The sequence below is a fragment of the Gymnoscopelus braueri genome (genome assembly GCF_963280865.1).
Source record: "Gymnoscopelus braueri genome assembly, chromosome: 23".
Classification (NCBI taxonomy): Eukaryota; Metazoa; Chordata; class Actinopteri; order Myctophiformes; family Myctophidae; genus Gymnoscopelus; species Gymnoscopelus braueri.
Window position 1 is genome coordinate 23,531,612 of NC_137625.1, and position 72,089 is coordinate 23,603,700.

Below are 72,089 nucleotides of genomic sequence, written 5' to 3' on the forward strand. Positions count from 1 at the left end.
GTGTGTGTGTCGCAGTAAACCTCCTCACCTCCTCTTTAGCGTGTTTGTTCAAGCAGGACCGGGGCTATTATCTGTGGAGTCTATCTGTTAACCCCCTGAACACATACTCAGACACGGGTTGCACAATGCACACACATTCCTCCTCCGCAGAGCAAACACCTTGTGCGCGTGAGAGGGTGCACTTGTACTGCTATCTGTATTCCTGGTCCTCACTTTGCAGAGAGGCTGTTTTAGGGTTAGGGTTAGAATTGGAGTTAGGTTAAGGTTGTAGCGTGTAACTGGAGGTGGTCAGGGTTAGAGGTTATTGGATGGGGTTAGGGGTCAGTCCTGGCAAGCATAGCAATACAAGGGTGTGTGTGCGCGTGTGTGCGTGTCTCCTGTCTAACTTTTGTGAGGCTGAGAGGGACGTGTGTGTGTGTGTGTGTGTGTGTGTGTGTGTGTGTGTGTGTGTGTGTGTGTGTGTGTGTGTGTGTGTGTGTGTGTGTGTGTGTGTGTGTGTGTGTGTGTGTGTGTGTGTGTGTGTGTGTGTGTGTGTGTGTGTGTGTGTGTGTGTGTGTGTGTGTGTGTGTGTGTGTGTAAGAAGTAAAGAAGTGTGTGTGTTTTTTAGGTAGTGGCAGAAGTCACAGAAGTTGATTAAAGAGCCATGTTGTCAGCACCGTCACATTTCAGGCAACCCTTCTGTCCCTCATAGCTTGATGAGAGACGAAAGCACGCAATTCAGAGATAAGAGGCAGGGATTAAAGGTGCACTAATTGCTTAATAAGAGCTGGATTATGTCAAGTGTCCAGAAGAGTGACATTCTGTCCATTAAGTGAAAGAAAACGATAAAGACACAGTGATGCTTTCCAAGTACAAGGGTCACACTGACCCTTTGAGCATGGAGCTGGCGTCCGCGTCTTCGCGAATGCGCCTCATCATCCCGCAGTTTTCCAAGGACATGCGCTCCAGCAGCCGGTAGTCCACGTCGTTCCCGATCCCGATGGTGAAGATGCAGAACTTCTCCTGCACGGCCGACCGCGTGTTTCCCAGGATGGCCGGAGAATGCCTCTCGCCCACCGTGGGCCGCCCGTCGGTCAGGAAGATGATGAGAGACACGGTGTTCGGGTTGCTGTCGGGGCCCGCGAGGTAGTCGGTCAGCAGCTGGGAGCCCGTCTGGATGCCACCATCGATGTTTGTACCTACATGATTTGACGTGATCAGTTTTTTAAGACCGCAAATGTCCCCTCTATTGTGGAGCAGTGTTGATTTTGACGACATTTTTTTAATCTAGTTTTAGTCATATTTTAGTCATCTGAAATGTTTTAGTTTTTGTCTAGTTTAAGTCGACTAAATCTACAGTTGATTTAGTCGACTAAAATGTATTTTGTCAGTGCCTTGATGGCGTCGTAATGGCTGATTTTACACTTGGTTGCATGCTGAAAATAGCCGATCTACAAGCTCACAACGCGTCGCAGCGCGACGCGTTGTGAGCTTGTAGATCTGCTATTTTCAGAGCACAGTGCAACCAAACATAAAATTACTTCTAGTTCTACTGGATCTCTTCTCCACTAGTCCCTCCCTAACATTTTAGTCTAGTTTTTATTTGTTGACAAAATGTTCTATATATTTAGTCTTAGTTTTAATCATCATATCTTCGTTTTTATTTCGTTTTTATTTCGTTTTCTTCAGTGAAAAAAGGTAGTCGACTAACATTTTTCACCATAGTTTTAGTCGACGAAATCAACACTGTTGTGGAGCCATATCAAAGCACACTATTCTGGTCCCGGGAGGCAGGGGGACCTAGCTCTGATCCATAGCCTAGAAGGAGTTCTCCTTAAGGCTATGGGACTTTTGAGTCTACTGTCAATAGAAAAAATCCATTGAACGCATCTGTAGAGGGCGCAGCGGAGTTTTTCCCGGTGAAATATTTAACATTTTGGCCAAAAAGTGTATTTTAGACGTGAGGTGGCGGGCTCAGAGTGTTCCCACTTAGAGTTGGCTTTCAACTCCATAAAACCGTCTTTGTTTTGGTGAGTAGCGAAAGTGTATATATTTTATTTTTTACTGCAGACGAGAGGCTATGCAGCCTGTGGTGCGAGCGCAAAGACTCGAAAGTCCCATAGCCTTAAGGAGAACAAACTCCTTCTAGGCTATGGACCAGAGCTAAGGGGGACCGATCACAGGGGTCGAGAGCGTTCTCGTCTAGAAAGTTCTCCATAGCAAGATTATTATAGTTAATACTAAAATAACAAAATAATATAAATAAATATAACGTGTAATACTAGATTACGATGCATCACAAATTCCTCCTGTTATGTGCAGAGGGGTCACTCACCTCCGGTGGGAACGAGCATATAGATGAACTTCTTGGCATCTCGGATGTTCAGCGGTGTCACAGGAACGAGGCGGTTCGGCTGCCACACTTTGATCCTACTGGAAAAGCTGATGAAGTTGAAGCGGTCACCAGGACGCAGGTCCTTCAGGATGGTGAACAGAGCATCCTTAGTCTGAGAGACAGAGGGAGAGAGAAAGCGAGAGAGCATGATTGAGAATCCTCGAGCGCTACAGGGTGAAAAAAAGAGAGAAATGGAGAGAAGACTTCATACATACTGAGTTTAAAGGTAGGGTAAAGTGATATGTTTTGGTTAAAACAAAACGTTGTTTGTTAAAAGGTTAAAGCATTAAGCAAGTAATCATTGCTATAGAGTGTTTGTTCAGTAACAGGAGTCTCCCCATCTCTCCAGCTCTTTGATGCACAGAAAATAAATGTTCAGGTAGGTGACAAACTTTTAGCCAATCAGGAGAGAGTACCCATTTATCAGCTTCATCTTTATACTGTTCCAGTTCCAATTTTGTCTGCTCATTGTCATCATTTCCAATTTCATTTGTTTAATCCGCATCCTGTCTGAGTTCTCTACCCTGATTGGAAATAATTGGTATCCTTACCTGAAAATGCATTTTCTGCACAGTGCAACCAAACATAAAATTGATCATGGTTGCTATGCTGTAACCATGGTTCATGTATTGTAATGGACAGAAAACAAATAATGTCAATAAGAGTCCAACCCTTAATGATATCATCACACATATTCACACGCACTCCGCCCTAGAGGGTTGTATGTATGTTCAGATGTGCATGCATCAAGACGGTTTGGCTCGTCTATGCTCATTTGTATTTATATTTACTGTGTATCATCGCTGTCGGGTGGAAACTTCATATGTCCAAAACGTTTCAATATTCAAATTCATATATAGCAAAAGTAGCAGATCTACAAGCTCAAAACGCGGCGTTTCGAGCTTGCAGATCTGCTACTTTTGACGTTCTTGTGTGACGCTGTAGTATGATCAAGTAGGGCGTTCATTTACGAAAAAAACACTAAATGTTAGAATATGGAGATGATAGGTTTCTACCCGACAGCAACCATATGCTCTCAAACAACACACATAACTATACTGCACCCCTCCTACTATTCTGTCCTGTGTCACAAGGAAGGACCTCCAGCTCTCCAGCCATGTGTGGGAGTCATAAAGTTGGGGGGGGGGGGGGGGGGGGGGTATTAGACGCCTATAGAGGCTGTATAAAGCCAGGGGACAGAAGCACAGAACCACAGAATGTCCTACAGTGAAGCCCTCTATTGTGGAGACACATCAAAGCACACTTGTTGCTCTGTTACTCTGGTCCACTGGGGGCTGGCGTTGGGCGGGGGAGCGGATCACAGGGGTCGAGAGCGCTCTCGTCTAGAAAGTTCCATTACTCCATAGACGGGTGACCTTCCTCCCTCACAGCACGGCCTTGTATGTTTCCACTTTTCCCTTTTCGTTTGCAATCTGGTATTCCTTGGTTTTTCCTCACTCTCCTCACTTCACTTATACTCTTGTGGGATGTGTCGTATGGCAGCTGCAGAGATCGGATGCGTGATTTCTGGCCAGAGGGATTATCGTGCTCTTACTCAGAGGAAAAGGCCAGATATTGCTATTCCGGTGTAGGAGTGAGGAGGAGGGGTGTCAGGTTTACTAGCTGGTAGACTAATTTAACATCCCACAGAAAAAAGGTTACGTTAGACTGCATGACAAATTTAAAAACACTTTTCCTGCAAACTCCTCATGCATTGAAGGAGGCATGAGCTCAGTTCTGGGCCCTCCCTAGGCTGGCAGAGGGAGAGTAGCGCCCAGGATTACATTGTCAATTGGCACATAGGTGAAAAAATGGGTTAGAAAATCGTTGGATAAAAAAATTAGATAAAAAAATAAAATAAAACGTTTCGCAAAATTTACATTGGAGAAAAGTGTCACATTTTTAGGTTATTGTTCTAATGTATAATATAATATAATGTATAATATAATATAATGTATAATATTAATCTGGACAACAACTTGGTGAAAACCATCCACTTGTCCATTAGGCATCCATTACTCTTACCTGTCTGATCTTTGTTCCCAACATGGAGGCACTGGTGTCGATCACAAACACCACATTCTTTGGAACTACCGGCAGGTCTTTTGGAGCAAAGTAGTGGACAAAATGGCCATTTAAAACCTGGAGAAAAAAGAAAACTATTAATGTACAAAGTCGGGGAAAGAAGTTTCAGTAGCTTTGTTTGATTATTGAAATTCATGTCCTGAAGGCAGAGTTTGACTGTGGAATGAGGGGGTGTCAGTAATCCTGAAAAATGAATCACTAACAGGTGGGAGGTTGTACTGTATGTGTGTGTAAAAGTGAAAGAGAGAGAATGGGTGTTCCATGCGTGCTGCATACATGATACAATGAGAAATGAATGTGAATGTATTCTATACCCATGCTTTCACCGTCTGTTTTTCTTTGGGCTGTGAAATGAGCTAGAATAGCGTGACACCCTATATTTACCATACTTTGACGGTCCTGGGATTAGAGTATTATTCACAGAATATCACGCCTATACATCAGAATTGAATGGCTAGCCATGACATGACTTTTAGATGCCGGCACGGCACAGTTTTGTCATCCAGGTGATTACTCTGACTCTGTTGAGAGTACTTTTGTTAGTTTTATGCAAAGCATGTTGCTATATTTGTTACGTGTGGGTGGGTTAGCGGGGCTTGTCCTAATAACTGAAAGGCCACAGGTTAAATTCCTGCATCAGACAATGTTTGTCAACAACCAGTCGTGACTCATGCTGTTGAAGTGAACTTGAACAAGACAGTGCGCCTCTGCCTGCTCCCACGTCTAACGCCTAATTTATTCTCTGTCATAAGACGGTGTCCTGTGCTGAAAATAGATTATCTGCAAGCTCAGTAGCTCACAATGTTGTAAACAAAGAGAAGTGTTTCTCAACCTTTTCAGGCCGTGACCCCCAAAATAATCATATTTGAACTGGGGATCCCCCACCCTGATAAGCACAGGAATGGGGGAGTTGTTCCATAGATAAATATTGTGAAAATAGCAGATCGACAAGCTCACAACTTGTAGATCGGCTATTTAGTTTGTTGATTACTTTGGATGCACTAATGGTCTTTTTTTTAGGTATTAAAAAGGTCTTAAAAGTCCTTAAATTGTCACTTCACTGTCATCTGGGGACCCACAGGTTGAGAACCCTTGAGTTAAAGGACCATAACGCCGTCAACACGTCTACATGGTCTATTAACAGCTTTGGCCATATGTCATACATTTATATATAAACACAATTTTTCCATTAACAGCTTATTTTGGGGATTTTGCATATGTTTAAGTGTGTTGGATTACTTATCTATCTCAAGCAAGTTTCAAGTGTCTGCAAGTTTATTTTCATGCCGTACTGAATTGAATGGAATCCAATGGCTTCCTCAAAAAAATAAAGAAATGTATTATTATTTTGTGTGGATTGACTCATAATCATTGCCATAGAGTGTTTGTTCAGTATCAGGGGTCACCCTGTCTCTCCAGCTCTTTAATGAAAAGAAAATACATTTTCAGGTCAAGATACCAATTTCATCCAAACAGGAGCGAGAACTCTAACACAGGATACAGGATAAACAGGTGAAATTGGACATAAAAAAGAAAAGAAAAACAGCAGCCAAAATTGAAGCTGATAAATAATTTCATGCTGTTTGAATGAAAGTGTGAAGGCACTGACCTGTATGTCTCCTATACCCAGCTCCCTCTCCACATCGTAGTGGATCACATAATCTCCCAGGATCCCACTGGTGGTGATCTTGGCCTGCTGGACGATGTTGGGGCTGAAGGTGACCTTGCTGAACATCGCGGTCCGTTTGATCACCGTGGTAGGAGGAGGCTCTGGCTTGGCTTGAGATCAGGAGGTAAAGTAACGCATAAGGTAAAGAAAAGAAGAATGCTTGTGTTTTTAATTGGCTCAAGAAAAGTGTTTAGGGGGATCAGTACATCACACTAAAAGGCACCTTAAAGGCAACGAGCCATGTATCCTGAACTGAGATCTAAGCTGTGGATGTTTGTGGGGGAAAAAAACACTCAGATTAAGCTTCAAACAGAAGAGCAACCCGTAGCTGTAATTTTATAAGCCAGTCTACCCACCGACATGTGCAAAGTTTTGTACATCAAACGCATGCAGCCACTGCATGATTATTTCTTTTAACAAGGTAGATAGTGGGGCGCCTGGTAGCTCAACCAGTTTTTTCTATTTTCTATTTTGTCATATGACAAGTGTCGTAAATAGAACTGCTGTTTCTGTATTTTAATAAATTGTTGAATTATTTAGAATTTGTTTTGAAAGATTGTCCCTTTTATGACTTGCTTAAAATAGGGACACCCATGTTGAAAATGGTGAAGTCTCTCTGTGGGTTTTATAAATATTTAACCAATCAAAAGTATTAACAAGAGCTTGTGACTAAATAATAACTACATTGGAGTCATAGGTTATTTTTATTTCCTCTAGCTCAAAGGGCGAACATCCATCCAACACTTTGGTCCCAAACAAGATTATTTTCTTCACTTCAGCATATTCAGCATATTCATGGTCCACATAGAAGTGGGTATTGTTGTAGAAAACCTCGTTTTTTTCTGCCAAGCCTTATACATCATCTTTTGCTCTGTAGCTGGCTAACTTGGCAATGAAATGATAGACCAGGACTTTGCCTGTGAGTAGGTGGTTTATGGCCCCAGCACCCTGTGTGCTCTCTCCATTTTGAGAGATGTTACCCGCCACCTTTTAAGACACTAAACCCCTACTTGCACCCGATGAGAATGCATGGTTGCCTACACCGTCGATGTGTGAATGTGTGCATGGATGGGTGAATGTAAAGGATGTCGTAAAGCTCTTTTGAAAAGGGCCGCGATAGAAATGCAGACCCTTTGCCTCTTCAGGTATATATATGCCCTACATTTTTATATTTCTCTGCTGGCCCGTCCTCCCCGGTCAGTCAGTTTTGCCTCTTTGTAGGCCTGGCGCTGTGAGAGCCGTTTCAGCAGCGTTGCTGCTACTGTACCTGTAGTGCTGTTTCAGCTTCTTTGATTTGCCCCTCAACCGCAATTTTTGTTTAATCTCTGTGAGCTGTTTATTGTCCCTGAGTCCTTGAGTTCATTCAGTGTACTTCATAGACTAGCATCATCTGCTCAGTCTTCCACGCGCACCTTGTTCATTCGATTAATGTTACCTCATTTACAAAAACAACTATTGGAAATATTTGTAGGGTTATTTTACTGAACCGTTGTGGAGCACAACATTCTATCTGCCACTGTAAACATGACAACAAGATATCCCATTAACTACATAGGCACTTTACATTTACCAATAAACACACACATTCATACACTGACGGCAGAGGAAACCAAACCATGCAAGGTACCAAACTTGCTCAAGTTCAAGCCCGGGATCGAACCTGCATGGGAACCTTCCGGTTCCCAAGCGGCCGCTCTACCTCCTGAGCCACTGCCGCCGCATCTGCTAATGGACAGATTGTCTTGAAACGTGTCCTTCCAACACTTTTGTCCCAAACAAGGTATCTCGAAAAATGTTGTGCATCGTGCTTCCTTTTATACACTTACATTTTGTCTTTTAGCCATACCTGGTGTCTTGGACCCCGCTTTAGCAGTCGCTCCTTTTCCGTTGCGAAGCGGCAGCACTTGCAGCAGCGTGAGTGGCGAGTGGTCGATGATGGTGATGTCCAGGCTGAGTCGGCTGACCAGCTGCATCGGCCTCAGGCTTGTCACATGCTCATAGCGGCCCAGACGCCGCTGGAGCAGCTCCTCATAGGTCAGCAGAAACAAGGCCCGGTTCCGGCCCGGAATGCTCGCCGCCATCCTGAACACCTCCACCTCCGACTCAGTGCTTTGCAGGGCATAGATAAGATGAAGATGAAGATGAGGAGGAGGGGGAGGAGAGAGAAGTGTAGATAAGGAGGGAGGATGGAAGAGAGAGGAGAAACCAGAAACCAGATGTTAACAGAGGGTAAAATGTGAGACGAGTAGGAATTAGGATGAAATTAATTAATTCAATAAAATGAGAGATACCGGAATTTAGAATGGAGAATAATGAATATAATAGACTAGAATAAAGAGAGAATAAAGACATTTAGCAACGTCAGCCCTATACACTAGCAAAAATAGCTCATCTACAAGGTCACAACGCGTTGCATCGCGATGCATTGCGACGCATTGCGAGCTTGTAGATTGTAGCTTGTAGCTATTTTCACTGTTTTTATGCTATTTGTATCTATTTATTATTTACTATATTTATGTTTGAAAATGTGGAAATGGTTTTATATGTTTCACCTATAATGACATACCCAAAATAGGGATGCTAGGATTAATGTGTTTAACCCAATAAAACCGGGAAAGCATCTGTATCATTTTAGATTTTAGCTATATAGCAATATACGTTTTTCAGAAAACGCTTAGGATTCAGAACAGTGGTTCTCAAAAATAGCAGATATACAAGCTCACACGTGTCACTTTTTGCTGCGAGCTTGTACGTCTGCTATTTCTTTTACCTTTAAAGTGTTTGAAGAATTTTGAATAACTTTTAACTTTAACTTTTGAATTTTTTAACACAAATCTTCTCTTCTTGTCCCTGGCACAAAACCTTTTCAGATGGGGCGTCCGCAGCCAAATATATATCATTTTGGGGGTCCTTGGAACGAAAACATTTGAGAACTATACTGGTTTAGAAGGCATTTTGTAGAATCGGCCTCAGGTCTTAATGGGTTTAAAAAGTAGTATACATGAGCAGTGCAAGTATAGTGATATCATCTGTGTGTATACAGTACGGCATGCAGCATCAATGGATGGCCTCAGGGATCAATGGTTTAAGTGTGGTAGAGGTGGATAAAGTGATGTTGATGCTGTTGTTATCTCTCTGTGACTCCATTCTGTCTAGACCTACCATCTTCCACTTCACCATCTCTCCACTCCTGCTGTCCTCTGACTTTTACAGTGGAGACGATGATTCATGCAGCATTTTAAAATGTCACATTTTTTGGGGGGGGGATTCATATGCAGAAGGCATGATGTCATTTCTTCCTGTGCAACCGATTTATATGACAGTCCCCAGTCTCTCTGGAGCAATGATCTTATTCCTGACTCGCTCCACACTCTGGATGGACACACAGTGCCTTTGTGTTTACTAACGTTGTGCTAAAGAGGTTTCAGTTCAGCATATGATCAGTCTGTTGTTTGCCAAACAGTAACATGAGAGAGAACGGGTTTGGGTCTTTAATTATAAGGAAACGCCTAAGAGAGATCAGAGATATAGAAGCTGGCCACACACACATTCAAAGATGTGTGTTGTGTGTGCGTACACACCTGCTCACACACACAAGCACGCAAACGCACGCACACAAGCACGCAAGCGCACGCACACACACAAGCACGCAAGCGCACGCACGCACACAAGCACGCAAGCGCACGCACACACACAAGCACGCAAGTGCACGCACGCACACACACACACACACACACACACACACACACACACACACACACACACACACACACACACACACACACACACACACACACACACACACACACACTGCACACACACACTGGGGTCTCTCTTACCTTGTGTCACTTGACTCTTTGTTCTTGGGTTTGCCATCGCCCCCCTTATCCTGTTTGACCTTCTTTTCCTTGGGCTTGACCTCGCTCTGGTAGACACGCCCACCAATGATCCTGGGCTCATGGGGTCAAGGGTCAAGGATTAGAGCAGTGCTTTTATATTAGGGACCACCCTATTGTTACTGTTCGGACTGCTTTTCCAATTGGACAAAATCCTATTGTACCCTACTTACAGTTAACAGAGCTGCACATGAATGAGCCGTGGTGACTGTGGCGGTGTTAACGAGAGCGGCGTGTATACCTTGTGTGCACTCTTTCTATCAGACCCCTCGCTAACCTCTCCCATGGCAACGGAAACATCATAAATCCACACAATCATTGACCAATGATGCATTACATGCAAAGCGTGCCTTTCCAAGAGCCAAAAAGTGGACAATCAAGTAACAAAAAGGAATGGGCCCAGAATGGTCTATATAAAACATACAATGTGATTTAGATACAGCCATGTCTGAGTGGGGCTAATTAAAATATACTTAGAGAGTTATACATGCCCTTTGTCTTTGATTGAGATTTTTTGTAACTAGAATACACAATCTGCAAATGTACATTCAATAGAATAATTTGTGCAATAAGTAAATCATCCAGTTAAGTATGAGAACTCAACTGACCTCAATGAACTTGCAATGAGTTGTTGTTATTGTTGTTACTGTCCATGTCCAAGTATGAAACAATTAACAGTTCCCAGTGGTGTAAAGTAACTAAGTACTCAAGTACTGAACTTAAGAATAATTTTGAGGTACTTTTTATTTTAAGTATTTCCAATTTTCAATACTTTTACTTCTACTCCACTACATAGACAAATATTGTACTTTTTACTCCACTGCAATTATTTGAAAACTTTAGTTACAAGTTACTTTGTAGATTTGAATTATTATTACAAAACATACATTAACCACTTCAGCTCTATATTTGAACTTCAAGCTCACAAGCGACAAGTTGTGAGCTTGTAGATCTGCTGTTTTCAAAAGATTTTAATACATTTTATAGATATGATACCTTGTGAAACAGTACATTCTGCATAATGAGTGTACTTTTACTTTGGTACTTTAAGTGCATTTTGATGCCAATACTTTTGCACTGTTACCCAAGTACATTTTTATTACGTGGACTTTTTACTTGTAATAACAAAGTGTTTCTACTTTCCACCTTGCAGTATTGATACTTTTAATGTAGTAGTTTTCCCACCACTGGACAGTTCCTTACATGGTGAAGTTGGAGATGTAGGCAGCAGCAGGTATCTGGAAGTGGAAGACGCCCTCGGCGGCAGCAGAGTGTCTGTTGAGCATGGTGCAGGACACCGCTGTGAAGGCATACCGAGACACGATGGTGGTTTGGATGGAGAGCTCCTGGATGTGCGGTTTGGTCTCCTGTTTTATGTGAACAATATGCAACATTATTATAGGCAGTGGTGTAAAGTAATAAGTAGCCTATATTGTACTTTTACTCCACTACAATTATTTGAAAAACTTTAGTTGCTATAGTTACTTTGTAGATTTTGATTATTATTACAAAACGTAGGCTACATTAACCACTTCAGCCCTATACATTTCGGCCATTTGAAAATAGCCGATCGATCTACAAGCTCACAATGCATCAAGATGCAAGGCATTGGGAGCTTGTAGATCTGCTATTTTCAAAAGATTTGTATACATTTTTGAAAACTTGTGAAATGGGACATTCTGCATAATGAGTACTTTTACTTTTGTACTTCAAGTAGCCTATATTTTGAAACTTAAAGGGATACTTCACTTTCACATAAAATAAACATTAAAAAAATATATTTAAAAAAAATGAAAGAAGTTATGGCAAAATAAAGGCCCCCTCACACATTAGTAGGACACTCTAATGCGTGAGGGGGCCATGAATTTTCCATTACTTTTTTCATTTATTTTTAATATATTTTTTAAATGTTTCCCTGGCCCTAAAGTGAAGTATCCCTTTAAGTATTTTTAATTCCGGACTTTTACTAAGTATTGAGTAGTGAGTATTTCTACATTGCAGTAGGCTATTGATACTTGTACTTAAGTAGCCTAAAACATGTGAGTAGGCTACTTCTTCCACCACTGCAATTAATGCAACCATATAGTCTAGGCTATTTGACAAATTTGGTTACAGCAGAGGTGTCGGAATTGGGGAAAATATCTTGCAATTTTAAGTCCAATTTGGTTAATACGGTCATATCATTTAGTGATTGGTAATAGTTCCTTTTGAATCATTAATTGCAACGGCTTTCTAGTCCCAAACACCCAATGAGCCTGACAGACTTTTCCCCTAAATGTTGGACAGCATTTAGTAAGAAAGCGCCAGTACATTACAGATACTCTGGGCAACAGCTGATGCTTGGCAGTTCTTCTCGCTCACACCCGACAACAGAGGTTTTGATGACAAACAAACCCATAGCTTAGAAAGTATTTGACACATATAAAAAGTAGGAATTGAAAAAATCCCAAAAATTTCAAATCGATGGAGGACAAAGTTTAGGCATACTCACATTTCAAAAAAAAATTATTGGCACACACCAATAAACGAACGTGTGTGCCAATAAAAAAAAAGTGGAAATGTGAGTAGCCTACTTTGTCCTCCATTGATTTGTAATTTTGGACGTGCTACCCTTTTGGGATTTTTTCCATTTCTACTTTTTATATAGGCTCTGGAGGTAACACTCCACTGAGAAAACCCATTGTTGATGCGCAACCTCTTTTCCTTATTTATTTGACCTGCATATTGGAGGGTAATTTATTGTAACATGCTTTAAACAACTATTTCAAACCTTTATAACATCTAACAACTGAAGAAACAAGTGCCAAACACTAGGCCTATTCCCAAGACGCACGGAGCGCATGCGTTTAACCTCATATAACATTATTATTATTATTATTTTATTTACCTTGGTCAGCATGTTTTTCACTTGCCGAGGGACCCTCCGTGGAGCCTACATGAAAACAACCAAAAGGATCAGCCGAAGATCATTAAAGTATATCGTACCAAATAATGCCTGTAAATAATGTGCCATAGAATTAGAAATGACTCACAATATCCAAATCAAAGTCTGTCAAGTCGGGGAAAACATCATCATCTTCAGATTGAGATTGATCCAGTTGCCCCAGGACTATGATGCATGGACTCAAACACATCATCAGCACGAAAGTCAGCATCATGAAGTCCGTTAATCCGTTAAGAATCACACGAATGAACGCGCATTATCTCCAGTGCGCAGCGCTCCGTGTCCACAGGTCACCAAGATCAGAGTGACCGGAGTCAGACGAGCTGAGACTGTGGTCCGTGGGTGAGAAACAAGCCCTCCACAAACCATAAACACACCCGCCCACTGAGACATGCTGTGTCTCCCTCAAATTCTGAACAGCAATTTGAGAGTATAGAAAAAGTGCTCCTCGGTGCACAGGTCTCCGCCAGGGCAGGTAGGTTATTGTGGTCCAGCAATGTTGATGGCATATGAAGAATCAGACAGATCTGTCTTGATCACATGACTATAGAGATAAGATAATGTGTACCGATTTGCACGATGTTTGGACAACATCTGTAAGAGTAGCTAATATTTTAAAAAATGTTTTGCAATAAGCAGCCTCCTGGTGGCGCTATAATAGGGCAATGTGAAAAAGGGTCGCATTTGTTCCTCAATGTAATGCAAATGTGCCTGCAAAGTTTCACTGCAATTGGACACTGCATTCATGATTTGAGGCATTTTGTTCAAAACGGACCAAGCAAACTTTAGATGTCAATCGCTGCTATATATGTCTATGAACTGAATACCAAGGACCTCAATGGAAACAAGACCGCAAGGACTTTTTTGGACGGACCTTTAATAGACAAAGTATTAAAATGTAGGCTAATTGTGATGTTTACATTTTTTGCCTAATAAAATATTCAATCAATCAAAAGATCTTAGCCAATCAGGATGGAATATGACAAATCAAAAGATTCGTCTTGATCACATGGCTATGGAGATCAAGATTGTTTTACATAAGTCGGCCTCCTTGTGAAAAATGCAGGGCAAAGGGTTTTCCTTGGCCTCTAGGGAGTGCGCAGTTATAGGTAAAAACACGAATCGGCCCTTTTATAGCGCCACCATGAGGCTGATTTGAAAATTTTCAAGTGGCATTTGATCTGCCTAGTGGGAATGTGCATGCGAAATTTCACGGAAATCAATTCATTGTAAAGGAGCACTCCTGCAAACTTTGGAAGCCAGCCAATCTTAGCCAATCAGGATGGAATATGAAAAAAAACGACCTCTGGGTGGCGGCGGCGCTATAACAGGCTGATCTGAAAAATTCGGGCCAGAGGTTCTGCAGTTTCGTTGCCATTGGCCCAATGGTGCGGAGATTAGCTGGTCACACACACACACACACACACACACACACACACACACACACACACACACACACACACACACACTCTCTCATGGAAGGACGGACAGACAGACAGACAGTCAGTTCAAGACGGTAGTTGAGTAGCCTACATAGGCTAATAGCTCATCAGTTTCACACTCCAAGTGATTAGGATTGACTTTACACCTGCAATAGACTAGTCTACAGTAGTCTACAGTAGGCTACAGAGGCTCATCAGCCTAATAAACAAGCTATTTCGAAACGGACTTCAATGCTGACCCCATTTCCTCATGGGGTCATTAAACCAGAATTCACCTTTCATCAGTGTAGTCTACTTTTTACTTCGTTTACACTGTAAACGAAGTAAAAAATACAAATAAATACAGTTTAGCTAGCCTATATATCACAGTGATTCACACGCGATTTCAGAAAATAAACAAATAGGCTGCTATACAAATACATAAATATAGCCTATACTACAAATTAAAAAGATCTACACAAATTATATCATATTACTGTATCAGATAGTGCACAGCCTCATTAAACTTTAATGTTCGATTGTATCGAATATTAAAGTTTAATGAGGCTGTGCGTTGCTGTGTGTACGTGCGTGCATGAGTGTGTGTAGGCCAGCACTATCAATCCAACCACTGTATGCTAGAGAGAGAGAGAGTTGAGGGTGTGTAATGTATGGGAGCGTAGGCTATAGCCTGCTAGGCCTACATGACCAACATATTTGCAAAAGCATAACATTTTCTTTTAAACCATTCTAGTGTCTATTTGGCAATAGGAAACCTTCATAAGAGATAGGAAAGCATTAGTGCCATCTTGTGGACATAGTGCAAAATGTCATCTTCCTAATTTTGACTATCTTGTATCTGCGACCCATTATTATTGTGTGTGTGTGTGTGTGTGTGTGTGTGTGTGTGTGTGTGTGTGTGTGTGTGTGTGTGTGTGTGTGTGTGTGTGTGTGTGTGTGTGTGCGCGCGCGCGTTGTGTGTGTGTGTGTGTGTGTGTGTGTGTGTGTGTGTGTGTGTGTGTGTGTGTGTGTGTGTGTGCACACATAAAGGCTACAGTTTGTATGTGTACATATATAATATATGTATGTATGTACCGTATGCATGTAGAATGTAAGTTCTACAACAACCAGTTGTAGATGTATATCACCATCATGATCATGAGAACACGCCGTTATAGAATCAAAAACCCTTCCTCAGTGAGTCTATACCAGCATCTGAAAGCTTCTAGAGCTTAACCTGAATACCCCCACATCTGTCCTATTTTCCCCTCCCACACTGCCTGCCGGTCAAGGTCTCAAACAGTTTCAAAGTTTCCCATCCCTCTGTGCAGAGCTACAGTCATGAAACATAACAAATATTGACAGCGGGGCCAGGCATCTATCAGTTCAGTGGAGTTTAACCCTCACTTTTGGGTTCCTCTGTGCTTCCAGCAGAAGGATTCTCTCTGCACGGCTGTGGTTGTATCTCTGAAGGACTGCCTGGCCAAGCCAACAGGCCCGGAAACATGAGACATTTGCTACTGTTGACGGGGCTTCTGTTCCTCCACCAGAGCCACTGCTTTGAGTTTTTCATAGATGGAGAATGGGAGGGGGAGACGGTGAGTAGTGTTGAGAGAAAGCCAACAACATGGGGATGATTCTGCAGTGGTGGAAAGAGTTCTCAAATGTTTTAATGAAGTAAAAGTATCAATACTGCAATGTAGAAGTACTCTGTTACAAGCAAAAGTCCGGAATTCAAAATTTACTTTACTAAAAGTACTATTTTACTAATTTACTTTACTAAATTTACTAAAAGTACAAAAGTATTGGCATCAAAATATACTTAAAGTACAAAAGTAAAAGTACTAAAATGTTTGAAAATAGTAGATCTCTACAAGCTGACAACGCGTCGCGATGCGACGCGTTGTGAGCTTGTAGATCTGCTATTTTCAAATAGCTTAGGTATAAAATAGGGCTAAAGTGGTTAATGTATGTTTTATTATATAATAATTTATACCTGCAAAGTTTTCAAATAATTGTAATGGAGTAAAAGTACAATATTTGCCTCTGAGATGTAGTGGAGTAGAAGTATAAAGTATAGACAATTGGAAATACTAAAGTAAAAGTACCTCAAAATTGTACTTTAAAAGTACAGTACTTGAGTAAATGTACTTAGTTACTTTACACGACTGATTCTCAGTGTCCCTGCTGCTGTTGTTGTTTGTTCAATTTAATCAAAGAGTACATTAGTCATGGGACATTTGCTATATAATGTATGGCTGCTAGCTATATAATATATGCACTTTTATATCTTTATTGATCATGAAATAAACATATGTCACCATAACATACATCTGACCCACCATAATCAAAAGGATAACGCAAAAAAAGCTTACAGCTTGATTCCATTGCGGTCCTTGTTGCTGTAAATAAGAATGTGTTCTTTGGGAATTTTGCCTGCTTTGATAAGGGTTTGAAATGTGTCTCTTGAATGACTGAAGCACCATGCTACAAACTTTTTCTGTTCTCTTACCAGGCAGGTTTTCAAGATCACAGGGAAAGACAAAGGGTGAGATTATATATACATAGTTGTTTTTTTTTACAATTAAAAATCAAATCTGTTCATTACATGTCACACTACATGACAGACAGTATGATGATGTCATATGATGTGACTGATGAACAGATTTAAAGACAGTCATAATGACTGACAGCCTATCTTGTAGACTGAGGCAGTGTGGAGCTGATGACTTGTTTGTGTGTTTGTGTGTGTCAGAGAGCGATATTGACCAGCGAGGAGGAAGAAGACTTTGAGGTGAGTCTCTGCGCTTGTTGTTCAGACCGTCTCCACTGTGACAGAGTTTAATGTTATCTCACGATCAATAGCCTGCTGTTTGAAGAGATCCCCCTGACTGACAGGTTATTGACTTCTCTGCCGGTTCACTTTAGTGCCTCAAACAAGTCCTGTCTTTCTCTCTCCCCTGGAAGAGATCACATCGTTGACAGAGTCAGAAGAGACCTGTTAATTCATGGTTCACTCAGGTTATTAGATTTTGTTGGCCACTAGTAAACTTAAACTATATAATTTGTTGTAAATCACATAGCAAAAGTATAGATGATCTACAAGCACAAACACATTTCATAGGTAAATACAACATGTTGTGATGTTAGCCTGTATTTGCTGGTCATTGGTCATTCACTACCCAATTCATTGGCCATTCACTAATCACTACCTAAGGTCCATTGGTCATTCATTCAGTTTTAGACTAATATATATATATATATATATATATATATATATATATATATATATATATATATATATGGGGAGAGTTGAAGTCATGGTGGAACTCCACCATGAATGGTAAACAATCCCAGGGTGATTATCTTGGGAGTCACCTGCTGCACATTCTATGTTTTATTTTTCCACAATAATGCTGTCCCAGGCAAATGTCGACCTCATTTATTTGGTGCACTTGCGATTAAAGGCAGCCTCTGACAGGGTTTGGTCCAAGATCCTGCAATGAGACCACAAAAATGCACAGATCTTTACATATCTTTACACACTAATCGTAATCTGCCATATAACAACAAATAATATCCTATCATACAGTTTGCCACAGCATTTGGCCAAGATCAATGAATAGACCAATAAGATGGCAGACATTGCACATTGAACAGCAGGCTTTACATGGCGTGGGACACAATGAATTCATTTGATTCCTTCATTTCATTTTTTCCCTTTTGTCCACCTCAATGATATGCTGTATTGTGAACAAATAGGACTGTTGTGATCTATTGGTGGCCTTGTCTCACCCGTCTCTTCTGTGTATGACTTGTACTGGCGGTGACAAAGTAATCACGTGTTCTGCTCTGTGCCCCCATAGGCCATCCGTGGCGATGACATCACAGTCAAGAGCTACAAGGTGGAGAGCCGCATCACGTCACGCTTCGCCCACACCACCGTGCGGAGCTCCGTGGTCAACTCTGGTTCCAAAGCCCAGAGCATTGGCTTCAACGTCCAGATCCCCAAACGAGCCTTCATCACCAACTTCACCATGTGAGCAGCCGCTCAGCATCATACAGAAACACAAAACACACACTAAGCCAAGGAAAACATTCCATAGCATTAGTGGCATGCCCATCTAACCTCTTAAAGGAGGAGTTCACCCAAAAAATGACTTATTTTCTATCAATTACACACCCCATGAAGCCTTGATTTCATGGATTTATTTTTGTTTTTGTGGCATTCCTAAGACAATAATTTGATGACTGTGTGTATTTCCGGTAGGAGACACAAGTAATCTACTTTGTGTCTCCTACCGGATACATTAGCCGGTAGGAGACGGGAATCAAATTATTAGCTTAGGAATGCGACAAAAACAAAAAAGAATCCATGGATTCAAGGCTTCATAGGGTGTGCAATTGATAGAAAATAAGTCATTTTTTTGGGTGAACTCCTCCTTTAAGCCCTATTTAAAAAATTGGAAAAAATAGCTGATCTACAAGCTCACAACGCGTGGCACCGCAACGTGTTGCAAGATTGTAGATCTGTTTCTTTGTTCAAATATTAGATTTTTTTTCACCCACAATGGCATGCCCAAAACAGTGACACCAGGGTGAAAGTGGCTGAACTGAGGGATCTGTGCATTTAGATATTCACTATCCAGCCTCTGTGAAACATAATATAAACACTTGCTGCTTTTCATTTGAAATGTAGTCATCATGATTTCGAATAGGCAAGATATAATCATTTTCACAGATCATCTCACCTTCTCAATCTTTGTGATTTTGATTCCTTTCACCAATAAGTTGTCACTATATGATTCTATTGTATTGGAAAATTCAACCACAGCCAAAGTGACAATTACTTGTGTCGTCATAGCTGATGTCCATTGATTTGCATTGTATGGAGAGAGCAATTACAAACAATGTGTCTTTTGAGTTGATGTCTGTTGTTTTGCACTCGTCCGTCATCGCCATGTGTGCAGGAACGTGAACGGGATCATCTTCGTGGGTTCAGTGAAGGAGAAGACAGTGGCCAGGAACCTGTATGCTCAGGCCAGAGCCCGAGGCAAGGCAGCTGGCATTGTCAGGTAGTAAGAACATGTCTTTAAGTGATCATTTATACTTAAATATAATAAATGATTTAGAAGCAAAAAATGTGATGCATCACTTCACATTTATTTGTATTTATTTTTTAAGATTCATTTATTGACAATGCACAATGTACACATATCATTATCATATTCTTTTTTTTTATACAAGACATACTGAAAAACACATCACGTCACATTTCTCACACATTTTTGGCCAGCGACACCATTGTGCAACAAAGCAAAAATGTGTCTTAACTCCTCGGCACAGCACACACGAATCCCTCATCCTCTGTGATCTAACAGATGTTTTTAATGAAATGTCAGTTGTTCATAAATCCCATGAGCTTTCTGCATGTGTATAGTATATTATTCAATAAAAACAGTGACAGCACAACACAGTAAAACCTGTCAAAACAACACAAAGAAAGAAAACATGATCATGCTGTGACACTTCAGCGATGCTGACTCTTCACAGGGCTAATGCACAGGACATGGAGACCTTTAAGACAGAGGTCCACGTACCCCCTGGCAGTAACATCGAGTTCGAGCTCCACTATCAGGAAATGATGCACAGGAAGCTGGGCTACTACGAGCACGTACTGCACCTGCAGCCTGGAAGGCTTGTGCCCCAGTTCCAGGTGTGTGTGTGTGTGTGTGTGTGTGTGTGTGTGTGTGTGTGTGTGTGTGTGTGTGTGTGTGTGTGTGTGTGTGTGTGTGTGTGTGTGTGTGTGTGTGTGTGTGTGTGTGTGTGTGTGTGTGTGTGTGTGTGTGTGTGTGTGTGTGTGTGTGTGTGTGTGTATTTGTCACTCAACAAACCCCCTTGACCCCTGTCTCTTCCTAGGTGGATGTGTACATCTTTGAGCCTAAGGGTATTTCCATGGTAGAAGCACCTAACGTGCTTGGGGAACAGTTTGCAGGCCAGATCAAAGTGACCTCCTCTAAAGACAAGGTAACATTAACATGTGCATCCTACTTTATTTGCAGCCGCTTGCTTATTTTATAGCATGTAGGTTGTCTTATCTAAATGGATTGTGTGTGTATGCGTGCGTGTGTCTGTGTGTGCTTGCTTGCTTGCGTGCATGCATGCATGCGTGTATGTGTGTGTGTGCGTGTGTGTCCCCGTCTAGGCTCACATTGTCTTCAAGCCCACGCTGCAGAAGCAGAGGAAGTGTGAGAACTGTACGACCAGCGCCATCGATGGAGTCTTTGTCGTCAAATACGACGTGCAGAGAGACAGCAATGCCGGGGAGCTGCAAGTATGTCGTACACAACCATCCATGCATACTATATGTGCCGTACGCTTGCTAAAACTATCTATCAAACTAGTACGATATTCCAGTGGTTCTCAAACCTTTTCATGTCAAGGACCCCCAAATTGACACTTATTAGTCCGCGGACCCCATTTTCTCAACCATTCTAAACCATTCTCAACCATTTTAATTTCAAGGACCCCCAGTTTCACACGCATTAGGCTACAGACCCCCATGTAATGGTATTTCTATCTCTGGGACCCCAATTTATGTTGTAAAATCAATGTTAATGTAGCTCTGAGAGTGTACAAATGGAACCAAATGGACCCGTTAGGGTCCATTTGGTTCCATTTGTACACTCTCTGAGTTACAGACCCGTAAGGGTCCATTTGGTTCCTATCCATCATTTGATTGATTGATTGATTGATGTACTTTTATTTAGTAAGACATGAGAATCACAGTACATGGAAGTACAAAATTCACAATACAAGGTCTACTAAACTGGAAGACTCAGTTAAGCACGCAGCTTGTTTAAGATGAGAACCCCATGCACACAAATCATGATGAGACAGACAGATATACACACTACTATACAGAATGTCATACAATCAGCTTTCAGATTACTGGTATGAAGAGAGAAAAAATATATATACAAAAGAGGAAAATGAAAGAGGGGGGGGTAGGTTAAGACTTAGACAGGGGCCATTTTCGAATTGCAGCCTCCTGAAGGTGTATCTTTAGGGCAGTTTTGAAAGTGAGTAGGGTTTTACACTCCTTTACTCCTTTTGGTAGGGCATTCCACATTTTTGATGAATAGCATGAGAACGAGTTCATTCCCTTAGTTGAGCCAAATCTGGGTTGAACATGATTTGTGGAGCTGCCTCTGGTGTTATGATCATGGACTTCATTAACATTTTGGAAGTATTTTGACAAATACAGGGGGATCCCAATGTTGTGGTGTATCTTGAAGACCAGGCCCATAGCAAGTTGCTGTACTCTGTCCTCAACCCTAAGCCATCCAATCCTAGCAAAATGAGCAGGGGTTAGATGGGTTTTGTGATTGAGGCCAAGAAGTAGCCTTACAAGTTTGTTTTGGGATGTTTGGAGCCTTGTTTTTAAGGCCTTGGAGGTGTGTGATACCATGAAGTGCATGCATAAGAATGAGGGCCCCTGCAAGAATTTTCAGAGTATTCTTACTGACTAGACGATCAATCCTCCACAAATAGCGTGTTTGGTTGACATTTTTTATAACTTTTTCGGCGTTTTTGTTACCATAGAGGTTTGCCTCCAAGATGGAGCCCAGGTAGGTAATTTCATCCTTTCTTTTGATGACATCATCACCCACTTTGATCGTGAAACTCTCTGCCTTACTAAGGTTAGGACTGGACCCAAAGAGGATGGATTCAGTTTTACCCAGGTGTAGTGGAAGTTTGTTGTCAGAGAGCCAGATGCAGATCTTGTTGAGTTCAGAGCTGAGAGTTTTCTCAACCTGTAGCCTGTCCCTGTCCGAGACTAGCAGGGCCGAGTCATCTGCGAACAGGAACAGTTTGCAGTCGCAGGCTGATGACATATCATTTACATATATCAGGAACAGTAAAGGTCCTAGTATACTTCCTTGAGGAACACCACAAGTCACAGGGAGGGGGGGGACTGGGTGCCGTTTACTTCCACCACTTGCTCCCTCCCTTCCAGGTAGGATCTCATCCAGTTCACTGACGTATCATCAAAACCTATTGCTTTGAGCTTATTGATCATAATTGGGTGATTAACGGTGTCAAAGGCCTTCTGGAGGTCCAACATGACCATGCCGCAATATTTGCCCTTGTCGACATCTTGTTTGATAGAGTCGTTCAAATAGAGGTTCAAGGTTCAAGGTTCAAGGTTCAAGTTTATTAATGTCCCAGAAGGGCAATTGGGTTTATAGCCAGAGTAGTGGTTTAAAACATACAGACAGTACAGGTCCAGGACAACAGCAGACATGAAACACCATAGCATAAAAACATAGGTCTGGGCGCATCTAGTGCAAGAGATAAAAGGGAAGTGCCGGCATAAAGTGCTTGTTTCATCATCATCATCATCACAATAAAGTGCAAGAGATAAGATAAAATAAAGGGCTACATTCAGAAATATAAGGTGCCTGCATAAAGTGCTTGTTTCATCATCACCATCACCATCAGTAACATTATCCTCTATCGGTCCCTGGCATCATTGATTGCCCGAATTGAGGCAGGAACAAATGAGTGCTTGTATCTATTGAAGGCATGTGTCAGTGGAGTGGTTTGTTCTGAAACCAGATTGTAATTTGTAGATTAGATTTTTCTCGGCAAGATACTTATCGACCTGTTCATAGACTATTTTTTCCATGACTTTCGAGATGGAGCTAAGAATAGAAATAGGGCGGTAGTTGCCAGGGTCTAATTTGTTTCCTTTGTTGTACAGAGGGGTCACCCTTGCTTTTTTGAAATCGTTAGGGAGTAGGGACCCGTCCCTGTATGATGGAGAGGTTTATTATGTGGGTAATGATTGGAGCAATGGAGGCGGCTGAGTCTTTTAGAAATTTGGCGGGGATAATGTCGAGGCCTGTGGCTCTGTGTTGATGAAGAGCACTCAATTTTTTAAACACCTCTTCTGTTTTCACAGGGGAGAGTTTAAAATCATCTTTGCGTACACCCTGTTTTTCGTAAAATGAGTCAACATACTCTTCACCATAGCACCCAGAGTGAGGGGGTAGTTTTTCAACCAAATCTGAGGTTATGGTCGTGAAGAATATGTTGAGGATTTTACTCACTTCATGTTTGGATGTGGTGAGAGTGTCATTCACCTTGAGGCTTATGTTTGTAAACCTGGTTTTCAATTTCTTGCTGCAGCCTAGTAGGTTGTTGAATAGCTTCCAAAGCTCTCGTGGTTTGCTTTGATTTTCCTCAATTTTGTCATCGAGGAAGCTTTTTTCTGCTAATAGGAGCATGCCATTAGCTGGGGACCCCCTGGAACTCCCTCAAGGACCCCTGGGGGTCCCCAGACCCCACTTTGAGAACCAATGCGATATGCTGTTGTTTTCAATCTATTTGACTGGGAATGGAAATGCAACGGTGATGCACGTCATTCAGGCTAAGTTTGTCTCCTCAAGGTCTCTGACGGCCACTTTGTCCATTTCTTCGCCCCGGCCAACCTCTCGCCGCTCCCTAAAAACATTGTCTTCGTCATTGACGTCAGCGGATCGATGTGGGGAGTCAAGATGAAGCAGGTGAGAGTCATGGGAGCTTTTTTATTTATTTACATGCACTTTGACCCCTCCAACAGGTCTCTCCAGCACCTCACTTACTCCCCCCCCCCACTTATCTCTGTTTCTCCCATTGGTGGAAAAAGTACTGTAGAAGTACTTTGTTACAAGTGAAAGTCCATAATTCAAAGTTTACTTGAGTAAAAGTACAAAAGTATTGATATCAAAATTTACTTAAAGTACCAAAAGTAAAAGCACTAAAATGTTTTCAAATAGCCTAGGTATAAAATGAGGCTTAAGTGGTTAATGTATGTTTTATAATGTAGTAATTGATATCTGCAAAGTAACTAGTAACTCAAGTTTTCAAATAATTGTAGTGTAGTAAAAGTACAATATTTGCCTCTGAGATGTAGTGGAGTAGAAGTACAAGTACAAGTATAGACAATTGGAAGTACTCCAGTAAAGTAAAAGTACCTCAAAATTGTACTTAAGTACAGTACTTGAGTAAATATATTAGTTACTTTACACCACTGGTTTCTCCCATAGAGGTATAATATATTCTCCCTATCTCTTGATGCAACCCCCCCCTTCTCTCTTTCTCTGTTGTGTTCCCCAGCCACCATTTGTAAACCACTGCCCTCATGTGGCCATTGTTCAGAATGCATTTAATAGAAAACCCCTCATCTCTCCTCTCTCTCCCAGACAGTGGAGGCTATGCAGGCCATCCTGGACGACCTGACCATCGACGACTACTTCAGCATCATAGATTTCAACCACAACGTGCGCTGCTGGAACGAGGACCTCGTCCCTGGGTCCTCCATCCAGGTCGCAGACGCCAAGAAATACATCCGGAACATCAAACCTAATGGAGGTGAGACAGAGGGAAGAGGGCAAGAGAGTACAAGGTGAAAATCAGTGGTGGAAAAAGTACTCGGATATTTTACTTAAGTAAAAGTAGCAATACCACAGTGTAGAAATACTCTGCTACAAGTAAAAGGCCTGTGTTCAAAATGTTACTTGAGTAAAAGTACAAAAGTATTGGCGTCAAAATGTACTTAAAGTGCCAAAAGTAAAAGTACTAAAATGTTTGAAAATAGCAGATCTACAAGCTCACAACGTGTCGCGATGCGACACGTTGTGAGCTTGCAGATCGGCTATTTTCAAATAACCTAGTATAAAATAGGGCAAAAGTGGTTAATGTGTGTTTCATAATATAATAATTTATAGGCTATCTGCAAAGTAACTAGCAACTAAAGTTTTCAAATAATTGTAGTGGAGTAAAAGTACAATATTTGCCTCTGAGATGTAGTGGAGTAGAAGTAGAAGTATTGAAAATTGGAAATACCCCAGTAAAGTAAAAGTACCTCAAAATTGTACTTAAGTACAGTACTTGCGTAAATGTACTTAGTTACTTCACACCACTGGTGAAATGTAATGGTTACACTCTGTAAAAGCTGGAACAGAGGACATTTACGGAGGCGTTATGGACAGCAGCTGACAGCAAACATTTAGAATGTAAATCTCTGTACCCTATGACCCCAGGCACCAACATCAATGAGGCATTAATGAGGGCAACACAGATGTTGGTGAAGGCATCTAACCAGGACCTGCTCGACAAGCGATCTGTCTCCATGATCATTCTGGTGTCTGACGGAGACCCCACTGTCGGTGAGACTGACGTGCCATCATCTGTTGATCCATTTCGTAGCCTTTGTTCACTTTCATCACCAATCACCTATTAGTCAGCTGTTTAAGTCTGAGATCTGTTTTTAGTGATATATCTATATGGCAATATTAAGGACATAGTGGCACTGCCACCTGTCTGTGATGTTTGGTATGACATTGTCTGGACTGCTAGGGCTCTGGCTCTTGTATTCCTTAATATTGGCTGCTTGAAATGTACTAGGATGCAAAGCTGAAGTTTCAATAGCTGTACTTGTTGTAAGTTGCTGCTGTTGCTCTGTGAAACTATGCAAACCGTCTACCCACTCCATGGTTCTGCAGGAGAGATCAAGCTCAGCGCCATTCAGAAGAATGTGAGGAAGGCGATGAGGGCGGACTTCTCTCTCTTCTCTCTGGGTATCGGCTTTGATGTTGACTATGACTTCCTGGAGCGCATCGCCATGGAGAACAGGGGCGTGGCTCAGAGGATCTACGCCAACCATGATGCGGCGGAGCAGCTACGGGTATGACGGCACAGAGGACCCTAGGAAGTATAGAATACAATTGTCCACATTGGTATGCCTTGGGCTTCACAACAGATGTGATATCATAGTCAGGACATCACAAGAAACAAGTCATGTAATTAAAAAAATAATTAAATCAGTACTTCCGGTTCCTCGATCATGCCCAGATAACTATGGAAATGTCTGTGGAGTTTTTAAATGAAACTCTTTTGAGAGCCCACATTTAAGGTTGTGACCATCCATCAAACTTTAAATACGTTAACACCGGCATGTTTTGGTCTCATCCACTCTCTGCTCTCCAGTCGTTCTACAGACAGGTGTCCTCACCCCTGCTGAGAACGATCACCGTCCAGTTCCCAGAGGACTCTGTGTCCGACGTCACCCAGAACCGATTCGACAAGTACTTCAGCGGTTCAGAGCTGGTGGTGGCTGGGAAGGTGCTACCCTCTGACAGCAACATGCTGACTGGTCTCACCACAGCATCTGCTGTGAGTAGCACATGCACCATCTGTGACACGCACACACGCACGCACACACGCACACACACACACACACAAACACACACACACACACACACACACACACACACACACACACACACACACACACACACACACACACACACACACACACACACACACACACACACACACACACACACACACACACACACACACACATGGAAGTATGTATTATGATGAACAGTTACAGTCCCATAAACAGTAACATGTGTGTTCTGTGTACACACACATAATAACTCCCTCCTCCTCTCACCGCCCCATCTTGTCTCCCAGGCCCGTCTGGATCTGTCCTTGGAGACAGAGTCAGACATCACAGAGCTGGACTTAGAGCTAGCCAAGCAGCAGCACTCTTTCACAGGCTTCGCCAGGCAGATGTGGGCCTATATCACCGTCACCCAGCTCATAAGTGAGAGGTACACAGTACACACTTATAGAAATGTGTACCTGACGTGTGAAAAAATTATGGAGGGGTATGATAGGTTAACAGAGACACACAAATGAACTGGAGCCTTCAGGTGAGGAGCTGTAATAAGTTCACTGACAGACTTGTTAAACTTGTTATCGAAAGCCTGGAAGCTTGAGTGGTTCGTTTCATTCATACTTGAGGTCCTGTACTTAGGAGAACACTCGTACTCTAACTGTACGACCCCAAACATATGTGGGCAGCCAAATTCCAAATGTTTGAAAGCACCCAGACATGGTTGTTAATCTAAAGCAGTGGTGCACACATGATGACCAAATGTGGGTTGGGGGAGATATACAGTACAGTACAGTATATTGGGTCGTGGAATTACGTACAGCAACATCAGAATGGCAGGAACAGGAAATGCAGGAACCAAGTAATGAAAAAAGCATTCAGGCTCCGCTACATAGGCTAGTAATCCCTGATCATTGCAATTACGAAACAACATTTTTAAGAGCAGGGAGCTATATCACATTATGTGTTATTTAATTTCAGTATTTGGCAATTTCTTTAGCTTTTAATGAAAAACATGACTGTCGTCAGCAATCAAACACATTCTGCATTGGGCTGGGCTTGGACCTTTTATAGGTAAAAATCTTTAGCAAACTCAAGGTTTTAACTGTGTGTTTCTCCTGCAGGTCCTTGGCCACAACAGCTGTTAAGAAGAGAAAGATCACCCAGAGGATCATGACTCTGGCTGTGGAGCACCAGTTTGTTACTCCTCTCACCGCTCTGCTGGTGGAGAGTGAAGGAGGCGGCGAGAGGCTGCTGGCAGACTCCCCCAAGGACCCCAAACACGGCTGCTGCTCAGGTGTCTTACCAAATAAAAGAAAAACTATGAAATTCTTAAAAAAAACGACAATAGATGCCAGGGAACTATTTGCCATGAGCTCAAATATATCTGCTGAGCAGTGGTGTAAAGTAGCTAAGTACATTTACTCAAGTGCTGCACTAAAGCAAAACTTTTAGATATTTTTTACTGTACTGGAGTATTTCCAATTTTCAATACTTTTACTTCTACTCCACTACATCTCAGAGGCAAATATTGTACTTTTACTCCATTACAATTATTATATAATATAATATTTGAAAACATTAGTTAGTTACTTTGCAGATATAAGTTATTATATTATAAAACATACATTAACCACTTTAGCTATTTTATACATAGGCTATTTGAAAATCGCGATGCGACGCATTGTGAGCTTGTAGATCTGCTATTTTCAAACCTTTTTGTACTTTTACTTTAGTTACTTTAAGTATATTTTGATGCCAATACCTTTGTACTTTTACTCAAGTAACATTTTGAACACAGGCCTTTTACATTTTTATATTGTGGTATTGCTACTTTTACTTCAGTAAAACATCTGAGTACTTCTTCCACCACTGCTGCTGAGTTGACTCGTATAGTGAGTGTTCTGAAGTGTGCATTGTGTGTGTTTGTATGTGTAGGATCCGGAGGGTTGGTCTCTTCTGGTATGCCTCCAATCCGGATGCTCCATGAACCTCCCCCCTGGGTGCAGATGACCACCGATGCACCTCCTCGCCAGGCTATAGGTGCCCCGCCTGAACGCATCAACTTTGGTAATGCACGCACACGCACGCACACACACACACACACACACACACACACACACACACACACACACACACACACACACACACACACACACACACACACACACACACACACACACACACACACACACACACACAGTTTTATATCACTGGTTCTCAAAGTGGGGTCCGGGGACACCCAGGGGTCCTTTACGGGGTTCCCCATCAAATTGAGGAACAGTTTAAACCAGGGGTGATGCAACTTTGATGATGGAGAGGGCCACTATATTTCCACACTCACTCCAGAGGGCTACATTGCATATACTGTCGGACAGACACCCCTTATCTCTGTATTTTTTTTCGTCATTTTATGTCACACAAAAGTAGCAAAAATAGTAGATCTACAAGCTCAAAATGAGCTTGTAGATCTGCTATGTTTGCAATTTTTTCATTGGAATCCTGAAAAGTATTTTTTTTAATTTAATTTCAAATGCATTTAGTTATACTTATGTTAACTTTATGAACTTAAATACAAATACATTGGACATAAAAAAGACAATAGAATTTTAATACTAGTCATTAAGCTACTAATATAGACTGAAGTAATTAAAGCGGGTCATGTTTGCATGTTTGGAATTGTAACAGCTGAAATCAATAATATATCAGTATTCTGATATTAACCAAAAACCAATACCAAGGACCTCAATGGAAACAAGACCGCAAGGATTTTTTTGGACGGACCTTTTAGTCAAAGTATTTTAAATGTAATTGTGCTGTTTAACTTTTTTTACCTAATAAAATATTCAATCAATCAATCAATCAAACCTGTGGGCCGCATTAAGTGAAGCTGGGGGCCGCATGTGGCCCCCTGGCTGCCAGTTGCCCATGTATGGTTTAAACCCTTAATACGTCCTATTTAATTTTTCTGCTATTTTCGAAAGATGTTGACAATCTTCTCTTATGGGGGTCCATCCATGGCACAAAATATTTTCAAGTGGGGGTCCTTGACATGAAAGACACTTTTTACGTAATACCCCACTGAAAACTTTGATGAACAGATGTGAGAGGTGTGTCTAGTAAGTAACAGGCTTTGTTTCCGATCCAGTGGAGAACGACCCTCACTTCACAGTGCACCTGCCCAGAAGCAACATGGATGTCTGCTTCAACATCGACTCCAAGCCTGGTAACATCCTCAACCTGCTGTCTGACCGCCAAACAGGTAGCGCACCACGCTCTCTATTCCCTGGTTCTAGTGTTTTGCAACAGAACATAAAATAACTCAAATAACATGACCGCTTGAACAACTACACAGCACAAAGACAATGATTGAAAGATGTAAGCTGGATGGTTTCAGCGATGGCAGTGTCCATATAACAACCACCATAGCAGCAACGATAGAAAGACCTGAAACTATCTTAATATATAGCATTTTCTGCTGAGGATAAAAGTAATGTCAGCTCATTTCTTTTTCACATGACAGCACATGCTTGATAATATGGCTTTCTGCGCTTACTGGCTCACTGAAATAAATGGGTGATGACAGCCTCCTGAACCTGCTAGTTGTTTAGCAGATTATTTTATTGAACGACAACTTTCACGTCAACTTCTTTTGAAAGTCCAATTTAACGTTTTAACAACGCCAACTCTCAGTCTAGCATTGACTGCGGCAACCATGCATGACTGCAATCAGAATTGACTATTGCAGTCAAAAAACAACCCTCCTCTGCCCTGCAGGTGTGGCAGTGAACGGTCAGCTGGTGGGCTCTAAGCGTCTAAAGGGGAACAAGCTGAACACCTACTTCGGGGCCATCTCAGTGTACTACCAGCCGCTGGGACTCAGCGTGGCTGTCAGCACAGACCATATTGCACTGACCGACGGCAGGAACAACCACAACTTCACGTGGAGAGCCACGGCAGACATCACACACATCACGTAAAAAAAACAATCACAGTTTTAGGGGTAAAGTGTGATGAGTGCCATGAGGAGTTTTATACGGGGTTCATAGAGGCGTAGATACTGACACTGTACATTTGTAGTACATTTGTCAGCTATCGATGTAACCACTTTCAACCTGGTGTCTTTATTTTGGGCATGTCATCATAGGTGAATATTTTTGCCATTTTTCAAAAAAGTTTCAAAATTTCAAAAACAGCAGATGTACATGCTCATGACACGTCGCAATGCAAAGTGTTGTGAGCTTATAGATATTTACCTATTCATCATACAATGATGTATACTGTAGGGCATAAGTGGTTAAAAAGTATTAATCAATGTCTTGCAATCAACCCTATCTTATTGGAATACATGTAGCAGGTATTATTATTATGATTATTGGAATATATATAGCAGGTATTATGATTATGTTGTAATTATTACTCTAACCGTTATACTGTACTGTCATTGTGTTTCAGGGTGAGGGTTGCCATCGTGAAGGACTCTCATGTCACTGTAGCTATAAATGATACTATGAGGTTCACGGTGATGCTCCATCGTGTTTGGAAGAAGCATCCAATCAATGTAGACTTCCTGGGAATCTATATCCCCACAGACAACACTTATTCCACCCTGGTCCACGGACTCATAGGTACGTTTTCCATGTGGTTAAGTGCTGACAGGTAGAATGAGGAATCATTTGTTGTAACACAAAGTCCAAATTGCACCATTACCCCAATTAGACCTGAGGACGATTCAAAAAAATGTCTAAATGTTCTAAATCCTAACATAAGAAAAACGTATGTTTTCAGTGGTTCTCAAACTTTTTCATGTCAAGGACCCCCGAAATGATATGTATTTAGCCGCAGACCCCCATCTCAAAATATTTTGTTCCAGAGACCCCCAGAAGCAAAGATTTGAGTAAAACATTTTTGCTTAAAAAATAAATATAGGCATATTCAAAGATTTGTCAACAATGTTCCTGATTTTTATAGCTAAAATGACATGATTTCCAAGTTTTAATGGGTTAAAGTAATTCTGACTACTCATGACTACTATCCTGCAGAGTGAAGGGCCATCCATGACAAGCACTATTCAGTAACTATATATCATTCACCACTGTCATTGTCATAGTTGTGGTGTGGACTCTGCCATCCACTTGAAATGACTTTTAAAACAATATATTTGTAGTTATAATTATAATGTGTGGCCGAAAAATGTTAACGTGTGCTTTGGATTCTTTCACATGCCTTTATGCACTAATCGGATTCAAGAGCACAGTGAATCAGAATAAACTCCTGTAAACTGTAACAATTCATCCTTTTTCATCCTACTATATTGGGATGTTTGACGGCTGAAAATGTGTGCCATGTTTGTGACCTTCCAGGGCAGTTTTCTACAGAGCCTGAGGTGAGTGTGCAGAATATTCACAAAGGAATAGATCCTCTGAAGGATGAGGCCACCATGAAAGTGAAGGGACACAAGTTGGCCGTCACCAGGTAAGTCAAATACACACAATGGATTATTCAACATAATAACTTGGCTGCTAATGGCCACTAAAACCAATTGTATGTGTCTGTCAGGGGCTGGCAGAAGGACTACAGACAGGAGAAGAAGCAGGGCACAGATGTCTCCTGTTGGTTCATACACAACAGCGGAAAAGGCTTGATCGACGGCCATTATACCGACTACATCGTCACAGATCTCAACAGCTTCCTTCAAACACTCTGAGCCTCCAATGACATTTCTTTCACAAGGGATCACATGACTCATAAAGTGGGATGGGTAGATATTTGAGCTACATAATAATACAAAGAAATTGCCAGTGTCATACACTGCTATTTGTTTTCTGGACCAGTGAAGCCTTAATTAACAAAATGCTACAACCGCTTGAAAGGGTGAGTATAAGTACAGTAAAGAGGGGATGAATGTATACGGCAATTTTATTTTCTCTTAAAAACATATAACAGTACATATTTCTCAGCGTACCACTATATAAAAGGACACATGATTCACTTTTGTTGTATTTTATTCAAGAAAAATGATACATCTTCATTGTCAATATTCGTTAATTTCACCAAATAAAAAACAAAAAAAACATCTTGATCTCATTCACTTATTCTGAAATTAAAAGGCGTAAAGGTGGTAAGCGCCACAGACAATGCACTGTGGCATATGTATATATATATACAGGTTCGGAGGGAGCCTGACACAGTAGAGTCCCTCAGCCAGTGGTCAGTGAGGATCTTTAGGCAGGGCCGTCCAGTTTTGAAAAGTCCTCATAAGCGATGCCGTCAACCCGTCTCCCTTTCATCCGACCCTGGAGACGAGACAACCCAAATGTTAAGAAGACATACGGTAGATACAGGATTATGTATCTATTTGAGAAAAAATGGACGGACAAAAGGTGCAAAGAATGGGACATAGGCTTGCAGCAATTCTGTACTTCTCCCTTACCGAGTCGAGCGTGAGTGTAGCACAGAACTTCTTCTCATCTATACCCTCCAACACAGCCTCTGTCTCTCTGTACGGTCCATTCAGAACCAGGACACGTCTACCTGCAGGCCACCGTTACATAGGGGTGGGGGATTAGATTAAGACCCTGGAGTTGAGGTACATATTGAGCCAGGACAATCTCATGTGTGCATCCTTACCGACTGCAGGGATAACAGTCTCCAGATGACTCTGGTCTAGTTTCAGTTTGTCTCCAGAGGGAATAATCCTCACTACAGCGGTGTATTGGTCTCGCACTTCCTGTGGCAACAGGAGTAACAATACAAATGTTAGTCACTCTTGCTCTCTTTAATTCATACACACAAGCACGCATCACTTAAAATGAATCCAATGTTACCCTGATGACGGCCTTCTTCTTGTGGTACTTCTCTCCCAGTTTCTTAGTGACAACTTTCACCACAATGTTAGGCTGCAGCCAATAGTCAGTTCTGATTGACTTCTTCTTCTGTTCCTCCATCTTCTTCTTCTGTTCCTCCATCTAGAAAATAAAGACATCACAAATGGTTTATGTTTCACTGACCCTATTTTGCACAGAGTACAGATACAAACGCAATTTTCAACCATTAGATATGAAGACAAGAGAGATATTGCTAAATTTATGCTCAATTGCACGATGGTGTTGCGTGCCAAAGAAAGCGGTTTTTGCCGTTTCCCCCATATTGCATGTTTACACAGAGGCGGAGCGTTCTAAAAGATTTCCACTCTAGAAGGAGTTTTCACTTCAATGCGGTTTCAACTCTCGAAAATGCAGTCTAAGCGGACGGATCTGATATTTTATTTTGCCGTTTTCGAGACCGTGGTCGTTTACACGGGGCCTTAAGTCTCATCCGAAATCTTTGGTCTGAACAGGGCTAATAAATACACAACACACTGACGCAATACCTCCATGATCTCATCCAGGGCAGACTTCTTCTTCTTTTCTTTGGACTCTGAACTGGAAGACATCTCTTTCCGCTTTGCCGACGCCGCTGCTATCGTCAGGGCACTTGGACCTTTGACGGTACTATGGAGACCAAGTTGTGAACAAATCATAAGTGATGATTGTCATGTCAGTCTGTCATTTATGTAGCAGAGTTAAATATTAATGCAAAAGAGCCGTCTCTGTACCTTGGTTTAGATGGACCTGCTGCAGAGGAGCACGCTCCCATATTGAAGACAACTGAAAGAACAAGCAGAAGTTGTTTTTACATTAACCCATTAAGACCTGAAGCCGATTCTAAAAATGTCTTCTAAATCCCAACAGTATTCTGAAAAAACATACGTTTCTATATCAGTGGTGCTCAAACTTTTTCATGTCAAGACGATATGCCCAAAACGATATGCTTTTGGCCGCCAACCCCCATCTCAAAATATGTTGTTCCAGGGACCCCCAGAAGCAAAGATTTTAGTTTAAAATGTTCGCTTTAAAAGATATATTCAAAGATTTGCACACATTTTCACGACTTTTCAAAAATAGCAGATGAGCTTGTATATCTGCTATTTTTGAATAGCCAAAGTGTAAAAGAATGCCTTAGCTCAAATCAAAAAATGACATAGATGCGTTCCAGGTCTTAACACATTGATTGCCAAGAACGAGTTAACTCGTTTTTAAAATCCATCACTTGATTGCCAAGATCGAGTTAACTCGTTTTTAAGAAAAAATAATAATATCAAAAACAAATTAAAAATATTCTTTTAATTTTTTAATTTGACCCAAAGACCAAGGACATATGATTTGTCGAAGATCTAGACTCCCATCCACTTCCTTGTTAACTTAAAACTTAGACATTTTGTATCTCAGCTCCTGAGTACTTTTTGCAAAAAATCTGAAATAATTCTGGCAATCAATGTGTTAATGGGTTAAGTGTCCATATACAGCCTTTAAAGCTACAATCTGGGACTTATTTTAATGAATAAAACATTATGTTAACTAAACTGTATGGTATAATATGGTAATACATTATAATTAGCACATCTGCAGTGTTTGGAGAGCTCTTCATTTTGTCCCCCTTTTATTAGTTAATGAGGACTGAGATACAGGAAAGGAAAGACTTGCAGGAGAGACTTGCAGTTGCAATACAAGTGTCCAGCTGAAAGCAGATTTTTTTGTATATATAAATAATGAAAGTGAGAGATTGAAGCAACAGCTTGTTGTTGGATAAGCACCACTACACAAAAGCTGCAATGTCCTTTTTCATCCAAAGATTTGGAGCTTAAAAAAGGAACGTCTCAGTGCAAATGTGTACATTTATGTACATAAAAGAGCTAAGCGGTAAGCTATCAGTCCCCAAGACTAACCTTTTTCGTCCTCGTTCTCCCGCTTGAGCTCTGTGTAAACTGGTGTTTCCTAGGGAATAAAAGACAGAAAAACATTGTTTGATTCTGCGGCAAAACATCTAGATCTTGCACAAGGAAAGCACTTTCTTTATGTTAGTATAGATGCCACAGCAAGTGTATAGATGCCACAGCAAGTGTCCTATTGAAGTGCATTGTGTCCTCCTTGGCTCAAGTACTGTGTGTGTGTGTGTGTGTGTGTGTGTGTGTGTGTGTGTGTGTGTGTGTGTGTGTGTGTGTGTGTGTGTGTGTGTGTGTGTGTGTGTGTGTGTGTGTGTGTGTGTGTGTGTGTGTGTGTGTGTGTGTTGGGGGGGCTCACCTCTGGTTCTTTGCCCTCAAGGCCTCTGCGGACCTGCTCTTCGATGAACTTAGCACCACGCTCCGCATCATCCAAGTCCTGTTTCTTCTTCTTTTCCGACTCCTCCTGAAGGCGAAGTGTCTCCGGATCACGGTCAATGTACTGAACGTACCAGCCTTTAGGGGTCTCATCAACCTTTGCCAAACCTAGGGGGTACCATTAAGCAAGATATATTACACATTATAAAGAATGTGCTTTTCTATCTCAAAACCTGACTAGCAAATAACTAGCAAAGCCCCTCCAAACCACTGGGAGGGAAGATAGCAGATAGTGAAGGTGATTCACACAATTAGACATAAGCTCCCGCTGTGATTGGTCAGTAGTCACTGTGATCGACAGTTCTCGTTTTTGCAACTATGCCTAACCTTAACCCTAACCTCAGTAAAACTATGCCTGCCAGGGAGCCAATCAGACAGGTAAGGCGGGTCTATATCCTATAACGTTGGTGGGATTCATAATCACGCCCCACTGACCTTCTTTCCCCAGCCACTTGGTAAAGTCCCCAAGCGTCTCCCACTGTGTGGAGTTCATATGGACGTGTTCCCTGTCACTGATATACTCGTTATAGATGATGTTGTTATGCACTCGCTTGGTCCCTGCAAAGAGAGAGAGAGAGAGAGAGAGAGAGAGAGAGAGAGAGAGAGAGAGAGAGAGAGAGAGAGAGAGAGAGAGAGAGAGAGAGAAGAAAATGCTCGTTATTTGCCTGTAATAAGCTTTTAACTGTGAAGTTAAAGTGGTAAAGTTAAATGGGGAAATCCACCCTTACCAAAACGTCTTTTTAACAAGTCCAAAAAGTCACTTTTAAACTCCCTAGGAAAGCGGGGAAAGTAAAGTCAGTTATACCGTCTGGGGTCAGTGGGGTGAAAGGTTAACATGCCAGTACGTCTTTATAAGACTGTAAATATCAGCTCATGCAACTTCATATCACAGCATTATCACAGGACTCACTCTGAGAAGAGGTCCATGAACTGGTTAGGATCTTCGGAAGCCAACAACAGCTGCCTCTGGTGGGACTCCGCCATGCAGTGACACTTGAAACCATTCTGTGAGCAAACAGAGAAAATGGTTCAAAACAACATATGGTTCAGACATTGTTAAAAAAAACTTTTGACCCAGATCCACTGACAGCAGTATTGGGAGTCAGAGGGCCTACGGTCAAACTGACTAGTGTTCAGTACAACATGGTAACATGTGTGACTCTACTGGCTCGCAGACTGATATTGTTGAATTGGAAGCAAGCGCAGGCTCCAACCCACACTGCACTTATGAAAGATGTAATGCACTATTTGCAATTGGAAAAGATAAAGTTTGAATTGAGAGGGAGTGAAGACAAATTTTACAAGACCTGGCAACCCTTCATCGACCACTTCAATAAGTGCACGCTGACCCCTCCTACATAATGGTTAACTTATAAAAATAAATAAAAATAAAAATGAAAAGGAACTGGAGTGTTTTTATTTTTCTTACAATTTTTTACAAAAGATCTGTGCAGGGAGAGTATGAGAGCAAGAGTGTCTGTTGTTGTTTGTATCTGTATAACTGTTTGTTGTTGTTTTTATGTTGTATATTTATTTGAATTCATACCAAATTATTTGTCATTGTCTTTTCTTGTTTTATATTTTATAGCTTATACTATACTATTTATAGCTATAAAAAATCCAATAAAAAAAAGTATTAAAAACAAAAACAACATATGGTCTGGTGGTGATAAAGCAAAGGTTATTCATAACATTATACTGAAAGTACCAAAATTAAAAGTACTCATGATGCAGAATGTCCCATTTCACAAGTTTTTAAATGTTTAAACAAGCTCACAACGTGTCACAAAGCCTGAATACTTTTCCCCACCAGTGGGTGGGTTATATAGTTATATCACCATCATGCAGATGCTAGAATAGGCGAACTAAACCTGTTATGTAGCCATCATCATCATCTAGCTGGTATCAGTTGGGTAAGAGAGAAGAAACCCACAATGTATTCCCAGGGTCTTTGACCCCTCTCATCATTACTAATGACTGGTAGGCCTACTCACATTTGTTACTTAAGCAAGAGTATCAATACCACAACGTAGAAATACTCTGTTACAAGTCTGGTGTTCAAAATGTACTTGAGTAAAAGTACAAAAGTATTGGCATCAACAAATACTTAAAGTACCCAAAGTAAAAGTACTCATGATGCAGAATGTCCCATTTCACAAGTTTTTAAATGTATACAAAATCTTTTGAAAATAGATGGCTAAGCTATAGCTAAGCTAACAGCTGAGCACCATGGCTTTGTGTTGTTGTGGTCTCTCACCTCGTCTCGACACTGTTTCTGACACATCTGACAATACCATCTGAGCTTCTGGAGGCCCTTGGCTTTGATCCTGTTGCCTATCGCCTTGGGGCTGAAGAAATCTGCTTTCCCCATCTTTGATCGTGAACTAGCTAGATGTTTACTCTGTGGTTAGTACTGTGCTAGGCTAGCTACTAGCTGGCTGGCTGGCTGCTCTACTACTTCTTCAATCTCCACTCGGTACTCGACGAACTTCCTCCGTTGTCGTCGTCACTCGAGAATAGTCTCGCGAGACTTGGGGTTTCTACAACCTTCTTCTTCTTCTTCTTTTTGTTTTACGGCGGTTGGCATCCAGTTTTTGGTGCATTACCGCCACCTTCTGACCCATATTATGGACCAGACAATTCTTTAATACTACTGCATCTAATTATGTGTCCATTATGTCCTGTCCAGTGTCCACCCAAAGTAATTATACATTATAGCCCATCCTATTCCCCAGACCCAGTGGTCTGAGTTGGACCAAGTCCTTCCCTCAAGATATTGTCAAGATCCTCTCCACTTATGTCTTCAATCTTCAGGAATCTCCTGGCTGCTTCCAATATCATCTTGATTCTCTCTGACTTCCCCTTCATCTCTACTGCGCAATTCACTACCATAGCGATAAACGCCAAAAACTGTCTTCTGTCCATGCAAATTGTTTGCTCCTCTCTCTTTGTTTCCTCCTTCCTTTCATGTTTCTCCACCACCCTTTCATTTTCTCCCTCCATTCTCTTCACTGCATCTGCATAAGTTATCCCCTTATCTACTCTAATCTTGTTCACACTTTCTTCCCTTTTTCTTTTAGGGCACTGTGATGACCCTGTGAAATGATTCCCTTTGCAGTGCAAACACACTGGTTCACTCGTCTCTGTTGTACATGACTCTTTGCATTTCTCCTCCCCACATCTCCCACATTTCCGGACTCCTCTACATACTGCCGCAGCATGTCCATACGCCTGGCAGCAAAAACATCTTAGAGGACCTCTCTCAAATGGCCTGACTTTATATGTCACATATTCAACATAAATCCTCTCTGGCAAATCTCCACAAAATGTGATGCACAATGACTCACTATCCTCTCTTTTCCCATCTCTGACACGTTTCAGTCTCCTAACTCTTTTAATCGATAAATGGTCGATAAATGGGTCCAACTCCATTGACAGTGGCACCCCACTTATCACACCAATCTTATCAGCTCCATCTCCTCCAAGCTCAAAACACTCCACTTTGCTACCATCACATTTTGTGATGTCCAATGCTTTTATCATTTGCCTCTCTGTTTTGCACTCAATCACTACGACACCACTTCTAGTTACTCTGACCAAATTCACTTCTCCTACCTTCCTTCCAACAAACATTGCAACTTTGTGCCGGTCCTTAAATATCCCATCCGCTTTTTTGACAGCTCTCATTCCTACTGCATATCTTTTCTCCAACTGACTCTCTTCATCACTTGATAGATTGTTTTCCATGCTCCTTATTCTCTTCTTTTTGTTTTCAATTCCCCTTGAATCCTCCTCTGTTTGCATCTCATTCTCCATCCCTCCCGCAGCCATCCGACGTTCTACAGTCAGCAGCCGTTTCTACAACCAATAAGTAACCAAGTACATGTACTCAAGTACTGTACGTAAGTAAAATGTTGAGGTTTAAAACAAAACAAAAACACTTTTTTTCTGCATTTACAAATTTCAGTACTTTTACTTAAGTTCTACCCCACTACATCTCAGAGGAAAATATTAAACTTTTACTCCACTACACAATTATATGAAAACTTTAGTAATACTAGTTACTTTGTAGATTTTTATTTTATTACAAAACACACATTACCACTTCAGCCCTATAAGTGCCTCGCGATGCAACGCATTGTGAGCTTGTAGATCTGCTATTATTATATTATATACATTTCATACATTTGAACTTGTGAAATGGGATATTCTGCATAATGCGTACTTTCTACATTTTGATACCAATCTTTTGACTTTTACTCAAGTACATTTTGAATTCCGGACTCTTACTCGTAACAGAGTAGTTCTACATTGCAGTATTGATACTTTTACTTTATTTAGAAAAAATGTATTTTTTTCCACCACTGTTACAATAATAATACAATTAATCAATTTCAATTAGAATTATTTTAGCTTAATTTCATAATACATAAATGATAAATCATTTTGCAATGCTAAGCCTTTGTTGTCCCACCCCCTGGCTCTGTTGTGTTAGTTGAGTTTATGACTTATTTTATGTGTTTTTATTCCAAAACAAACAAACAAATAAATAAAGAAATAAAGCTGGGTGCTATTGATTAAAATAAAGGAGAGGACAATGGAAATCTCGCGAGATCTTCGGCCATTTTCGACATATACTCGGCGCCTGCGCAGTCTCGCATGTCTGACCTTCAGTGAGAGAAGCAGCAAACATGTTCGCCCGGACCAGCTCGTTGGTGTTCTTCTCCCCACAATGGTAACTTAACGCATTATTTAATACACATAATGTGCATTTGTTGCTTTTAGCAGTCGTTGTGGTTAGTTGTTGTGGCACGTTTAGGGTTGGTTAGACACGCAGTCATTCATTTGCAAGGACGTGCGCTAACAGTGTCGTGCAGGCCGGGGTTGCTGCTGAATGACAGCCAGACAGCAGTGTTAGCTTAGCATTAGCTTAGCATCACCTACAGCTGCTGAACTTCGGCTAATCAGCCCAAGTTCAGCCGCTGTTAGCTGATGCTAAGCTAACAGTGGCTAACACTAGCTTGCAGCTACGTGACATTTACTGGCCGTCTTAATGTCATTGTGTTGCTGCCGAGCTGTCCTCCACACAGTTATTGTATTCAACACTGCGCTGAAAGTATGACCAGAAAGTTGGTCACTTTGACTTATATATTCTAACCCCATTTCATTGTCTTGTGTTTTAATGTTGTATCACTGTGCTAAACTGTTATCCAGGTTAGCTTGTATGTCGCAAGTTGAGGGGTGTGTGTATATATTTCCCCCATATGACGCTGATATGTCTTATTTATTAGAGCATTTAAAAAACATGTGGGCATATTTCGCCATATTTATAACAATGTTGATGATGATAACGCTTGCAACACAATTCTGAATGCAATTCTCTGCGTTTGCAGTGGGCAGGTCAGGAACATGGCCACCCTGAAGGACAGTAAGTACTTTTTATGTCAACTGTTACAGACTGTTACAGGTTCTGCCACACAGCTGAATACACATAATCTACTATCCTAATATACACAGTGAAATGTATATAACTGACTACAATGCAGCACAATAATAGTAACTTGACAAGAATGACCTGAGTTACTTTTTGCACAATTCAAGTGATGGTGCAAAGTCACTGTATACATAGGAGGCATCAGCAAGCTGTTTTTTTGTTGATACTGGAGACATTGAGGGCTGTTCTTGTGTCCTCTAGTCACCATTCGGTTGAAGTCCATCAAAAACATCCAGAAAATCACCAAGTCCATGAAGATGGTGGCAGCTGCCAAGTATGCCCGTGCTGACAGGGCCCTGAAGCCTGCCCGTGTCTATGGAACCGGTGCCCTGGGTGTGTATACATACAGTATTATACCTACACAGTAAAATCCTCAAGGTTAATTTAAGTCTTTTGAGTGTAGAAATTGACCTTTTTTGGTTCCATTTTACACTCAAGTTAGATTATCACTGAAGATTTTACCGTGTAGACTTGAACTTTGTACAGTGTCTGCTAATTGAATGATTAATTCAACAGTTATTATTTCCACCGGGAGATCAATTAGTTCTGTCCTGTGTTTACGTCTGCAGCTAATCTTGCATTCTACTAGGCCGATCAGCTTCATATTTCGTGTGCAGGCTGGGATCTCAATTCTTCTTTTTTCTTTGTATAATATAATCGCAGTGCAATCATCCGTCCAGGTTATGAGATGAGCATTACACTATAGACCTGAGCTAGTCAACTGCAGACATGCACCAGTGCTGCTGCTTGAACACAAACATGCGTATGATGCCTCGTCCCCAACCAATCTTAAATCAATACAGCAAGTAACGTTTTGGCATTTAGTTTTGATTGTTTTACAGTTTGTCCTATTTGAACAACCTTTGACGACTGGTGATACAAATATAATTGACACCAGTAATTAACAATCAGACTTTGTGGATTACAGAGACATTTAAGACATCTGTTCAGAATTACAGGCAGGAGTTTACTGACATTGGAGCCTATGGAGCTATTATTGTAACTTGGTTTGTCCTAGCGATGACAACATGCCACACTACTTTTACACTACAGTAGAGATGATGTACAACTGGTTCAAATGCCGGTCTGTTGGAAAGGCTTATTGTCGGTATCAGCCGAGAACGCAGGAGTCTATCCCCGTTTCAATGCACTAGAGATGGATTGCTGAGGTGGAGCGCCACACCTACCATCAACTCTCTGTGCTTACCGCACGACTTGCCGCACCCAAGCCATGCTACTCATACGCTGATTTGGCGGTGCCCAGGATCGAACCCATGACCTTGTGGTCCAAAGGCGAGAGCCCTACCGACTAAGCTACCCCTGTATGCCATATATTTCATGCCGTGCTACTCTTTCATGGCTTTAAGTAGAAATTTAAATTGCATACATCGCTTGAGATTTGTGCTCTGTTGAGCGCACTTTTCTAGTTTGTTCTCAAAGACATTGAAGTAAAGGGTCATTCCTATATACAGTATTAGTTGAATTGGTTATTTTGTTGTGGAACGCTGATCTTTGAATCAGACTTCCCATATGTAATGGTTTTGTTGTACTTTATTCCCCAGCCCTTTACGAAAAGGCTGAGATCAAAGCACCAGAGAACGCCAACAAGCACCTGATCGTTGGTGTGTCATCTGACCGTGGTCTCTGTGGTGCCATCCACTCTGGTGTTGCCAAGGCCATAAAGGCTCAGATTGCCACTCTGACAGAGGCTGGCAAGGAGGTGATGGTGGTCAACGTGGGGGACAAGCTCAGGGGCATACTTCACAGGTATATGACATTCAAGTTGCAGAAGAGTTGGCTTTATGAAACACTTCTTTTGGGACTTCAAAGAAATAAGTCAGGTCGTATTTAGCTCCTGTCCAACTGTGATGTTAAACATGACCAATGGCAATTACTTTACCATACTTTACCCAACTGCCCTGATGGAAGATGCTGAAACACTACAATACCTTTTTATGGATGTCACTTTGCAGCATTGCATTGTAGAAATACTCTGCATCTGCATGCAGAACAGAAATGGGATGAATGAAAACATGAGGGTTTGTCATGTTTAAGCCAGCTAAAATAAATAACATAATATTTATGATGCAGTGTTTCCCCGAGGATGAAGTTGTAGCAGCGGCTGTGAATATTTGTCTTGCATGCAAAATGTTATTTTTGCCCTCAAAATAAGAAGTCTGGTGTCTTTGATGTAAATTGGGCGCATTAGTCACATTACGCTAACGCTGTTCTGCTGCATGACAACAAAAACTATCCAGTTTCACAATTAATTAAACAATTAATTATAACATAATTTAGTAAATTATCTCCTGATGCTACCTAGTAAGAAGCTAACAAGTTCAAATGGCATCACATAAATAGTAGTCTTGCATGGCCAGACTGTTGCCTCCCACAATTCTCAAATGCTTCCGGTACAGTCTGGAGCACGGAAGCTCTGATCATGAACAAGCAATAAAGCGGATGTGACGCCTCCTCCCCACTTCCGTTTCGTCTTCACAGTCGCTCAAATTTATCCTAATATAAATCATCACAAAATCATTTAAGTATATATTGCTTGCGAACGGTTTCCGTGTTCTGATTTCGGTGTAGTTCCAGACTATATGGCGTTTGGAGATTGTGGAATAAGACTACATACAGTGTTTTTACCCTAACATAACATGGTATAATCTTCCTCACATCATTCAGGACTCATGGAAAGCACATTCTGATAAACTTCAAGGAACTTGGCCGCCTGCCTCCCTCGTTCAACGACGCGTCCGTCGTTGCCGCAGAGCTGATCAACTTAGGATACGAGTATGACCAGGGGACGATCGTCTACAACAACTTTAAGTAAGGAAGGCCTACCTTCATCATTCCTGGCTGCTACTCTGTCATTTAGTTTGACGTGATGTGAAGTATTGCAACAGGTGTAATTGAACACGTGTGCATCACCTTTCCCCCATACAGGTCTGTCATCTCTTACAAGATAGACAAGAAGCCTCTGTTCTCCAACGATACTGTTGCCAGCTCAGGTATGGCATTTTACTGAAGTTCAAGTAAACAACGGTGGATTTTATGTGTTGAACCAGTCACTCACTGTATGCGATCTTGCCTGACAGAGGCCATGAGCATCTACGACGACATCGACGCCGACGTCCTCAGGAACTATCAAGAGTTCGCCCTGGTCAACATCCTTTACTACGCAATGAAGGAGTCGACCACCAGCGAACAGAGTTCTAGGATGACGGCTATGGACAGCGCCAGCAAGAACGCCTGTAAGACATTCTAAAGAATAGTCTAAAATGTGTTTTGTTTTACTCCCATTGTCCAGTAGGAGTTGATCCATTCATATGGTTCATGTTTAGCATTGATACTAAATTATATATTTCCCTCTCTCTAGCCGAGATGATCGACAAGCTGACCCTCACCTTTAACCGAACCAGACAGGCGGTCATCACCAAGGAGCTCATTGAAATCATTTCTGGAGCTGCTGCTCTGTAAGAACTTTGAAAGTTGTCTCCATCTGTTCTCCTGCCTCAACCTGCTTTTCTGTCTTTCCTCTTAACACATTGGGTGCCAGAGGTTTATTAAAATATTACACGTTGAGTGCCTGCATTTCTTCCATCCACTTGCGTTATACGTTTCGTGCTGTGAGAAGCCCAGACGCGGAAGTGCATGTAAACAAAGCGTGCGTGCGAGACGGCGGAGGGTCCCGACTAACGCCTGGAACAATAATATTTCCAACACGACCCTCCATTGCAGCGTGATCGCCGATCGAAAACGGCTCGTTTCCACCAGATTAAAAAGAAATGGAGATATTAAGCTTTTAGTCAAGGAGATAACATTGAAAACGCCGACCGGAAGGATTTTTGACATGGAGCCTCATCCAGCCTCTTCTTCTCAGAAACTCCTTGGGTGATGTCAAAGTTTCGTTTTAGCGCCCCACGTGGGCCACTCGTATAAAAATAGAATTGGGTCAAAAACGGTCCGGACCGTTTTCGGCACTTCTCGTTTGGACCCTCAAAAACGGTCCGGACCGTTTTTGGCATTCAATGTGTTAAAGTAACACTTTTCAGCCATGTGTTCATACAACGGTCCTCACTAATGCTCGCCATAAGAAGGTACCATTTCTGTCCACTCGCCCTGTGTCTGAGGCGGGTGGTGGCGTGGATAGAAAATGTACCTGTTGATGACATCGTTGGCAGGGATTTCATAAGCCAATGGAAACTACAGGCGTGGTCTTCCTGGAACGTTATGCTAAATAGTAGCCATGACTGTTAAACCATTAAGACCGGGAACGCATCTTTCATTTTATAGATTTATTTGGCTATTAAAAAAATAGCAGATATACAAGCTCAGGCACTCGGCGCCAGGGTATGAGCTTGTATATCTGCATTTTTGGGGGGAAATCGTGCACATTTTGTGCAAATCTTTGAATATATATATTTCTTTTTTTTTCAAAGCGAACATTTTTAACTCAAATCTTTGCTTCTAGGGATTCTACAAATGTCTTCTAAATCCTAACAATACCAAGATATGTATTTGGCCGCGGACCCCCATCTCAAAATATGTTGTTCCAGGGGCCCCCCCAGAAGCAACGATTTGAGTTACAAATGTTCGCTTAAAAAATAAATAATAATAATATATATTCAAAGATTTGAACAAATGTTCACGATTTAGAGTGCCACGCTATGAGCTTGTAGATCTGCTATATTTGAAAAGCCAAAGTATAGTAGGAAAATAGTGGTTACACGGATGCGTTCCCGGTCTTAATGGGTTAAACAAGATGGGGTCTAATAACAGTGTGGCTCCCATGTGGATCTGGGACTAAATGTGGCCAGTCTGTGTCATCAGTCATATCCATAGATCTATAAATTAACAATCTTTGTAAGTAAACTTAATTAGATTTTATTTACATATTTTTCTTTTGGCTTTTTCTGCCTTATTTGATAGAATATAGTAGACTGGCAGGAAATGGGGAGTGACACGCAGCAAGGTAGTTAGTTAGGAACGGGATTCAAACCTGCGACACGCTCTCATTAGCAGCCTAGGTGCCTGTACCGCTACGCCAGCTGCCCGGGCCTTAAACTTAATTTTTAAAGAGTTAGTGACTTTTTTGGAGGCATGCAAACTTGTTTAAAAGCAGCACATGCCAATATTGACATATTTTTCACCCCTACCCTGTTTGCATGCCTGTAGAGCAGTGGTTCTCAACCAGTGGTCTGGGGGGGGTTCCAGGTGGTCTCCAGCTAAAGGATGGGGAGTTGTTAACCAAATTACCTTTATGGATCTTTAACTCTTGAGAGCGTAAAATGATTTCATTTCAATGGTTTCATTTTACGCATTTTAAATGGTGGTCCGTGGTTTAAATGCCGAATGAATAATGGACCTTGATTTGAAAAGGGTTAAACCACTGCTGTAGAGGAACTGCCTGGCCCTGTCTTTACAAGACATTGGTTTGAACTATGCACATAGTCCAAAACGGCGCACGTAGAAAGGACGGCTGTTATTGGAGATTTAAGTTGATCATCCCTACTCTCACCCTCTTCACCTCAGTTTAATTTAATATTTATCAAATGATGACTTAATTTTGTGACTATTAGTAGAACTTTCCTTTTTATGAAATATGACCCAGTCTCTGACCCTCAGTTTTGCATGCTAATTCTCTTTTGTAATCTGATCTGCTTCATTGGTGAACCCAGGAACTGAAGCATGTTTTAACACACAGGAGGTAACATCTATTGGTTTGTGCTGGTTTGGATTGGTTCGTGTGCTTTCTCTTCTAGACTAGTTCGAAGAGCATGCTATTCTCTTTAGGATGGCCTTTTAGAAACTCTTAGAAACCCTCTTAAGGGCCTGCTTGTTTTTGTGTTCTTACTTGATCGTTTTCTTTGTATCTTTGCAGATAAATGGGCAAAATCCTCCCTCCTCGTCCGCTGCCAGTGGTTGTGGCTTACACGCTTCAAAGTACCTCGGACTTCAACTGTCATCAAGACTTTTATGTTATATTTGTAAAATATAGAGAAATAAACCTCTTACAGATAACTGTTTATGTTCCATCTGTTTTGTCACTCAATAAATGTGCTCGTGGTTGTGAAAGATGCATGATGAGTGCTATTTGTCAGTCATTCTCTGAAAATGATTGTTTTGGAAAGTATTAAGCTACAAAACGACAGCATCTAGCCACTTTTTTAAGATCTTTTTTTTATTTTTATATCTCCACCTGTGATTTCAGTATACCTTTGTTGGCTATAACTTTAAAAGTAATACGCCAACTGTAACACATTGGGCCTCAAGCAGGAAGCAATATACTGTACTTACATGTCCTCTTTTTGTTAATGTCAACGTAATGTCAACGTTTTGTTGGTAACATTTATTTCTGGCATCAATGTTTTTATATTTGTTCTTGGGGACAGACAATTTTATGAGTGGTCAAAAAAGCACTTACCAAGATGGAACAAAGGGTCCACATTGATTGCAAGTAACATTTAAACGCATGAGTATCAAAATTTAGATTCTATGTTTCAGAGCAGGGGCTCTCAAACTTTTTAAACTGGGACATTTTAGGGTGGAAATTAGTTTGTAAAACTGACTGAACATTATGATTCCCACAGTACTTGCTGCTCTGCATATGCAGGTATTGCTGAATTGACCTAAGTGTAAATATTTGTGGAATTGTTCAATTCAATTACCATCTCAATGATCGCAAAAAGCACAATTATGGGCTTTGATGATCGCTGGGTAATGGTTAGTTATTGTCTTCAACATGCCGGGAGGTAATTTCTTTTTCAATCTGTCGGTGAGCTATATGTCAATTAGATGTGATGGAGTTCTGGAAGCAGAGGCAAGGATGTCACTGAGGATTCTGGAGTACTTGGAGGCCAGTCTGACATCGGTACTATGTCAGCAGGTACTAAGATGTCAGAGTTACCCTGTTTTCAAAGTAGCCTGCTATAATTCCAGTCTATGCAGGCATACTTATGATGTCAGGGTTCTACGATGTCACTGGCGCAAAACCGTAGATCTGCGTCTGTGTCCCTTTTAAGGAGATCCCTAAACCTCACACAGGCATGAAGGGACATACACACTCCTGGAATTAATATACAAGATGATAGATGATTGATATAATATAAATTGCCAGACCGAAGGCAGGGTTGAGATTGTTTGCACCCGTGGAAGTTTTTGTTTGTGAATTCATCAACTGGGATCCACCATCCTGTCAGACATATTGCTGTCCAAATATGGAGTTCATACTTGGGCAAGTCGAGTGGATGATGCAAGATTTTCTGGCGAAGATATGCACTCCACTGAGAACACCTTTTCTAGGTATATTCATTCTTATTATAGGCCCATGCCTGTTTGGAACGATGCCCATTTGGAACGCATGCCCCTCCGGTTATGCAGTAAAGTATGTACCTGTTGTAGACATTTTTGTATAAACTGGACATTCCTTGTGTCCATTCTTGCAGACAGGCTTTACAGAATATGTGGCTATATGACAGGACAACAGGTTGTTTGTGGTATGCCACAAATGACAGGAGCCCCCCCCTGTTTTTTCTTTTTCGCGTGGACCCTTTCTTGCCTTTATTGACATTCGGTAGAGACAAGAAACTGGGAATTAGGGGAATGACATGCAGCAAATAGCCTCGAGTGAGATTTGAAATGGACTGAGTCTTAATAATATGCGCTGAGGTGAACAGGTGAACCATCTGGGAACCATCGGGGTCTTTTGTGCCAATTTTCTGGACCTTGTTCTCTGCCTTTTTCATTCGTCATGACTGCCAGTTCCCACTGGATGTCATGTGGGAGTCCTGACTGCTCCAGACCGCACTGAATGACTGCTGACTTGCATAACGTTTTCAGAGTAGGACTAAAGTCTAAGATGTGCATGTGTTCTGAAAAAGGAAGACACAATCTCCCACCATGCAACAGCCAGTTGTAGTGTGTGTTTTTTTTGTTTTTTTGTTAAACCCAAGGGGGCCCTCCCCCTTGGGTTTAACATTCTTCCAGGAGAAGGATTCTGGATTGAACTTCCACAGGTCATTGAAAGTAGAGCGGAAATTGTTGCCACCAAATATGTACAGCTCTCCATTGTAGGCAAAGGCTGAATGATACCATCGTCCTCCTGGAAGAAGTTGTGTAGAAGGTGTGCTAAGCCAGCAGTTGGTCTCTGTGTCAAACACACTGATGTCGTTGGTCTCTGTGTCATACGCACTGATGTCGAGGAGGTGCCCCTCTCCAGCTCCCCCAAATACGAACATCTTTGTCCCGATGATAGTGGCAGAGTGACCGTAACCTTCTGAAACAGATGGCAAAGTGCCTCTGGTGTTAATTAAAGACCAGACCATTGTGGTGGTGTCCAACTTGTGGATGTCATTAGTGCGTATATTCAGATTGTTGTTGCATCCTCCAAAGATATACATGACCTTCCCCAAGACACAAGCTGAGTGGTTCCCCTTCCCCTGTGGAAGAGTCCCAAAAACCTTGGGCTTAAACCATATGTGGGTGTTGACATCGAAGGCATAAAGAACATTGCAGAACGTCCATGTCCCCGTACGCCCCCCCCACAGGTAGATTATATCTTCTATCAGCACAGCTGTGTGGTTCCTGCGCCAAGGAACCTCAACAGGAAGTTCTCCAGTTGACACTGGGGGCACGTTCATCCAGATCAAAGATACTGTGTTGAAGACATACACATCAATCTGATACGAGTAGGATTTTCCAAAGTAGTACACTTTGTGCCCAACTGCTACAGTAACATGACGTTGTGTACCTAGTCCTCCATTCTCTTTTTTGGTCACTGTCCAGCACAACATTTCTCTGTGTGTCTCTGTAATCTCTCTTGTCTGGCCTTTTTATTAGAAGAAGTTGAAATCGGCTCTGTAGAAACACGTGAGTATTTGGGTTGTAAGGCTGAATACCCCTGTTAGTACAGAAGGTGCAGATCTCTCTACTGGTAAGAGTTTAGAACCTGTTGAAGTCTTGAAGATCGAGTTTTGCAGATTCAGGCTCGATTATGTACGTCGAAGAGTCGGGGAGATAGTTCAAGACTGGGAATCACCGTTAGATCTGAGAATACCTCTGAGACTACGGGTGTCTTTTATATCGTCGGCTACAATGCTAATGTCATAACGGTGATGTCACTGACTGTCATAATCATATGCAGTACTAATGTCAGTCATGCCCATTCCATATATGGAGTCCACGATGTCAGACTGTGTTTTCATTTATTTATTTTCGAATGGTATTCACCTGTTTCCTAGGCTGTGTGTTTTCCACTTCCTGTCGATTTGATCCAATGAAATCCAATTAAACTGGTCAGATGACCAATGATATCCAATGAAATTGACAAGAAGTGGAAAACACACAGCCTAGGAAAGAATAGAACGTTATACTCGTGTGAGAGGTGACTGTAAGCACACAAGACTATAACTTTAATCCATCTTTTTAAAAGTTCATCAGTGATTACCTTTGAAAGATGACGTGGTTCCAACTGTGTGCTTAACAACAAAGCATTTAAGGTTTAAATATAATTGGACCCAGGTTTGATGCACATAATCTGTATCTCTCAGATCCAAAGCGTTTACTATACCTGACCATACTAGACCAACTCACAGAAAACTGTTTACACCTGACCTTAGTTTTTGCATAGCAAAGACTTTGTTATAACCATGCAACTGTGCTTTTCCCAAGACAAAGTTGTGTATGACTTTCACCATTTTATATACTAGACGTTACCAGTGCTGATCAGAGCACTGTCATGTGAAGCTTGGCTAATCAAATCCAGATATTATGTTTATGACCGGATTTGGCCATTCAAATTAGCATGTTACGTTTGTGACCGTATTTGGCCAATCAGATTTGGATGTTACGTTCATGACTGGATTTGGCCAATCAAATTTTCAACATGCGCGGATGTCAGACACAACAGAAACCGTGTCAAATGCACATACAGTATTAAGAAGATTTTCAACATGCACTAATGTCAGTCACAACAGAAACCATGTTAAACGCTATACGTACATTGATTTTCAACATACACTAACATAACAGAAATCATGTATTGTTAGATGCTGCTGCTGATGAACAACACCGATTTGCGTATCGTGTCCCCTGGGTGCCTCTGATACGCCCATATATGGGCATATCGATCAAATCGGCGGTTTCTGTTGTGTCTGACATCAGTGCAAGTTGAAAATCAAATCTCCATATTTGTGTATTTGGTTTATGTTGTGTATGACATCAGTGCATGTTGATCTCCATATATGCATTTGACATGACATCAGTGCATGTTGATCTCTATATATGTGCATTTGACATGACATCAGTGCATTTTGATCTCCATATATGGAGGGAGGGCAAACTCCTTACCTTTGAAAGATGACGTGGTAACAAACATGATGAACGTGGTAACTTCACAAACACTAATCACATTAGTGAAACACGTCCACAATCACATTGAACTGTACTTTCCTGTTCTTTTTTTGGACTTGGAGCTCCTTATATGGATCCTTATTGTTCACCCGCCCACCCACTGCCCGTCCAGCTATTAGGCAATTTTAATATAGGGATAAGATAATGTGTGCACATTTTGTTAAACATTTGTCTTTCTGATTGTTCTCTTGAATGCTTGCTGAGTTACACTTTTTTTTTGTGTAAATATGTAGCTGTGTGTAAAAACAATGCTTTCAAAATAAATGTTAAACGTCTTAGTTGAAACAGATTTATTTTAAAACTCTAATAAATTTGAACTATTTACAGTGCATATAGCAGGCGAAAAAGTACATTTGAACAATTTACAGTGCATACAGGCAATAAACAAAACAATTTAATCTTCTTTCTTATGAGCTAAAACATTAATGTTAAGCATCTCAGTTTAAACTGATTTATTTTAAAACTCATGTGTTTTTTATTGTATGTTTTTTTTTTATGTTCCTGCCATGTAACCTCAGGCAAAAAAACTAAACAATACAGCAATATGTCTGTTCACTGCTTCACCCATCAATGCATATGTGGCTATGTAGGCCCAGTTAGGTATTTTCGTGTCCTGCATGTAAAAGAAATCACTGGGCGGTAAAAAAACTAAAACAATTTCATCTTCCCCCGTGCATCTCTGCCTCCAGTCATCGTCCAAGTAACCTGCAACAAAGGAGGCCAGAGGTCATGTCAGTGAGCCACTAGTCTCGCGTATCCATGCAGACAACTATTCCATAATCTCCGAATGCTATACAGTCTGGAACTACTACACCTACCCAAATCCGAGACAGGAAGCTGTCATCTGTTCGTCATTTCCGTTCACGAAAATATATCTTAAAATGTCTTTACATTTCATGTTTTAATTTCCATTTGATATGGCTGCATCAAAATCCATTGCAAACATTTTGTTTAAAGCCTGATATTGGTCATTGGTAATAGTTAACTGGCGTATCGCTTGGGCTGTAGCTCTGTCACACAGGGAAAACCTGACTGTAAGAACCTGTTGCTTACCTCATTCACACACCTCTTCATGATCCACCAGGACAGGAAACTGGAATACAAAAACAAAACAAGTTGAATCCTCCAGATTAAACCCTCCCCATTGTTACGTTGTTATGGTACGAGAGTGGCATCAAGCATTGACACAATCTGCACACCTTAATGAAGAGGTCTATGACAAGGCAAGAGCTACTTGATCTACTCCCCCTGTCTGTTCACTGCTTCACTCATCAATTCATTCATTCATTTGTTCACTCACATATACTCCCTGGGCTGCATAGTTGGACAGGGTGTCTTTGATGAAGTCATCAAGTTGTTCATCATTCTGTGTGTAAATCGTAGGTATCGTAAAGCGAAGGGGGTCGGAGGTGTCTCCCTGGGTATTGTGCCACGCTACAGGGCTCTTAAGGCTGTAAGTGTAATTGATGAAGTCGATTCGGTAGCGTCCTGTCATCTGAAGAGGAGCATTCTGGTGATGAAATGTCACAACATATGGAGGTCTGAATTTGAGTTCTCAACAGGCCTGAAAATGAATACCCGAACCATACCCAAGTGAGTTGAAGCCCGATTCTAATACTGCCCCTGAGACTGACCAAACCCCTTTCCCAAAATAAAAACAAACAGCGAGAGAGAGAAAGCAAGGGAGAGGAAATAGCTGTATATGTCCGTTTTAAAAACTTTAACCAGGGTCCCCCAGGGTTGTGAGCTTGTAGTCCTGCTAATTTTGCCTAATGTTCACTTCAGAATAGGGTTCATAGGCAGTTTCAAAATCAATTGTTCCGACTTTCACATAATCCTATTCCCTGTACTTTACTTACTTTATTTGTTTATTTGGAAGAGACAGAACATATTTATGAACACAGCAACAAAACTACATATAGTAGAGTTAAATGTGGTGTAAATGCGTGGGAGTTAGCAAGGATGCAAATTTTCATCCGTAGACCCTGACATATAACAATAAAACGAGACATTACCGAAAGAAATAGATACATTTAAACTCAGACAAAAAAACAATACAGCAATATTTCTGTTCACTGCTTCACCCATCAATTCATTCACTCACTCGGGGGGAAGTTCTGTCTCTTTTCGATAGGTTCTCTTTCTGCCTGTAAATGTCGTAGACATAATCGTTTTCCTCTTCCTGGTGCATCGCCCCCTGCGAGGACATGCTCTGTGGAGTAACCAAAATGAAAGGGGACACGTTACTTCCTCAAATGTTTTTTTAAGGGGTTTTAGCTTAATTTATTTAGGATTGTAGAGAGACAAGAAACAGGGGAAAGAGACCAGAGGAAGGCTTTGAAACAGTTCTCCATGCTGGACTCAAACTGGCGACATTGTGATTATGTGGTGGACACCGGTCAGCTACTGTCTACACGGGTACCGTTACCACTACTGTAGTCATATGGACAAGCAGTGCTTTAGAGATCACAGTCATTTGACTTGATCAAAGTAAAAAGATAGAGGGGTTAATCCTAATGATTGATTTGTTGATATAGGCAAATAAAAACCCTGAAGTGAAATTAACATGTTATGGCTAATAAGTTTGAAACATGCATCTTGAATCTACTAACTCACCTCTCTATCCTCATCCTCATGTGAGATTTCAACCACATATGTATCCTGCCCACCCCTCGCTGCAATGTAATTAAAAGGATCATCCTGGAGATAAGAGGAGAAGAAGACACAATGAAATGTCACAACATACATCTGGATTAGAGTTATCAAGAGAGGAACTGAACAGTATCTTTATATTTCAGGGTTGCTGTAAGCGGCTTCTCGTGCATCTGATGGTCGTATTGGTTTGGAGTGTTAGACATGATGGTTGTTAGTCTAACACTAACGCTAATTCTGTCAGTCAGTGCTACACGATCTCTCAAGAGTCAAGACATTTCCAATGTACATTTATAGGCCAATATTATACATATAGTATAAGTACTAGTAACTTCCTCCGCTCGTGATGTCATGATTCTTTTGGACAGCTGCTTTTCAGCAGTTATGGAAAACTTTATATAGTTTTAAGTTTTTGTATTTTCATACAAAATGTTTGTTTTTTTAAAAGCAACTGATGTTTTTGTCAAGATATGGAGTATGTAAATATCTAAAGTTGTTGTTGCCTACCTTTAAGTTTAATGGGCAATACATTTTACGTTGCACTTACTACTGTTATTAACAGTATACTGATTGGTTATCATACCATGGTTGAATAATTTATTTTGTGTGATTACCGCATTACAATAGGGACAGCTACATGTGCTCCAGTCCAGCAATTATTTCAAACTGGATAGGTTAGTAAACTTCTACTAGGCCCTAAAATACATTTTAAGTCTTCATTTTGTTTTGTAAGCTGAAGCAGTGGTTACATTGGGGCTGGTTAAAGCCAAGAGATAGGACTATCATGTGTCTGGAAGCAGCAAGTGAAAGATGAGGGACACTGTTGCAACCTGCAAAGGGCATCAATAAGTAACCTATTTAGTGTCATATTAGTTTGTAGGCCTAATTCATGTGTACTTTCTCAATATTCTATTATTGCAAATGTGATCAATTCAATACAAAAATACTTTTAGGAAAATAGACTACATAGGCCTGTAGTTGTTTTCAAATGGTTTGTTAATGGAAGGCAATCATAAAAGTAATCAGAGAGAAACACTTAATAATGACGTTGACATCACAGCTCACTGAGGTAAGCTGGTAGTAAGGCTGAACGATTAATCGTTTTCAAACCGAAATCGCGATTTGAAACCACGCGATTAGCTAATCGCAAAGGCCGCGATTTTTTAATTTTTAATTTTATCATAATAAATCATTTTAATATTCATATTAATCCCAGAGCACCCGCGGGACTTGTCTCCTTCTCTCCAGAGTGGCTGCCTGCCTCTCTCTACAGGGAGCGAGAGGGCAGCGAGCCCCCCCCCCCTCTCTCTCTCTCTCTCTCTCTCGCTCTGTCCCTCTCATAGAGTTAGGTCTCCGTCGGCTACGAGTATTTAAAGTTTGGAACGGCCGTGTTGCGCAAATCCCTGATGCCGCGCGTAGCGGTAAAACATTGTTTTCGTTGCGACACAAGTAGTGTAGTAGTAGTGTTGCTCCTATCTATGTTTGTGTCTGTAAGTGTAACTTGTATTTTTCCCATCATTATTAAACTATTACTGGTGGATGCTGTGATAATGTAAACAATACGATGGAAAGCACTTCCTGGTCAGTGTTGCCAGGTTTTGTGAGAGAAATAAGCAACCCTGTCTATGAAAACAAGCCCAAAAGAAGCGACTATGAACTGTATCTTTGTCACTTATGTTATGTACAGTGGTGGAAAAAGTACTCAAATGTTGTACTTAAGTAAAAGTATCAATACTGCAATGTAGAAGTACTCTGTTACAAGTAAAAATTCAAAATGTACTTGAATAAAAGTACAAAAGTATTGGTATCAAAATGTACTTAAAGTACCAAAAGTAAAAGTACTAATGTTTGAAAATAGCAGATCTACAAGCTCACAACGCGTCGTATCACGGCGTGTTGTGAGCTTGTAGATCTGCTATTTTCAAATAACCTAGGTATAAAATAGGGCCAAAGTGGTTAATGTAGGTTTTACAATATTATAATTTATATCTGAAAAGTAAGTAGTCACTAAAGTTTTCAAATAATTGTAGTGGAGTAAAAGTACAATATTTGCCTCTGAGATGTAGTGGAGTAGAAGTTAAAGTATTGGAAATTAGAAATACTCAAGTAAAGTACAAATACAGTACTTAAGTAAATGTACTTAGTTACTTTCCACCACTGCGTTATGTATTCTGAGTTTTTCACTTCCAAGGAGTAGTAGTAATACAATGTACAGTAGGAGAGGACTTTGCCTTGTGAGACAAAAAAGTGTTACATTTTAGTTGAATGTTAATCTACATAAGCTAAATACTGGATATCAGTAAATATGTTTCTTTAGCCATAAGTGAAATACCTACTTATTTCACGGCTGTGAATTGTTTACACAAAAAGGTAATTATTTGTTTAATTTTATTTTTATTTATTGAACTTCATTTCAGAAAAAGCTTCTCTTCTTGAGCCATAAGTTAACGACTTAACAAGTTCAATGTTGGGTTGTTTACAAAAATAAGCTATTTCTATTCCAGCTAAATGTTTAAATATATACATGGGAAAAAAAGTACTTGGAAGATACATGTTGGAAGCAATGAAGCAATTCATATCTTTTAGTTCTCATCCTTATTTATTAGAATCTAGAACAGTAAATAAATGGTATGCCATTTGGTAATGTTCCATTACTTCCAATTACTTTTTAAACGTACACAGTGAATACTAAACTGAAGCTTGACTTAAAAAAAATGTAAAGATATTTTTTTTTTTTAAGAAAATTTAAAAATCGCAATCAAATCGCAATCGCAATATCAGTCAGGAAAATCGCAATTAGATTTTTTCCCAAAATCGTTCAGCCCTAGCTGGTAGCAAATTGAAGGAGAAGGCAATGTTTCAACATTTAACACACTTTAAGTTTACTGTCAACTTGACAGGCGGATATTTACTAGCTCTTCAAGATGTTCTACAACTGCGTTGTATTGATTGATTGATTGATGTAGTTTATTTAGAAAGACATGAGAATAGTACATGACAGTACATAACAGTACATGGAAGTACAAATTCACAATACAAGGTCTACTAAACTGGAAACTCTCATTAAGCACTAAGCTTGTTTAAGATGAGAACCCCATGCACACAAATCATGATGCAGACAGATATACACACTACTATACAGAATGTCATACAATCAGCTTTCAGGTTACTGGTATGACGAGAGAAAAAAAAATATATATATATATATATATATATACAAAAGAGGAAAATGAAGTAGGGGGGGTAGGTTAAGACTTAGACAGGGGCCATTTTCGAATTGCAGCCTCCTGAAGGTGTATCTTTAGGGCAGTTTTGAAAGTGAGTAGGGTTTCTACAATGGCATGAGCGCCATCTAGTGGCTCAAACTTCAAATTAAAGGGGCCCTTTAATTAGCCTTAAACAAGCTTAGTGCTTTTATGAGCCTTCCAGTTGAGTAGACCTTGTATTGTGAATTGTACTTCTCATGTCTTACTAAATAAAGTACATCAATCAATCAATCAATCCCTTAAGTAAACCGCTTGTTGTTTATATTTCACCGTACGACGGGGTCGCGCACGGAAAAGAGACGATCTACAAGCTCACAGCATGTCCAGATCTGACATGCTGTGAGCTTGTAGATCGGCACTTTTGGTGAGGCTGGGAGCGGTGCGACACGCTGTCGCCTACGTCGAAGTATAAATCGAGCTTTACATGGCAAAAAGTTGCATTGTCATTGTTGCCGTGAAGCAACAGGATATAGCCTACTTCAGGGGTCTTCAACGTTTTCAGGCCAAGGATAGCTGAGAGAGAGATGAAGCAGGGACCCCCTCTTGTATATAACTTTTTTTTTTTTGACTTAGTCTGCTCTTTTAGCCAAAAATAGCCGATCTACAAGCTCACAACAAGCTTGTAGATCGGCTATTTTCAGCTAGTGTTCCCCTCAGAAAAGGAATTCTAGGGTTCAAGTGGTTAATGTAAAAAAAACAAAATCCTATCACACAAAGATTTGGCGGACCCCCTATAGTAGCTCTGAGGACCCCCTGGGGGTCCCGGACCCCCTCTTGAAGATCACTGGCCTACTTATAATGGCTCTCACCAGGGTTTCCACCCCCTCAGGCTCACTGTCCCTTAAGAACTCAAACACCAGTTCTTCTCCATCATCGGCCATCACAACCAGGTACAACCGAAAGATGGAAGCGGTCTCCTCCTTTCTTTTGACTCGAAGGTACGTCTCCGTGATGTCTGGAAATTTTGGATATGCCCTGGGATCCATGTTGTAACTGGTCGTAGTAGTTAGTTTGTTAGTTAGTTGTTGACTTGGTTGAAAGTGCGTTGGCTCTCTTGGTTCAACTGACAAATTTGAATTGCCGCTCAAACTTGTGCATGACGTAGCAAAGAAATACATCATATAAAGCCAAGCCTATGGATGCAGGATAGGTGGGCACTAGGGACATCTGGGCACCTCAATGTAAAATTATCTATTCGGTCCAAAATGTTAAAACATTTAATATTTGAAAAATGGTCTTAAGTAAAGTATACATGACGTGAACATGCACAGTACATCATTATCACACTTAAAATAAGTTAAAATTATAAATGTATCCTTCAACTTCTTGTTTATGCCCCAAAAATGACTGGATATACAGCTTTTGTAGCAATTGTAGAAATATTAGACCTTAATTGTCGAATGTTTAAGCATGTTATAATCATGTACTTTACTTAAAAACATTTTCCAATTCTTTTGTTTTAAGATTTTGGGAAACATAACCAATTTAACACCGAAGTGCCCACTCTTCCTTAGTGCCCACTGCCCAGTCTGCCCAGTGCCCACCTATCCTGTTAGCGCCTACATGACTTTTTAAATGCAATAGTGTCATAACCGTATGGTCATAACAGATTTATACAATTAATAATGGATACGTTTCTTATCAAACGGACTCGTTTTTCATTTAGGCTAATTAGCTGGTGCCTGGCTGAAGTTGTCTAATGTCTACTAGCCTGCTACTCTGCTAAGACACCTTTGTGAAAATGGTCCATAATTATGTTCATTTGTTTATAAACACCTTTTGGGTGTATACCCAACAGGGTGTTTATAAACACCCTGTGCTACCATGATAGCCAAAAATATTTACAGATTGAGGGCAGGTATACAGACAAAGGTTATAACTTATAGACCTACATGACATATATAGCCTATTGGTCTTTCTATTGCCATTCTATATTTTTACAGGGTGGCTCTAAGAGGCACAGCCATAATAATATTGATGATAATAGCACTTTTAACACATTCATTAATTGAGAGTTTGCATATTGGAACGTGATTGCCCAGTGAATGTTTCAATCAGAATTTTTAAGTCAGTTGACAGACACCTCCACTTTCAGCAAAGGAATGTGGAAAACATATTCAGTGACAAATTTCCCACAGATACAACAAATCACTCAGTATTGTCATGGTCAAATTTTTGGACATAAACATGTGTTTTTATTAGAGTTGTGTCGATACCGATACCAGTATCGGAAAAGCTGCCGTTGTTCTCGCTAAATGCTGGTATCGGTTTCGGTGAGTATGCCAGTCTATGCCATTCCCATACAGTACCACATCATTTATTACGTGATGATACGTCATTTACAGTATCATTGTAATCAATTATTTTGTATTTTGAATGCTTCAGTTGATGTTGCACTATACTGTCTTTTAAATGTTTTAATTTTATTTATTTATTCCTAGATCAGTGGTTCTCAAACCTTTTAATTTCAACAGAGAGGTCCTCTGTTACTTGCCATTTGCACATGTACATTGTAACCTTTATTTATGGATTGATTAATTGCATATCATATGGTCACTTTGGTATTTGCACGGCATAATTTGCACATTGTAGTTTGCACAGAAAGGAATGCAGTCATGATTTTATTGTTGATTACATTTAACTGAGCAATTCGGGTTGTTTCCTGTCCAGCTGAGCTGGCCACTCAGCTAACTAGTTCCACCTGTGGAGACAGCATGTTTGGTGATAATCTGGCAAGTGCAATATGTGTGATATGAGTGCAATAGAGACCAAGTGGAATGTGTGAGAGGTGCAATATGGTTAATGCTAAGTGATGATTAAAAGATTAACATGTACCAAGCTGGGCTGTTCTGTTTGCCAGTGTAACTGGGCTGGACCAAGTCAGAAGGGCAGAGGGGGGGGGGGTTGTAATGTGTATTTGGACTTGCTATGGACATGGTGTAATGTTGTAGTTTGAGAATCATTATTGGTGTAGTTCATGGAGTTTTAAGATATTTTATGAGAGTTAGTGTTATGTGTATTTCTGTATTTGTATATTTGTTAAACTACCCCCTTGACATGGTGGAGTCCTAATTGCCTCAGCTGCTCCAGCTGAGTATGAAATACTGCCAGTAACAAGCCTATTTAGTTAGTGGTAGGATGTGGAGCTCCTGTGTTGTCTTTTGACGGTGAATAAATACACCTTTTGGTTGCACTTTTCAAGCGCCTCTGTACTGCTTCCAGCCGCAAAATGCTCATTCTCACAAGGATCCCCGTACAAATGGAACCAAATGAACCATTTGTACACTCTCAGAGTCTACAAATGGTTCCAAATGGGCCCCTGTAAGGGTCCATTTGGAACCCCCTCAAGAAACCCTGAGAGTCCCTGCACCCCACTTTGAGAACCACTGTCCTAGATTTATTTTATATTACACACTGGTATCGGATCGGTACTCAGTATCGATCGATATAAAATTATGGATATCGGTATTGGGAAGGAAAAAATGGTATGGGTACATACATCCCTAGTTTTTATTTAATCTATTTTCCGTTTACTATACATACAGTAGGATGCCTGCTAAATGTATATAACCGTACATGGCTTTCACTGTTTTTGTTCATGCCAGAGACGGTGAGGAATGTGTCTTCTAGTCACCATTCGGTTGAAGTCCATCAATTGGCCGACATCCAGATAATCACCAAGTCCATGAAGATGGTGACAGCTGCCAAGTATGCCCGCACTGACAGGCACCTGAATCCTGCCCACGTCTATGGAGATCATGGTGTCCTGGGTATGAATACCTATTATGCCTCACAATAGAATACACAAGGTTAATTTAACTCTTTGAATAATAAAAATAAGACCTTTAGGTCCATTTTACGCTTGAGTTAGAGTAACACTGAGGATTTGACTCTGTAGGCGTCTTGAATTTTGTAATGTCTGTTAATGGAATGATTCATTCTACCAACTTTATTATAATATCATTCAGCCCTGTGTTTCTGGCTGCAGCTAATCTTGCATAATATACTACTCCCGGCTGATCAGTGTCATATTTCTTGTGCTTTCATCATCATCATACACCTCAGTTCAGGTCAGTTTGCTGTTGTTCAGTTCTATTCAATTTAAAGGACTTCATTTGCAGGAAAGTTTCAAGAACATCTTGCCAAAGCATCACATTTATCCAAATATTTGGACTATAGCCTACACAATAACAGTGACATTCAACTTTAACACAACATTAAGATTATTACCTGCAGTATATTAATTACTAGCAGAGAACACGGTGCTTCGTGCCATGTTATCATCACATTGCTTGGTGTTGCCAGGATTATTGTGCTGACGTGTCGCAAAAAGACACGTTGATCAGTGTACAGATTCTGTTACCCAGCATTGGCTGGGTTATTGCATGAGTGAAATAGGCCTCTCCCTCCCTGCCCTACTCTCTCTCTCTCTCTCTTTCTGTCTCTCTATATCTCCCTGTCTCTGTCTCTGTCTCTCTGTCGCGCTGAGTGAACTCTGGCCTGACATCACACACAACAGAACCTGTTGACCAGTGGTGGAAAAAGTACTCAAATTCTTTACTCAAGTAAAAGTACCAATACTGCAATATAGAAATACTCCGTTACAAGTAAAAGTCCAGAATTCAAAATGTATTTGAGTAAAAGTACAAAAGTATCGGCATCAAAATGTACTTAAATAGCAGATCTACATGCTCAAAACATGTCGAGTTGTGAGCTTGTAGATCGTCTATTTTCAAATAGCCTATGTATAAAATAGGGCTAAAGTGGTTAATGTATGTTTCATAATATCATAATTTATATCTGAAAAGTAACTAGTATCTAAAGTTTTCAAATAATTGTAGTGGAGTAAAAGTACAATATTTGCCTCTGAGATGTAGTGGAGTAGAAGTAAAAGTATTGGAAATTGGAAATACTCAAGTAAAGTACAAATACCTCAAAATTGTACTTAAGTACAGTACTTAAAGTCCAATTTGCGTTGATGTGGTTCATGTCCATATTTACCTTTGTCTAACCGCTCATTTGCGCTGATGTCAGGGATCTCCACTGGTGTGTTTTCCTTTTTGGGCATAACCCGGACACACTACAGCACACAGACAAACTGCCACAGACAACTTGAACTTCTCTCCCTCTTTTCCTCTCTCCCTCGCTGTGTGTGTGTGTGTGTGTGTGTGTGTGTGTGTGTGTGTGTGTGTGTGTGTGTGTGTGTGTGTGTGTGTGTGTGTGTGTGTGTGTGTGTGTGTGTGTGTGTGTGTGTGTGTGTGTGTGCGCGCGCGCGCATATTCACTGTCCCTGGGGTTGTTGTGGCAGGTTGTGTGATTTCTGAGCCTAAGATGTGCCCTGTCTCCTTCTCCACCTGACAGCGGGGAGTGTTGGGCGGGAGGAGTAGCACGAAGGCTCTATGTCCTCCTGGTGGGGGCTCCTCACTGGCAGGTGAGTCAATAGGATACAACAGCAGTGACCACACAGAAATGTGTGTGGGGAGGACTAAATTGGGGAGAAAAAGGGGTAAAAAGCAACAACAATTTATAATATTCACTGATTGTAAGAGGAAGTGCATCTCTGTCTCAGCCTCACCTGTCGAAGTAGTGACCACTTTACTGTTTTCTTTTGGTTGCCATTGATTGCCAATCCGAGGTCACTGAGCCTGTATTTGGTTAGGATCTGTCTCTGCTTGTTCAGTTCAGTGTGTGTCCACCAGAGTGCGCTGTTTGATAACAAATACCTTGTCTGTCAGACCTATGTACCAACCTGCAGTCTGCATGGAAGGAGGATGTGTATATGGAGTGGGTCCAAACTGCTATAATGCTGGGTAGGGGATTGTTAGTTAACCAGTGGAAGTCAGCTCATGCACCATCAATCATAGATTAGCACAATCTACTAATCAAGACGGCATATGAACGGCCGGGTATCCTCCTCTATGACGGCAGAATAGACCAGTTTCACCTGGGAAAGATTTCTTCGCTACATTAATGGCTTGTAATGACAGACTATCGGCCTACTATCGGCTCCCTTATATTTATATTATATATATTATACAGGAATATATTATTCATATTTAGTTAGATTTATAACATAGCCTCGTGTTTTCCCTTTCTTTATTCTTTTATATAAATATTTAGTGTTTTGTTCTATTGTTTGTGCTGTTGTGTTAGGTTTGGTTTGCAGAGTTCCTAGTCTTGCTTAGCATTGTTTATGTATTTTTCTTGATCCTTTGTTGTTTTTATTTGTATTGTAAAAAGAATCTGAAGTGTAAAGAATCTAATAAATTACTAATGACACAAAAAAGCAAGTAGGATATGCAGAGCAAAAGTGATTAACACTATCGGATAGGGATCTCAGGAAATACTTAGTATTTAATATTAACTTACTACTTACTTAATATCTAGTTCTAATATATCTTAATGGGTTATTATGTTCAACAGACAACTGGTTCGTATTTTATTTGTGTTTCACACGTTCTGGTGCAGGTCCATTGACGAGAGTATTTAAAATGTAGTCTGACCTGAGTCCATCCTTGTTCCATCCCTACTATATCTGACCCTTCATGGAAAAAAACAAAACCAAAAAACAATGGTTTGCGGTTCTAGTGAATCTAATGTCTTTATATAGACCAGGGGTGGGCAACTTTGATGATGGGGAGGGCCACTATATTTCCACACTCACTCCAGAGGGCCACATTGCATATACTGTCTGTCCGAATTTTTACTTTTTTCGCCATTCTATGTCACACCAAAATAGCAAAAATAGCGGATCTACAAGATCAAAACGTGTCGCACTGCTAAGCGTTTTGAGCTTGTAGATCTGCTATTTTTGCTATTTTTGAATTGGAATCCAATTTTTTTTTTGCTATTTTTTAATTGGAATCCTTTTATTTAATTTCAAATGCATTTAGTTATACTTATGTTAACTTTATTAACTTCAATACAAATACATTGGACATAAAAAAGACAATAGAATTTAAATACTAATATAGACTGAAGTCATTAAAGCGGGTCATGTTTGCATGTTTGGTATTGTAACAGCTGAAATCAATAATATATCACTAATCCGAATATTAACCGGCGGGCCGCATTAAGTGAAGGTGGGGGCCGCATGTGGCCCCCGGGCCGCCAGTTGCCCATGTATGATTATAGACACCGAGAGGCTGGTGAAGTGATGCTACTGAAGCTGGAGCAAGGTGCTTGTGGTTTGCCTCTGTAATTCTTCCACGTCTGCATGTGTATGCACTTGCACTATAGTTTGTGCGCGTGAGACGATATTGCATGCATTTGGCACGCACGCATGCATTCTTGTGCATGCATGCCTCCAGTGCGTGCGAGCGCATGTGATGTAGCCTACATGTCCTGCAGGACTTGTTTGTGTATTGTATTTGTGCTTGTTATTGTTTGCTCCCGAGGGGAGCGAATGCATCTGAACACTGAAATTACAGCGATGGCAGCCTCTGATAAAGCATAGTCACAGAGCGGCCTCAGATAAAATACAGCCAGAGAGCAGCTTCGGATAAAAAAAACGTACTCACAGAGCAGTCTCTGATCAAATACAGTCACAGAGCAGCTTCTCATCTCAATTAAAAATGTTGGGAATTCTGATCCCTGATCGGAAATATTCCCAGACTCGGGTCTTTGCATGTTGACTGTGTGTGAAATGGAGTATAAAATGCTGAAAGCTGCTTTCTTGACTTTTTTTTTTTAAAGAAGCAGATCATTAACATGGTGTCTCTGCTGTTATCAGTCTCCTATTAGAATGTCTTATGATTAAACTGTAAAGGTGTGTAACCGTGTGCGCACGGGTGATTTGACAGTCGGTGCTGTAATGTCTGTGTCATGGAGTGAGTCCAAGCGTGTGCATGTACATGCATGTGAGTTCAGGTGCGTTGCTGTGTATGAGCAGGCAGGCATTGTGTATAAGCATGCACACCTGTATTAAAGTGTGCGCATGTGTGTGTGTGTGCGTTAACGTGTGTGTGTGTGTGCGTGCGTGTGCGAACCAACCAGCCAGCCAGCGAGCGAGCGAGCGAAGACATGTGAACATTGTATTCGGGGGGCCTCGGCCGTGGCTCTGTATTAGCTCCCCTCGTTATCGTTATCAGCCTTCTCCCATTGTGACACAACGGGCGGAAAATGATTAGAGGAACAGGTGACAATGGAGGCAGAGATTTCTTGCCTTTACCCGGGGCACCGCCATGTGTCAGGTACAGAGGCATTACACTCACCAGAAGAGAGGGAGGAGAAGAGAGGGGCCGCATAAAGGGTCTCTTTCTTATTTTAAAACATTCATGTCTTCTTCACAGAGCAGAATGGGGGTTTCATTGGAGCCAATTGACTCACCCTCTTTCTCCTCGCCCCCCACCCCTTCCTCCCTCTGCCATCACTGGTACAAGGGACAATCACAGAGAGAGAAGAGCATGGGAGCTCTGGTGCTGATAACACACACGCACACACGCGCGCGCACACACACACACACGCGCACACGCACACGCACACACACACCTCACCCATGGCTTTTTTTCTGGTCTCCCAACACTGCACCTATATTTGACCCCCCCCCCCTCTCTCTCTCTCTCCCCTTCCAACCTTCATTTCCCTTTTGTCCCTCATTCCACCACCCTCTTCATCCCTATACTCTTCTTCTTCACCCCTCTATCCATCTATCTCTCCATTTCTCCCCCGGTCTCCTCTCTTCTGTGATCAGACCCCAGGAGAGGAGAGGAGAGGAGAGGAGAGGAGAGGAGAGGAGAGGAGGGCGCGATGGGGAGGAAGGAAGGCCACGGTTTGTTTCCCACGGCAACGGATGGAGCGCTGTGTGTGTGTGTGTGTGTGTGTGTGTGTGTGTGTGTGTGTGTGTGTGTGTGTGTGTGTGTGTGTGTGTGTGTGTGTGTGTGTGTGTGTGTGTGTGTGTGTGTGTGTGTGTGTGTGTGTGTGTGTGTGTGTGTGTGTGTGTGTGTGTGTGTGCGCGCGCGCGCGCGTGCGTGAGTGACACAGACTCTGATGTAGTAATGCCAGGGCATTATCTCATTCACCCCCTTATCTCAATGCATTCCCCTCCCCCCTTCCCGAGCCCTACACAAAGCTATCTGCTCCGTGGACTTTTCTTACTATTTATGTCGGACAAGGTCAGGATCGTTTAAACCGGCCTGCCTCTCTCAGCCCCGGCAGATGAGATAGTGAGAGACGGAGGGAGAGACAATCGATTCCCGCTGTGCAGATTTATGCCCCCACCCACCCCCGGTCTCTCTCTCTCTCTCTCTCTCTCTTTCTCTCCCTTTGGTTTTTTTCTTCATTCCCAACTCCCATCGCTGTGGTAACGGCGGCCCTAACAGAGAGAGAGAGAGAGAGAGTAGATCCCCCACCATCCCCCACCCCCCACCCCAACGGGATCCATCAGTCTCTTTAACGCGCGCCGACCGCGGTGGGAAAAGAGCTTGCGTCGTTTAAAATACAGTAGTGGTCTTAAACTGGCCACTTTTCTCACGTCCGGTCCAAATGAGAGCTCCACTCACATCAATCTGGTCCGCTAGCTTGTGTCTTTCGGGGGAGTGCCGGGCGTCTGCCGTGACTGGTGAGGCCTGTACACCCACACGTTATGTTGAAAGAGAGAGAGAGGGGAAGAGAGAGAGAGAGAGGGAGACGAGGGACATGCGGTATCGTTCTGGGAAAGGGGTTTACGAATGGAGTGAGGGGACCTACTTACTCTAGGCTGAAGGTTTGGATGTGTGGAGCTGCATGGGCAGCCCAGCTGGGATGGTACATGTGTGAATACTTAAGCCTGATTTATACTTATTAGTTGCGCACCAAATACAGCAGATCTACAAGCTTGCGACGTGTCGCAATCGTGACGTGTTGTGAGCTTGTACATTGGCTATTTTCACTGCTCAACGCGGCGAGCGAACCATGTTTAAATCGGGCATTACACATCTCCTCTTTGGTCTGATTATCTGTTTATGACACCTGAATTTCCCCGCGGGGATCAATGAAGGTCTATCTATTTATGTGGGCTGATGAAGGCTCTGGCCAAAACACATTAGCCTGAGGTATAGCATAAACCAGTGGTTCTCAATGCTTTTCGTGCCACGGACCCCCATCTGAAAATATTTTGTGCCAGAGACCCCCAGAAGAGAAGATTTGGGGTTTTAAAAAATCAAAAATTTCCAGAATTTTTCAAACATGTTTGATATTTTTCAAATATAGCAGATGTGCAAGCTTGCAGCACTGTCTGCTATTTTTGAATAGCCAACATATAAATAGATAAAGTGGTTAAAATGATTGTGATGCTGTCTTAACTAATTTACCTGGGGACCCCCTGGTACCCCCCCAAGGACCCCCTGGGGTTCCCCAGACCCCACTTTGAGAACCACTGGCATAAACAAATTTGCATATGAGCCGACGTCTTGCATTCTTTCATTCTTTCATATTGAAGTTATATTTCCACTCCCTTAGGTGTGTTTTTACAGTATCTATGCGTCTATGTGCCTGGGTGAGGCCGGCAGTGGCTCAGGGAGTCAGGAGGTATATAGAGTGGAGGTCTTGGAACCGAAAGGTTGCCGGTTCTATCCCCGGCTCCACCTTGGCTTCATGTTGAAGTGTCCTTGAGCAAGACACTGAACCCCTAAGTGGTCCCGATGAGCAGGTTGGTGCTTCGCATGGCTGACTCCACTGTTGGTGTGTGAATGGGTGAGTGTAACACACATTGTAAAGTGACTTGAATGGTCTTTGGTAGACGACTAGAAAGGTGCTGTATAAATGCAGCCCATTTAACATTTGTATGAGAGAGAGAGAGAGAGAGAGAGAGAGAGAGAGAGGGAGAGGGAGAGGGAGAGGGAGGGAGAGAGAGAGATCCATGCCACTCATGTCTTTGGTTACGGTGGTCTGGCTGTATGATAGATGGCTCAGGCCAGCCTCAGAGCCCCCCAGCCTGAACCATGGGACAACATGTCACAGCCAGTTTCCGCACACTCTGTCCACCTTGTGTGTGTGTGTGTGTGTGTGTGTGTGTGTGTGTGTGTGTGTGTGTGTGTGTGTGTGTGTGTGTGTGTGTGTGTGTGTGCGTGCGCGTGCAGGGAGAGGCGGGGATAGTCGGGTTCTGACCCCCCACTGCAACAGGATAGGTGGGTAAGGATTGCCCAGTTGTGTGTGTGTGTGTGTGTGTGTGTGTGTGTGTGTGTGTGTGTGTGTGTGTGTGTGTGTGTGTGTGTGTGTGTGTGTGTGTGTGTGTGTGTGTGTGTGTGTGTGTGTGTGTGTGTGTGTGTGTGTGTGTGTGTGTGTCTGTGTGTGTGAGTGAGTGTGTGTGTGCGCGCTCGCGCTCGCGCTGACCCAGGTCTATGTCCTGCTGTGTGCGCTGGCCCCAGCCCTTTCCTGTCCAGACCACACCGCTAACCAATACCTAATGTGTGTAGGTTTACATGTGTTTGCATTGTGTGTGTGTGTGTGTGTGCACCACGAGTCCAGGAGACGTTCACTCATTCATAACTTCCTCTCTTTCATGCCCCCCCCCCACACCCCCGGTCTATTTGATAGTGTTCTCACCAGCCCTCTCTTCATCATTCCCTTCATGGATAATGTCCAAAGTATTCACCCCCCCCCACCATGCACTCACTTCTACTGCCATTTGTTTTCCTCAATTCCTGCACTTCCAACTCCTCCATCAGATTCAGCGACATTCCTTAAAAATAGATCTCCGAGAGATTCTCCTGGCCGATACATACGAGACAAATGAACTGTATACCTAGAGCTAGAGGAGAAGAAAAATAAGTAGCCCCCCCCCCATTCTTCCATTCTTCCTCTCTCTCTCTCTCTCTCCATCGCTGCCAGCAGACAGTGTGTTTCCCTGCGTAGCGAAGATTATAGCTGCGGAATGACAAGCACGCCGTCTGATACCATATCCGCTCTGAATTACAGATCAGCTCTCCCCCCTTTTTAAATGATATTTTAAATACTTGCTGCGGGCTGGAGTTTTCACAGGGTCTTATTTCATTGTTATTATACTACTACAGTATTTTTGTTAGAAAAACCAGTGTTGGCGGTTATTTAAATGAGGGAGACAGCAGAGCCCCCAATGCACTTCACTGTGTTATTTCACTGCACCACTTTGGAATCCCCCCCCCCCCCTGTAAATGTCTTTTTGGTGGGAATTAAAGAGAAGCAGTGTGGAAAAGGACAAAGGCAAATGGCAAATTCTAATTCGTTTGATTTTTCCTTTAGTTGCGTGTATGTGTGTGTGTGTGTGTGTGTGTGTGTGTGTGTGTGTGTGTGTGTGTGTGTGTGTGTGTGTGTGTGTGTGTGTGTGTGTGTGTGTGTGTGTGTGTGTGTGTGTGTGTGTGTACGCTGGCTGTGAGTCGGTGTAGCCTATTAACATTGGATTCACACACAGAAGGCTGTGGGTTCCCTTTGTTGAGTCTTTGAATTACGTCTCTTATGTGGGGGGGTTTTGTCTTAAGACTCCACACGGATTTGATTTGAATTGTTTGCCATAGCTCATTTGATCACTGTATTAATATGGGAAATAAAGAATGCCCCCCCCCCCCTCCCCCCTCCCCTCCCACCACCCCTTGTTTTGGGGACCCAGGCAAGGCTGACACTAGTATAGTATAGCATGTTGCAGCACCGCCGTTGACCTTCTAGATGGTGCTGTTGCCCCAGCGATGGTCCAGGCAGGGCAGATGAAAAGGTGCCTTCAGTCAGTTCCAGTTGTTGGCTGAGCTCTTTGTGCTTTGGACGTTTCATGATGGGATTCTCTGGAGAGCAGAGCATGGGATGGAGAAAGACACACTCTTTCCCCCTCTAACCCTCTCTCTCTCTCGCTCTCTCTCTCTCTCTCTCTCTCTCTCTCTCTCTCTCTCTCTCTCTGTCTCTGTCTCCTGGAAAACACCCCAACCTTGACATATTGAGAATGAAAAAGATGGTTCCACATCCAATGCTTTGGTTTGTTGACAGCGATAACTCCCTTTTCATGTGTGTTTTTGATAAACTGAGAATGAATGTTATGAGAAATTTTGTTTAGATTCCCGGTTGTTTGTGAATATGCATCTCTCTCTCTCACACACACACGCACACGCGCGCGCACACACACACACACACACACACACACATACGCACACACAGAACTAGCTCTAATTGTATTCTTTGTTTATGATGGTTGACCGAGCAGTACACATTGAAATCCTCCGTGCTCATTTTTTCCATGTTGAACTCTGAGGGGTGTACAAATGGAACCAAAAGGAACCTTAGGGGTTCCATTTGAACCGGCCTGCTCACCACCGGCTACATTAATCTTCTTCTTTATATCGTGCTCACATCCATAAAACCCTCCCGGCGCCCACACACATCCACTATACCCTTTTTACCCACAATATGCTCCTTTCACCTCAAAAAGCGTCGTATACACAGTCCAAACCCCCAAGTTTGGACTGTGTACTCAAATGTACAAAATGTATACAAATCTTTTGAAAATAGTAGACACAACGTGTCGCAAAGTGACACTTTGTGAGCTTGTAGATCGGCTATTTTCAAATTGCCAAATAATATATGCCAAAAGTTTCCCGAATAGTGTAAAACAGCAGATCTACAGCAGCACGTACTGTATGCTTTCCAACACGACCTCTGTTCCATAAGTTATTGTTGTTAGCGTAAATGTATGATGTATGTTGATGAGAGTTGTGTTGTAAGAGAGGGGTCTGTAGGACCGTATAGCAGTTAGAACTTAGTAGAATGGAACACTGTAAAATTATTCATTTTAATGTAACTCTGAAAGAGTAAAAATGCCCTTTACTCTTTACACTCGGAGAGTTGAATTAACGTCCTGGAATACAGAGACACAGTGAGGATATAGTTTGTGTGGGTGTTCAGTTTTCTCCTTTAGCTCTAATGAGTTCCTTCTCTAATGATGCTCACTTCCCCACGCGCGTGTGTGCATGTGCGCGCGTGTGTGTGTGTGCACGCGTGTGTACTTGTTTTACTCTCTATGTCGGATGGAAACCTCATATATGTCACTTTTCAGGATTCAAATTCAGAAATTCAGAGTTCAAAACGCACCGCTTTGCGCCACGATCTGCTACTTTTGATACTTTTGTGTGAGTGATGCTGTAGCATGAGTAGGAAGTAGGAGTATGGCGTTAATTTACCAAGTTGTTTTTATTATGGAGATAAGAGGTTTCTGCCCGACAGCAACGAAATGTTCCCAGAAGTACTACTTGACTTTGAGAAATAGATATCGGGAGGACAATTTTCCTGGTTCTCACAAGAGAAATGGATGTTTTGTGGTTAAAACGTATTTTGAGAGTTACAGGCTTACAATTAGGGAAAGATTTGTTTGGGGTTTGAGGACGAGTCATTTTAGAGGTTAGCTTTAGCGGTTGGGGTTAGAGTTAATGCGTTGTTGTGCACCAAATATAGCAGATCTACAACATGTGCGCCACGCACTGTGAGCTTGTAGATGTTTCGGTTTTAGGG

General features: G+C 41.5%; 4 protein-coding genes across 5 annotated transcripts in view; 2 read left to right on the top strand and 2 right to left on the bottom strand.

Annotated features, from left to right (window-relative positions):
- The window catches only part of itih5 (inter-alpha-trypsin inhibitor heavy chain 5), a 20,496-nt gene extending 7,178 nt beyond the window's left edge, over positions 1 to 13,318 (bottom strand). The window contains exons 1-9 of the mRNA XM_080421543.1: positions 13,057 to 13,318; positions 12,912 to 12,956; positions 11,228 to 11,391; positions 9,968 to 10,078; positions 7,975 to 8,237; positions 6,069 to 6,238; positions 4,400 to 4,516; positions 2,315 to 2,486; positions 869 to 1,178 (exon numbers count right to left, since the gene is read on the bottom strand). Of these exons, the coding sequence (XP_080277669.1) occupies positions 869 to 1,178; positions 2,315 to 2,486; positions 4,400 to 4,516; positions 6,069 to 6,238; positions 7,975 to 8,237; positions 9,968 to 10,078; positions 11,228 to 11,391; positions 12,912 to 12,956; positions 13,057 to 13,182 (1,478 nt within the window). The 5' untranslated portion in view covers positions 13,183 to 13,318. The remainder of the gene's footprint in view (positions 1 to 868; positions 1,179 to 2,314; positions 2,487 to 4,399; positions 4,517 to 6,068; positions 6,239 to 7,974; positions 8,238 to 9,967; positions 10,079 to 11,227; positions 11,392 to 12,911; positions 12,957 to 13,056) is intronic.
- A 2,576-nt stretch (positions 13,319 to 15,894) lies between these two features.
- itih2 (inter-alpha-trypsin inhibitor heavy chain 2) lies at positions 15,895 to 32,537 on the top strand (the record flags this gene model as incomplete). The annotated part of the gene is made up of 20 exons (XM_080421147.1): positions 15,895 to 15,987; positions 17,145 to 17,183; positions 18,256 to 18,428; positions 19,360 to 19,464; positions 19,943 to 20,105; positions 20,309 to 20,416; positions 20,595 to 20,723; positions 23,845 to 23,961; positions 24,640 to 24,808; positions 25,480 to 25,605; positions 25,942 to 26,123; positions 26,426 to 26,611; positions 26,918 to 27,057; positions 27,746 to 27,918; positions 28,560 to 28,691; positions 29,770 to 29,883; positions 30,399 to 30,597; positions 31,077 to 31,249; positions 31,985 to 32,096; positions 32,181 to 32,537. 20 exons carry the CDS (start codon positions 15,895 to 15,897, stop codon positions 32,326 to 32,328), a joined length of 2,781 nt encoding a protein of 926 aa, XP_080277273.1. The 3' UTR covers positions 32,329 to 32,537.
- A 71-nt stretch (positions 32,538 to 32,608) lies between these two features.
- kin (Kin17 DNA and RNA binding protein) lies at positions 32,609 to 38,286 on the bottom strand. Its single transcript, XM_080421557.1, has 12 exons — positions 38,078 to 38,286; positions 36,731 to 36,825; positions 36,549 to 36,592; positions 36,256 to 36,378; positions 35,744 to 35,928; positions 35,389 to 35,437; positions 34,219 to 34,270; positions 33,994 to 34,114; positions 33,449 to 33,589; positions 33,252 to 33,351; positions 33,055 to 33,155; positions 32,609 to 32,917 (listed from the first exon to the last, which is right to left on the bottom strand). Exons 1-12 carry the CDS (start codon positions 38,189 to 38,191, stop codon positions 32,846 to 32,848), a joined length of 1,197 nt encoding a protein of 398 aa, XP_080277683.1. The 5' UTR covers positions 38,192 to 38,286; the 3' UTR covers positions 32,609 to 32,845.
- Positions 38,287 to 40,452: 2,166 nt separating this feature from the next.
- Positions 40,453 to 47,356, top strand: atp5f1c (ATP synthase F1 subunit gamma; the record flags this gene model as incomplete). Of its 2 annotated transcripts, XM_080420526.1 has the most annotated exons (9): positions 40,453 to 40,555; positions 41,214 to 41,248; positions 41,516 to 41,647; positions 42,877 to 43,081; positions 44,000 to 44,143; positions 44,261 to 44,325; positions 44,413 to 44,568; positions 44,694 to 44,790; positions 47,199 to 47,356. In XM_080420526.1, exons 1-9 carry the CDS (start codon positions 40,512 to 40,514, stop codon positions 47,200 to 47,202), a joined length of 882 nt encoding a protein of 293 aa, XP_080276652.1. In that variant the 5' UTR covers positions 40,453 to 40,511. The 2 variants fall into 2 exon arrangements, with proteins under 2 accessions (XP_080276652.1, XP_080276653.1); XM_080420527.1 differs by lacking the exon at positions 47,199 to 47,356 and having other exon boundaries at positions 44,694 to 44,794.
- Between the last annotated feature and the right edge of the window lie 24,733 nt (positions 47,357 to 72,089).

Excerpts from the sequence above, each read along its gene's own strand:
- kin (XM_080421557.1), bottom strand. The coding sequence starts at position 38,191 with ATGGGGAAAGCAGATTTCTTCAGCCCCAAGGCGATAGGCAACAGGATC. Across the intron at positions 36,826-38,077 it reads AGAAACAGTGTCGAGACGAG|AATGGTTTCAAGTGTCACTG; the intron begins GTGAGAGACCAC and ends GTTTGCTCACAG. Across the intron at positions 35,929-36,255 it reads CAAGTGGCTGGGGAAAGAAG|GTTTGGCAAAGGTTGATGAG; the intron begins GTCAGTGGGGCG and ends GGTACCCCCTAG.